Below are 72,089 nucleotides of genomic sequence, written 5' to 3'. Positions count from 1 at the left end.
CAACCCCCTGAGCTGTTTGCTTTGCTAATGCAACCGGAGACCTCGGTCTACCAATGAAATATGCGTCCATTCTAAAGTAAAGAGCGTGTCATTTATCATCAGGCCATGATACTCAGTGCATTTCAGGAGTTATTTATGTAATCAGGATGAACTTTATGTTACCTGCCCTTTGTGTCTACCTCTACAGTACTCCACAAGATGACTTTTAGACTAACTCATGGAAGTCACTGTAATGCATGTAGGTGGTGAGAACAAACAAAAAAAACGGTATTGCATTGTACTCCACTGGGGCTACATCAACTCTACAAACAGAAACGTTAAATGTGTGGTTTCAGGGGCAGTTATCCATATGTCCAGTACTGCTGTGTGGTGTCTCTGGCTGTAGCTACTTTGCCAGATTTGGTCAGTGAGCAGGTATGGGTTTTTAGCCTAGAAATCTAGGCGCACCCTAGCTGCAGCAAATGTAGTTTGCAGCCAGGGTCAGTCTAGCAATTCTCCGTTGGCTTGCGAGCTGGAAAAATCGAACTCTGGCCGGGCCAATCACATCGTATATAGAGTTGGTGGGCGGGCTTATGGCTGCTGCTGCTAGCGAACAGCGGTCTTTGGAATCGGCTTTGGCCGCGACTCTGGAAGACTTGGAGTTACGCTTTTCTTTGAGAAAAGAACAAAGAACGAAATTTCTTCTTAAAAAAGTTCGATGTGTTCAGAGTTTTGCCGACCGGATATGGCAAAAGTTTAATCTATCAACTAGCTCCGCTAACTTCTTCGTTGCTCTGCCTGGTTGTAGCGCTATCCTATTGAGTGTAGAGAGAATTTGAAAGACAATCATTTATCCCGCCCCTCGGATTGAGCCCTGCCAATGGTGAGTTCCCAGACCTGGGTCTGGCTTGTCAGGCTAATGGGTTTTGGCACAATGGTATTGAACCTTTCATCCTTTGCACAGATACTGTAGAAGGATGTAGTTGTGAAAGTCTTAGCATTGTATGTATTATGTGGCACATGACTAGACTCCACCACAGGACAAAAAGTTGCACAAACTTGTCGTTGTAGCACAACCTAGATCACACTTGGATGTATTACTAAAAAAAAGATACAGAGCTGTGTGAAGTTAAGCGTTTGGAAGAACAAGTCTAGCAGTTTCCCACTGTGTCCAGCCTTTGTCTCACCGTCTGGTGCTCAGCGCATACAAATCAAATCGACATGGGTCTTCTCATCTGACATACGAAGATAAACAAACGTGCAGTTCCCAAACTTTGGGACAGTTCCTATTAGAGATAAATCAGATCCACATTCCGTGTCTGCCCTGTTGCTTTCTTTTCCCCACCCATAGCTCTTTACCCTGAACACAGAGGAGGCATGAGGAGCCTAATCCAAGCAGGCAGGCATTCCTTCAGCATATGTTCCTGCAGAGGAGTCATGGCTAAACACACACAAACACACAAAAGTGCCGTGTGAATGCTGTGTACCCTCTGCCCCTGTCAAATGAAACGGTGAACTGAAAGATGAATGCACTCTCACTTTTTGCTCTCCGACACACACACACACACACACACACACACACACACACACACACACACACGCACATTCTTCCGGCCCCTTCCACTCTCTACACACACCTCAGAGTGTTGAGTGTGTCCTGTTATCCGCCTTCACAGCAGATGGAATAACAAGCTTGAGCCTGTCTTGCCGTGAGATCACACTTTCTTTCTTTTTTTCACGGGGGAGTGGGGGGGGGTCGTGCGCTTGCGACTTACAATGACTTTCAAAGATACATAACAGCTACAAGTGTATGCACTATACAGGATTTACCCTATTATACTTTATCGACAGGAATTGATAGGTCAAACAGCAAACAGCCAGCCACAAATAGTCTATAAACAAAGCATCAGACTGTCTTTGAGATTTCACATGAACAACGGTTAAAGTTACTCAGGCTACCGAAGAATACCATAATTCCTCCCTCCGTTCAATTAGACCTTAGTGACGCACCCCAAGCTTCCATCCTTAACAAACAGCCTTGTACACTCACCTAAAGGATTATTAGGAACACCTGTAAGATTTCTCGATAATGCAATTATCTAATCAACCAATCACATGGCAGCTGCTTCAATGCATTTAGGGGTGTCGTCCAGGTAAGGGTTAATGCCCGACGAGGTGTCCATTGTCAGGTATTAATGGACGACGGCGAGGCGTGAACCGTCCGACGCGCAGCCTCCGCCGAAGTCCATTAATACCTGACAATGGACACCTCAAAGGGCATTAACCCGCTTATACCATGGTCACTTGCCAAATAACACATTTTTAAAACATTAGTTCATATTTTAATTAGTTTTACAATCGAAATCTAAAGTTTATCCAAAATAACTCCGTTTCCCGGTTACTGGACGGTTTGACTAATACCTGGAACAATCATTCCCATCCATCAGGTTCTTATGCAATGCAAATGTTGTTCTCTCCACCAGGAATTAGGAAGAACCTTAGATACGACTTGCCTCCCTTAGCAACCGGAGATATTTATATAGTCCGCTCAGCTGATAGAACCCTTCAGTTTAGCTATGAGCCAGAAAGCTGACGCTATGCTAGCAAGATCCTAAGTCAATAACATTGTGTACAGTTGGCAATCAGTAAAAATAATTTGACAGTATGTTGAACAACAAGACAAGATAGCTATCCAGCCATGTCATCGTCCCCAAAACAATATAACGACTTTTACGAAGAATTTGATCCGCGATGTGTAACGTTACCGTCGGCTGGAGCAGCGCAGCCTGAAGCAGCGAGCTGAACAGTGAACGGGATGTGAGATAACGTTATTCGCTGTGAAACTGAGTCAGTCCAGAGGGCCAGTAGAACTTACTTCTTGCAGCCTGTGTGTTTTAGCCCCATCCTGTGGTGTTCAGAGGACGATTTGGAAATAATAAATCCACATTTCCTTTTTGATTTAATGTAGCGCATTCATATAGAACAGTAAACAGTCAGTTTCCCCGAACTCCTTTAGTAGGTGTCCTACATCACTTTTTAATGGACACCCTGCAGCCAATCAGAATCCAGTATTCACCCAGACCATGGTATAAGTCTAGATAATCTCCTGAACTCCAAACTGAATGTCAGAATGGGAAAGAAATCTAAGCAACTTTGAGCGTGGCATGGTTGTTGGTGCCAGACGGGCTGGTCTGTGTATTTCACAATCTGCTCAGTTACTGGGATTTTCACGCACAACCATTTCTAGGGTTTACAAAGAATGGTCTGAAAAAGGAAAAACATCCAGTATGCTGCAGTCCTGGGGGGTGAAAAATGCCTTGTTGATGCTACAGGTCAGAGGAGAATGGGCCGACTGATTCCAGCTGATAGATCAACTTTGACTCAAATAACCACTCGTTACAACCGAGGTATGCAACATTTGTGAAGCCACAAAACGCACAACCTTGAGGTGGATGGGCTACACCAGCAGAAGACCCCACCGGGTACCACTCATCTCCACTAAAAATAGGAAAATGAGGCTACAATTTGCACGAGCTCACGAGTTGAAGAATGTAAAAATGTTGCCTGGTCTGATGAGTCTCGATTTCTGTTGAGACATTCAGATGGTAGAGTCAGACTTTGGCGTAAACAGATTAAGAACATGGATCCGTCATGCCTTGTTACCACTGGGCAGGCTGCTGCTGGTGGTGTAATGTTGTGGGGGATGTTTTCTTGGCACACTTTAGGGCCCTTAGTACCAACTGGGCATCGTTTAAATGCCACAGCCTACCTGAGCGTTGTTTCTGACCACGTCCATCCTTTTCTGACCACCATGTACCCATCCTCTGATGGCTACTTCCAGCAGGATAATGCACCATGTCACAAAGCTCGAATCATTTCAAATTGGTTTCTTGAACATGACAAAGAGTTCACTGTACTAAAATGGCCCCCACAGTCACCAGATCTCAACCCAATAGAACATCTTTGGGATGTGGTGGAACTGGAGCTTCGTGCCCTGGATGTGCATCCCACAAATCTCCATCAACTGCAAGATGCTATCCTCTCAATATGGGCCGACATTTCTAAAGAATGCTTCCAGGGGTCAAACACGGTATTAGTAGGGTGTTCCTAATAATCCTTTAGGTGAGTGTATATCGGCTCTTCCAGTCTTTCCACTGCTGGCTGTTCCAATTTAACGGGGGAGAGGAGCGAGAGGGGTTAGGATCACGACCGGCCTCTGACGAGCTGTTACCACCTCCATCTTCAGTCAGAGAGGACATTATTTCTTCAGCTTCTTCTTGCGTTGCCCCCCCGGCGGGAGGTGTGCTAACAGGGCTTGTCACCGCTACACAATTTCTTAGTTAAACCAAAATTAATTAAACTGCCTTGTTTTCTTTTTGCCATGGCTATATGATGCTTACTGCAGAATGGATTTCAAGGACTTTGCGCGCCGATTAATGGCCTCCAACGTTTATAGTTTTTCCTACGAATCTTTGAGTTAACATGTACTAAACATGAGTTGAATTTGCACCGCAGCATCGCCACGCCTTGAATAGCATGTATGCATGAATGATATTTTTGCAATTTCACACATAACAATCCACGATGATCACATTACACAAAACTGAAATTGCACATCAAAATGACACATTGTCAATATTTTTTAGAGACCCCCCCCCAAAATTTCACAAATCACATTTTCAGAGGAGCCCATGTCTTATTAAGGGGAGCCGACCTCCCACTAGCTCCCCCGTAGTTCGCACCCTGATCACAAAGCGAGTGGGCTCTACTCTCATGTTAGATAGAGCCTGTGCGTATATTTGTGTCTCCTACTTACTGAGACGGTGAGAGAGAGCTGGGCAGAGGGGAGTGGGTTAACCAGACAGGGTTCCGAACCAGCCGAGCGGCTGCTATCGCCGCGGCGCGGTTTATTTACTGAACCTGGAGGTGAGAATGACGCCATGCCACAGGGCCACGTATGCTGTGTGCAGTGGGGAGAAGAGAAAACATGAGGAGAGGACAGCTGGGCTGTTTAATTACAGAGAAAACACAGTGGGACAGATATGCCATGCAGAGACAACACCTCTGTCATTGTTAGGGTTAGGAGAAGATTTACATCAACCATTCGTACATATAGCTACGAAAAAGCATAGCAGTTATTTCATGTATTTCTGCTGTATGCAGTGGAGGAATGTAACTAAGTACATTTACTCAAGTACAAATGTTGAGGTACTTGTTCTTTTCTTTTCATGCCACATACATGTAGCGAAAGTCATTCTCTGCATTTAACCCATGCCTCAAGGGAGCAGTGGGCAGCCATTACACCGGGGACCAACTCCAGCCTTGATCAAGGGCGCTGACTGGAGAACCTAGTGCATGTTTTTTGATGGTGGGGGAAACCAGAGCACCCGGAGGAAACCCATGCAAACATGGGGAGAACATACAAACTCCACACAGAAAGACCCAGAACGACCTGGATTCAAACCCAGAACCTTCTTGCTGTGAGGCCACAGCGCTAACCATTGGGCCACTTCTACTCCGCTACATTTCAGAGAGACATATTGTAGATTTTACTCCACTACATTCATCTGACAGCTTTAGTTACTAGTTACTTTACAAAATAAAATGTTGGCACACAGAACATGCAGTTTATAAAATCTGATGTTTTATTATAAATTAAACTACCCAACAATATAACAGCCTACAAGTCCGGCTGAAATAATTAGACCATTAAACACTTAGTTGAGTGACAGAACTGTTTGGATCGTTTCCAGTTTCTACATTGTGAGTATTTTTACTTTTAATACTTTAAGTACATTTTCCTGATGATACTTTCATACTTTTACTTCAGTAACATTTTCAATGCAGGACTTGTACTTGTAACAGAGTATTTTTAGAGTGTGGTATTAGTACTTTTCCTTAAATAAAGGATCTGAATACTTCTTCCACCACTGAAAAATAAAATAAAGCACAGTGCTCTTTGTGATAAAAAAAAAATGCAAACACAGCAACTATCTATCACGAAGTACCACATCTATAAAGAAAACCTTACAGAAGACACAGTTTCAAAGTGTATTTTCTTGTGTAGCATAAACTGACTACAACCTGCATCTCATTGTGCAGCAACATTTATGAACCTTGAGTTACTTGCAAATGCATTTACAAAATGTCCCACAATTACAGAGAACCTCTCAACGGAAGGTCCTTTTTGTTCTTTCAGGTCATCAAGACCTGCTTACTGCACTAATCCATTGTTGCAAATAAAACAGCATCCCTTGAGAAAATATCAAAGTACCACAAGATGAAATTGGCAATTACTCTGTTCCTAGTTTAACTTTTTTCTCTCTTTGAGGCTCTCTCCATTAATTCCCTCCATTTTAAATAACATTTGATTCCTTTCAACTGAAGCTGAGTGATGTGACAGAGGACATAGAGACGGAGGGGGATGAGAGAGGACATGGATGAGGAATGAATGGAGAGAGGGAAGAGTTGAAGGAGACGATGGAGGGAGGCAGCGTGAAAGGGACGGCAGGAAATCAACAGAGGATGGAGAATTTAAGACTAGCGGTAACGATGGATGATAGAGAGGATGATGGAGGGATGCAGTTTATTAAACTTGGTCATTGAGCCATTTGCTCTTCAGGATAAATGCACTGAATTGTTTTTGTTTTTTTTAACCTGGGTCCCTTTCTCATAATTATGTCCATTCCAGCCTCGTATTGCCAAACCTTCCTCCACAGCGCTGCGGAGGAGGGTCAGGGCAAGTATTCTTCATGCTAGTCCATTCTGGGATGGGAGAAAAATGGGCTCTGGTTTATTGGCATTTCTTTAAACCAATCTCAATCGTCTTGGATGGTGCTAAGCGCCAGATGGAGCCACGGTGCCTCTGCAAAATAGCCTCGGGAAGGAACTTGTTTTGGTGGAACATGTGTACGTTCAAAAGTTGTTTCAGTCATGCAACAGAAAACTCAGATTGGACAGATAGTCTAGCTAGCTGTCTGGATTTACCCTGCAGAGATCTGAGGAGCAGTTAACCATAGTCCTCACAAATCCACCGGAGTTTAAAATTACAACACAAAGAAAGCTGAAGACACCAAACATCCGGCCGAAAATGAGGGACATCTGGCGGAATTTCCGGCAGCACCTGAACAATCCTGGAAGTGAAACGTCGTTGATATAGACTATTTCCGTTCTGACTGTGGCTCATGCTAACTTTGCGATTTAGGAAAAGCGTCGCCAGCGAAACAGATATTGGGGCAAGCAGCGTGACCCTCCTCAAGCTTTCTATAGAAACAGAAATTTCACATACATTTCAAAATGCTGTGTTTGAGTCCAACCAAAGTAAATACAGAAATTAGCCACCCGGATTAGTTATTGTAGCTAATGCAAAGCTAATTCAAACTAGCTTGCTAGAGTGGCCGCGGTTAGCTCATACATGTCTGTAATACGGTGTAAACTTTAACCTATTAGCGGCTAGCCCTCGCTAACATTTACATTTTCACGGGAGCTGTAGTTTTTTTTGTATGCTCACAAAATAAAAATGTAATGTTAAAATCATGATCGTTTTGACTTCCAATTAGCACGTGTTGTAGTGGATGCCAATTTTTCTTAGAATATGGACTATGATCTTATTCATACCTTTTTTGTCTTGTCTGTGTTTGTACTGATATGGACCTGTGTGTCTGAAATAAAGTTGAATTGAAACGTGATTATACAGTATCAGATAGAGCTGGTACACTGGTGCACTTCTGGCATAGTCCACTGAAAAAAAGTTGTTTGGCTAATGTATTTGATCTCAAAACTCACTGCAATATAATAGAGGAAAAGGGGATCATTGTCAAATCAAAGATACAAAGACAAAGTGTAAATACATTCTGCGACATTTGGATAGACAGACATGAATTTAATGAGGCATGAATAACAGCACAGACACTGAGCGATGTATAAAAGACATAATTTATTCACAAATAGATATTTTGCAGAGTGATTCCAAAGTTTCTGTAAAAGATTGTCGTACTAAAAACACAATTCTGTCGTCTCTAACTTGAATTGTACAACAAGTGTGACATGGTAAGCATAAAATACATGCACATATCTGTACACTCTGTCACCAAAATATATCTGATTAAAAAAGATAGTGCTCAATATAAACATCTGTGGAGTTCGGTTTCACCAGCATTTGCTATTCTTTTTTTCACAAGTTCTGAGAATGCACATTTACAGTATTCTTCCTCTGGCTGTTGTGTATTAAAATAACGGAGCTGCTAAAGCTCAGCAAAAATAGACTCTGCAGTCTCTGATGATGCAGCTCCCTGCATATTAATACAGGTTCACTATCTTAAACAGAAAATACTCATGTGTTGTTGTTGTTGGCTGAGAACACTGGGAATATAAAGGGTTTCTTTTTTACAGCAGTAAAGGCAAAACTGTTTCACCCCGATTGTGTCGGAGGTTAAGCCGGTGACAGGAAACTCGAGATCAGACGAGGGGGAAAAGTATTCCGAGTGACGGCCTCTTCGCAAATAATATCTGGGGAGTTTCTGGGCTGCGTGCGGCGTAAAAATGCACATCGAGTTATGCAGAAAATAAAAGGATGAAGTGGGGCAAGTTGACAGCTGACCTGTGCCTCTTTTGCAGAAACAATTACAAGATATTTGGATTAGTGGATTGGGGGATAGCTTGAGCAACACTGAGTAAACAATAAGTAAAAAGGAAGAGAGAGCTCAACCCTGGTGTATGGCTTTTAACAAGAATGGGAACTTCCAATTGCTAATAACATGTAGCTTGACACAGAATAGCTAGCAACATGTGATTCAATCTATAAAGTCGATCAATATTTAGTATGTCAATATTTCTTAGCAGGATTGGCGGAAATGTGTCTTAATTCTGCAGAAAGCGATTTGTTTCGCTTTGGAAAATGCTCGTGTGTGTGTGTGTGTGTGTGTGTGTGTGTGTGTGTGTGTGTGTGTGTGTGTGTGTGTGTGTGTGTGTGTGTGTGTATATATAAGCGAAGATGAGACAGCAGAACAGGAGTGGGTCTTATAATACATCCATGAACGGGAGTTAACGGCTAGCAGAAACAAAGCTCCCTGAGCAGAAATGGGAAACAAAAAGGGTCTTTTGAATGGCAAGTTTCAGTTTCTTCTCTCCACAAGACTAAAGTTATTTTCATGTAATGTTACTGTCGATGTGAACTGAGTGACCAGCGGAGTATTAAGAGACTTAATTACCACTTGAGCATTAAAAACTTGAAAAAAATATCTCTTTTAAAGTGCATTTAGAACCGATACAAATGTGTGATAGATTGTGAGTTAACTAAGCCATTCATGCGATTAATCACTATTTAAATTTTGAATTGTTTGACAACTATATATATATACACACACACACACACATATACATATATATATATATATATATATATATATATATATATATATATATATATATATATATATATATATATATATATATATTTGTCATTGGTCTCTTAATAGGCAGAAGAGGTATTGGGAGATTTCTAGTAATGATTATTTGATTGCTGTAGTTTTAATCTTTTTTTATTTTTTATTAAAGCCACTGTGTGTAGCATTTGGAAATGTCTGAATTTGGCGCCCACTAGTGGTGGCATTAAAATAAACATTGTGGCAAACGTTAATGCACATTGCTACACCCGCAGAAGAACCAGTGAAATACCTGTCCCCTGGACACTGATAGGGAAGGCTCAAAGCAACACATGGACCTCTAATTTCCACACACACACACACACACACACACACACACACACACACACACACACACACACACACACACACACACACACACACACACACACACACACACACACACACACACACACACACACACACACACACACACACACACACACACACACACACACACACACACACACACACAAAGGCTGACCCTTCTTTTACAAAGAATAATACATGGCATCAGTACAATTTAAAAGATGCTATAACAACATGTATAATAACATGTATCTACATGTATTATATGTAGGATTGGGCATCGACCCGTTTCAACTCCACCCCTCAAAGTACCGGAATTGAGAATCGATAAGAACCGGAATCGAAAGGAAGAATCGCAATTGGAATCAGAATTGTTAAAATCCAAACGATGCCCAACCCTAATTATATGTACTACATGCATGGTCAGATCTACACAGTGGCTTTATATATAATTTAGGTTTGAACTAAATATGTTTGAAGCATATCATTTCTGTATAGTCACATTTAATTTGAATCCTAACCTCAAACTTATATTTGGAAAACTAAAACACAGTACCCAGATTTAAGTGACTTATTGACGCTCACTGCAGCCCTGGGAATTGAAATATGTCGAACAACCAACCATGGTTCCGACCATTAAGTCATAAAAAAGCTCGCCAGTGAAACTGCGACTGGACGTCCAGCTCTATCAGAAGATCCATAAATATGTGAATGAAATCTCTGGGCAAGGTGTTAATGGACTTTTGTTGTATAGATTATCTGTAAAGCATGGCTGTGGTAGGAAAAAAAAAATCTATAGTAGAGCAATTAAAAACACAATGTGGGAGGCAGAACAAACTGAAACCTTTTTGTATGGATGGAGCAACGGGGAGTCTCTCACCACAGGGGTCCCTCCGCCCTGCATCAATCTCCTCTATTAGGGCATAATTGTGTAGAAGCTTAAGTAAAAAATAAAGGGAGTGAAATGGTTTTTCCAGTGACGGGTGATGAACAGAACGGAGCGTCCCACCCCCCCCCCTCCCCACCCCCTCAGCAGCTCTTCCTCTCACAGTGCTCTGCTGCCCTCTGCTGCCAGAGTCAGCGAGGCAAGGTACAAACTCGCACCACAACAGTTCCACGTGTCCAATTCACTACCTGTCGTGGTTTTGTAAACTTAAAAAAATAAAAATAAAAAAGGTCCCATATGGTGAAAATGGGTTTTTAAAATGGGATTTTGTGTGTAATGTTGGGGGGGGGGGGGTTGTAAAGTAAAAGGCTGTAACAAAACTGGAACGCCTCCCAGCTAAACGGGCCAGTTAGATTTTGATGTATTTGCTATGAAGAAACTGGGTATGCTGATGAATATTAATTAGTGGTGGACTGAACATTCCGTCTAGTAGCGAATCCGAGCTTATGTGGGATGGGAGCAAAAAGGCTGTGAGAAAAAAGGGTGAGGAAATATCAACTCAACACATTTTTATGTATGTATGTATGTATGTATGTATGTATGTATGTATATGTATGTATATATATATATATATATATATATATAGAAAAGGTCAGAATTCTGACTTTATTTTCATAATTCTGACTTTTAACTAAAAACTCAAAAACAATTCACAATTCTGACTTTTAACTAAGAACTCAAAAACAATTCACAAGCAGCCCTAATCCTCTTCCGTAATTTAAAAGACACATAAATGATACAAATATAAGTGTCACCATATGGGACCTTTAAAGAATTACCTGCCAGGTAGTTTAATACACATATACAGCCATGTTTCATTCAGAGAATCTACTGCTTTACTTGCTCAGTCACATAAAAATGGATCCAAAAACTTTCCCCCGTATAGGATTTATTGCTGAAGACCCAAGCAGCCCACTTTCTCTTCACAGTTTAAGTATAGCTTATAGGAGTTTTATTTGCCATTTTTGAGTTCTCGCACTCTCAGAAGCACCTCAAACGTCACCAGCTGTGAGCTATGAATAACTTCCAACAAGTGGAGCGAGAGCCTAACAGTCCGCTCCGATGAAGAAAAGATCTTCCGTATTTACTATCCGGTTGTTTCACACTGAGAGGACTCTGGCTGGTTGTCACTGTATAAAAAGGCAAAATTAAAATAACATTTTCAAAAAGAAAAGCCAGTGATGCACCTTGATATCCCCTCTAGAGAATAAGAATAGTATACGATTGGGCAGAAGCCTAGGGCACACAACTATAAACAAAAGTTAAACTTTTTTTGTCAGTTTTGGCCATTATTTCTAGCTGGTTAGGATGACATTTAATGACAAAGTGTTGCTGAGGTCTGGTGAAGCAGTTCTCGGTCACTAGGCGACGTTAAAGCCCTGGGGCGTTTCCTTGGAAAAAAAACAAAAGCTATATCTTCATTCCGTGTTTCTCACCACTATATGGTGTGTATCATTGAGGCAGTTATGCACCGAATCCAGGATTCGGACGAATATTGGGCTTTTTGATGGGGTTGGATTTCTGCCGAAATTTTGAATTTATTTCCACCGAACTGAACCCTACGCTTGGTCGACGTACTGACGGCGCAGTTGATTACTGGAAGGCGTTTACGTAGGTGGAGCGTTCAATGCAGTAGGCTGTGAGAAAGTAAAAATGGAACTCACGAGCAGAAAAAGTGTTGTTTGGCAGTACTTTCAGTCAAAAGAAGGCCATTCAAGTCCAGCTACATGTTCAATTTGCAATGCCGATTTGTCTCGTGGTGGCGAGGACCCTAAACAACACACAACATGGCCGCTGTTACGACATTTGCATATGAAACATCCGAAAGAATGCAAGTTGTGCAATGTTGTTTACATGCGTTTACTGTGTTAATGGACTGAGGATGGGTGTATGATTCGGTATTCGGTTTCGACAGACTCTTAACCAGGGGATTCGGTATCCGGCCGAACCCCAAAAATCTGGATTCGGTGCATCCCTACACTGAGGCCTAACAAAGTGTTGAATGCATTTCCTTCCTTATTGAACATTCATTCGCAAAGCCGATTTATGGATTTTTTTTTTTTTTTTTTTTTTAAATCAAGGTTTCTTTACATCCCTGTTTACTAGCTAGCAATCTTCCTCCTCCCTGCCTTCGTTGGGGTTTCTTGGCACCTTACTGCCATCATTTGTCAACCAGTGGAATAGCCTGAAAGCGATGGGAATCGCACCGCCTGCGTTCTCCAGAGCGCTTGCATGTGTGCATCCGTGTGCACGACACAAACAAAAGCAGGACCTACTGATAAAGACATAGCTGCAAGCGCTACCAGTGGTCAGAAACTCCACGGGTTAACTTTAAAGGGTACCTTTTAGGGTTTTTTTTCAACCTGTGTCCTATGTTTTTGCGTGTAAGTGGCTGATGGGAACAAAAATGTTTGACACTGGTCCAGTATTAAGCAATATTGCTGCAGTCGGTGAAACGAGTGAGAGTTCAAAAAAGTGTTTGTTTTGCCATTGACCGACTCAAATAAACCCACCAGACTCGTAAAATACACTTAATTTAAATCGACAGAAACAAATAAAACTATGAAAAAGCAGTTTTGGGTCGTCTTTCCACTTTTCCAACCATCACAACTTTAGTTTTGGTTGAAATAAACACATAGTTTACTGATTTACATGAAAATATGCTGGCTCTATACACGCTAAAGTATTGCTTTTTTAAAATGGAGTTTGGTGGGTTTAGTGCTAGCGACTTCAGAGCTCTCAAAGAGGTTTTAAAAAGGTCTATCTCTGTAGGGATCCTTTCGATAATGTTGTCAGACACTTAGAAGAAGTCAGAATATTAATCTGAGCCTGTCCGTGGCAAAAAAAGCACTTTTAATGGAACAAATTGCGATGCACATTTTCCCCATAGGGTTACATTGCAGCCCGGTCTGTGGCTGCCGGTTATGCGTTCACGCTCAACGCTGGAACAATTTTAAAGATTATTTTCCTATCAGTCACTTACACATAAAAATATAGAAAAATAGGGTCTAGGTTGAAGAGAAAAAAAAAGCGAAACTACCCTTTAAGACAAAATGGGGGAAAGAACAAACGTGTGCTATTGCTTGTGTTGCTGGCCTGTCGGACTCTGAACTCTGCAGACACCGGTGTTAAGACGGAAAATGTTACCAGAACGGATTGGAATGATGGCCAAAGCCTGGGTTATAAATAAATGATTTCCCTCTAAGTGGGACATGTGCTAGTGGCACACTGTGTGTGTGTGTTTTCGTAGTAACTGTGTGTACAGGTGTGGACACAATGACCTTTCAGCAGCAGCATGCAGCGTAGTGGCTGGAGCACTCTTGCCTCTATTAAACGACACCTGAGTGTTGAGCTCCCTTCAACTAAAGGGCAACATATAACTGAAGCAAGAGAGAATGGGAGCAGCAGGCATAATGACCCCTTTTTTACATCTACTGGGTAAAAGACCTAAGAGAGCATAGTACCAAATTTTAATGGTTGACAATTAGCAATTTGCCAATGAAAACGAGGCTAAGAGACCTCAAAGTAAAAGATCCTCGAGAGAGAAAAAGCCAGAGACAACTAATAACATAATCCAGCTTTAAGACCAAAGCATACTCTGTGTAAGGACACAAACGCAGATTTATCAGGCCACGCAAAGTCAAACTGGAGTGAAAGTAGGAGTGCACGACTAGAACAGGACCGAGGATGGGGAAATACAGTACATGCGCACGGTACACGGAAAAGCCGCTAGTTTGATTCGCTAGCACATGCACAGTTGGCGCGCTTGTAGTGCGGACAGTCCACAAGGTTACAAATGTTGGGTTAGGCGCGGGCAGCACAGGGTGTCAGATGATGAAATGTACCCCCTTACCTACACAGCACCTAAGAACTAGCGTTTAGCGCTCAGTGACGCCAGAAAGAGGCACTGGAATTTACCATTTGTGTTCCCTTAGTTGTTTTTCTTCTTTTTTTTTTTACTGTTTTTGTTGTTTTAATTTAATTGGATTAAAGACAACTTTCTCAAGTATGCACTATGTGAGCACAATATAAACTGAAGTCCATGAATAAGAGGATTACATAACAACACAGGACTTGCCTTGGTTTAATATTGTACTCTAAGCCCCTTTCCCACCTGTAATACTTTTGAATGGACTAAATAAACTGCTACGGTGCAACAGTTTTAACTGCTTTTTGACTGTGCGTGTGATTGATAAAAGGAAAAGCCGTCCCTTTTAAGCAGTCTTGATCCAGTTTAGTCTGCACCAGAGTTTGACTGACAGCTTTCACATTAGCCCGTACAAACCTGGGCCACGTTCAGCCCCGACAAAACGTAGCAACGCAATTTTTTTTAAAACTTAAAACGGTTGTTACCACGAGTTTACATACACGTCTCTGCTGATTGGGTATCACCTGAGACACAGCCAATAAACGAGAGACACGCCCACCAAACGAGAGAAAACATAACTCAAAGCAGTTGCACACCGTTCCGAGGAAACGAGTCGTTCAACCGGGAAACCGTACTGTCATGGCAGCCCAGGGCAGGAAATAAGAGCACACCTTACTCTAAGTATGTACAACCAGTTTGTCCTTTGGGTTTGTGCACTTACACAGAGTACGTTTCAGCCAATATGAACAGTGAACCCTCCGCCCCCCCCACCCAAGCTATCCCATCACCCACCGTCACCACCTAAACAAACAACTACCAGCACTGTAACATGCAGAGGTATATAAATAACCATTAATATTATCGTACAAAACACTGACCGCTTCCAGCAGAACGTTTCTCTGCACCAGCAGAGTCCTGGTGTCCGATTTCAAACTGAGAGGACATCCAGCTGAAATGTCGCTGTTAAAAACAAGCTCAGAACAATAAAAAAACAAGTACAGCTGAACCATTCCTGGCGGATACTTCCTATTTCAACATCACAGCATCATCCCTGCGCTCCAGTGCAGCTACAGCAGGGTTATTGACCATTCAACAATCATATGGAGAGAAATCCTAACCAGGAGAGGCTACATGCCAACATCTCTCTGGGCCTCTATAGACCAGAATGCAGTGCAGCGATAAAACATGTTGAGTTTTTTTTTTTTTTTTTGTAAGGGTTGGGACACTCCCTGTCTTCACTGGAATACTGATTCTCCAACAACCCACTACAACCATTTCTATGTGTCACTCAGGAGATGCTCAAAAGCATTAACGGATAATTCCGGTTTATTACAACTTGATACATACGCACCAGACCAGGCCTTTAAGATTCAACTGAACCCAACTAGTACTGCCAAATTTAAAATCCCAACCCTAACGCAACAAAATGAGCCCAACCCGAACCCAAACCCAAAACCGGATACTTTGTCGTGACCTGTTAGGTAGCAAAACTCTACAATTCAGGTCGAATTTTCATAGTTTTGACCGTCCTTTCTTTTGATGAAGAGGGATGTAAAAAATAAATACTATCGGAGGTCAAACTGTCAAAATGTTTTAGAGCCCGCCCTAATGCCATTAGCAATATTTTACCGTCTAAAGACTTTCGATATATTGGCCAATGTTTTACTTTTTTTTTTTAACAGGGACAAACATTTGGAAGCACCATACAGCAGAAGCCAAGGTACGGCAGCCAGGAAGTGCTGATCCGCCGAGCCAATATGATAAAATTGCTTCCTTGAATGCTAATAGGATGGCACAGTATCCTGGCGTCACCCTGAAAGGACATTCTCGACATCTTTGGTGTCTTGGATGAATCACTTAAAAACGCGAAAACAGTCGGCAGTTGCAGCCCTAACGTATGCGTAAAACTACTACAAGTGCAGTAGATCAGATGTTGAACAAGGAAGTGGATTGATGTTTACTACAGACAGCTAAATACGTTTACTGTTCCCCCGGGAATTTGTTCACACCTGTCTGACTGGACTTCTTTGGGATGTCACTTTGATTATTACTGATATAAATGGCTGCCAAAATTACGAAAAATAAGACCTAAGTTGTAATAAACCAGAATGATGCGTTATGACGATAAGGCATGCCGAGTGGGAAATTGGTACACCAAAAAGGTACATTATGACACTTCATCACAAACTGATGAGAGCCATCAGTGTGAGAGGAACTTCAGTGTTCTAACTACACTAAAACCAGCATCAGGGTGGCAGCGTAGGCCGCGGAATACGTCAAGTAAATGCATCGACATATCAAGGGTCCATGGACCATAGGACATGGCTACAGCTTTCCCCCACCCCTCACCGTGGCAACTTAGTCCACATGGCTGTTAAAGCGGTCGGTCCAAACTGGACCGGACCTGAACTCTAACTTGGCAAAAAAAACATCCTCAACTGCTTGAGCAGTGGAAGGTGACATGACAACTGCAGAGAAGTGTGGGGGGATGGGGGAGCAGGGATCAGGAGAGGCAGAGGGAGCTGGGGGACGAGGTGAGGGTGCACACCGGTGTGGGGAGGCCGTAATAGGAGGGGTCAGTGAAGGGGAAGAGGAAGAAGAGGAAGAGGAGGACCCCCATCAGGTAGGAGGAGAGGACGGTGAGGCGGTGGGGGTGCTCCATCGCTGCACTGATCGCTGGGAAACCCATGTAGTTACAGAAGGAGTGGCAGAGAACCGGACCTATCAGGTGACCTGCAACACAGGAAGAGGAAACATTAACACTGGACCCATATGCAAATATGCGTTTCCTAGGATGGTGAAGGAATGTCCCACCGTACTCTGCCTGTGATTGGCTCGTACTCATTGCCTTTGTTGGATCAATTAGTAGGGATAGACCGATTATCGGGCCGTTTGTTGGCAGTTTGCAGATTATCTGTATCTGCGTTTTATTTGCCTGATAACCGATACAGTTAATTAATTAAAAAGTGCGCTACTTAGGCTCCGCTACAGCTCTGGGTCTGTCCCTCTGCTTCGGTTTCACTCACCACTGAGTCTGACTTAAAGTGCTCATATTATGCATTTTGGCTTTTCCGCTTTCCTTTATTGCGCTATATATCTTTTTGTGCACGTTATAGGTTTACAAAGTGAAAAAGCCCAAAGTCCCCCCCAAAGGGACTTACCATCTCCAACAGAAAACACTGTTCACAAACTGCTCCAAACAGCTCTATTGTAGTCCAGCCTTTACTTCAGAGACAAACGTGGTCACTTTATAACACACGTTATAATGCTCGCCTAGCTGCTAGCGTGGCACGCCCTCATACTCTGCTTCTGACTGGCTAGTAGTCCTTACCTAGCTTACTGAGCATGTGCGACTCCCAACAAAGATGGAACAGAAGTGAGATGCCTCACTCTGTAGCTAAAACAGAGAGCTCAACACACAGGGTGAAAAGAGGAGCTGCAGTACAACAAAAATATGGTGTTTTCTGAAAATTAAACCACGTAAACCTATTCTGATATAACCTCTAAATATAATTCTGAACCTGAAAATTTGCATTTTAATGTCCCGGCCACGACACTATCTGACTATATTTTACTGTGCATTATGTTGAAAGTAGGGATACGACGATTATAGCTTTTGTAAAAAAATAATCACGGTGTCACGATTATTATGCATCAATTTCACGGTTAATGTATGAAATTACATGAACACTCTACAGTAGATTTTAATGTGTATTGCTGCCAGTTTTGAAAAAGATAGATAGATAGATAGATAGATAGATAGATAGATAGATAGATAGATAGATAGATAGATAGATAGATAGATAGATAGATAGATAGATAGATACACATTTTCCTATTTCAGGGTTCGTACACCTTTTCCAAGGTCAAATTCAAGCACTTTTCAAGCACTTTCAAGGTCCATTTTAAAGCTTTTTCTAGCACCTTACACCACCCTAAAATATATACCAATACATAGTCAAAATTATTATTTAGTGTTTTTGTCACATTAAAAGACATAATACTATAAACAGCCAAAATTATGTTTCGTAATAGCAGAAGGATCAGATATTTAAAGTGATGGTTCGGAGTAATTCACCCTAGGGTCCTTTGCACCATGACCTCGAGCCAAACACCCCCCCAGAAGCTTTTTTCACCTGGGTCTAACATTGGGAGAGTTGGCTAGAGTAGCGTTATCAGCTGAATAGCTTAGCAGCAGGGGATGCGATTCGTTTATCCCGTAAGTTACCCCACTAATAATGCCGAAATGATACCAAACGTAACAAGTAGTACAAATAGGTTATGCACTCATAAAAAGCGATGGATTGGAAAGTTTGTAAGTACACCAGAAGTTTATGTAAATAACACTTGCCTGCTGGCTTCTGCTCTCTGCTGTTGTTGTTCTGCTGTAAGCGCGAGTGCTTAGGGACATCTACAAATTACAACACCGAAAGAGATGCAACAAAAATATTTTTTAATTTAACTTTTTTTTTTAAAGTAAGTGCTGTAGTATAACTAGCAGGAGACAAGTAATAATTGAGGTAAGTTTGGAGACATTACCTTATTTAATCATTAAATTAATAAGTATTTTTGTTGTATCTCTTTTCGGTGTAGTAATTTGTAGACGGCCCTAAGCACTCGTCTAACTGCAGGTAGCAGCAGCAGCAGCAGCAACAACAACAACAGAGAGCAGAAGAGAGCAGGCAAGTGTTCATAAACTTCTGGTGTACTTACAAACTTTCCAATCCATCGTTTTATGAGTGCATAACCTATTTGTACTACTTGTAGACGTTTGGTATCATTTCGGGCATTATTAGTGGGGTAACTTACAAGATACAAACGTGGGTCCGTTAGCCCCTGCGCTAAGCTATTCAGCTGATAACGCTACTCTAGCTAACTCTCCCAATGTTAGACCCAAGTGAAAAAAGCTTCTGGGGGGGTGTTTGGCTCGAGGTCATGGTGCAAAGGACCCTAGGGTGAATTACTCCGAACCATCACTTTAAGCAAAACACAATTTTTATTTTTCAAAATGTATCACTGTCTAAGTAGACTTTGCTTGCCATCTAACCTGCCTGAGTCAATGTAAAAACAATTACACCAAACAAAATCACTGGAGAGGTTCACTTCACTAACCCTGAATTATCACCTTCTCTTCATGGTTCCTAAACATACAGTAAGACAGCTATGGAGAGGTAGCCTGGATGCCAGCCGAACTTAGCCCCGCCCACAAAATTCGAGGTCGGGAAGTTCATATTCTGACTAGAATCTGAGTATGACCACGTCAGGCTAATGGAGAGGATCACTGAGTGGGAGGATCTGAGCCAAATGACATGCAGCTGGGTCATTCTGGGTCAAAATCCAGGAAAAAAGGTGGTGCACCCTCTTAGATTTTGCTCAAAGTTTATGCTACCCTTAATGTCCTTTCACACTTTTTTGCAAATCTAGGGCATGCTGTACAAACTTGTAATGATTCAGTCATATTGACATGTTTGTCTTCCAACCTACAAAGTTTGGGCTGCCTATGAATTAATGTCCAAATATTGCTTCCCAGATAATGTGATTTGCAGGCTGTAAAACTTTAGTAATTTCAAGGGCTAAAAATATGAAGACATAGGATTTGAACAGAAATATTTTACAGGCCTTGGTTTTGGGACACATTCTTGATATAGACCAGGTTTGAACAAAATATGAGACAGTGCAACAACAACAACCTGTAATTATATTTTAACCCAGAAGACTCTGACAGTGCACAGGCACCTGCCTGATTATATTAGTTGAAAAAAATAAAAATAAAAAGTACTTCATTGCCAACGTTTGCAGGTTTTAATTTGCGGGTAGTTAACGTTACAGTTACTGTGACCTAACTTTGGCTATGTTCACTGCATATTCCACAAATTAACGTGCCATAACGGACATGCACTACTAAAATTACATTATCACACCAAGTACTCTGTCACTTAGCCTGTGAATTCTTAGCTAGAAGTTACTAGTGTTATCAAATCGGCGCTAACGTGTACAGTAGGCTACTTCAGTTGCCTTACTTGAAACTTACTTCATGTGACTCGAGAGGTCAGACTCGCCCATTGTGAACAGCTGCACGTCTTTTTGCAGACTTTACAAGAGACAACTCGTAGGGTTTGTCCGCGTTTAATCCATAATTTGTATTTTTCATCTTCCAGCCAACGTTCATTGAAACGACAACCCTGCCGACAGCGATATTACGAATCCCACTATGGCCACGCCAAGACCCGCCCTTCAATACCATTTATTGGCCAGGTGTCCATGATGCTTACGCAAGGTAGCGTAAGCTTGACCAATCGGCTATCTTAACCTTAACCACTCGAGGTGAAAGGCCTTACCCCAACCAATTGAGCTGCTTCTTAGGGCGGGTCTTGGCGTGGTAGCAGATCGCAGTCACACAGCGAGCAGGTTTAATTTTAGGCTCTCCAACATTTTATCTCTCCATTTAGTAAACAAACTATTCAGTAAGTTAGGCATTTGTTGTGAAATAAATACAGTTACAATTTCAACCATTCTCAAGCATTTTATCCAAAATTCAAGCACTTTTCAAACCTTGAAAACACAACATCAAAATTCAAGCATTTTCAAGGATTTCAAGCACCCGTACGAACCCTGCTATTTACATGTTAGCCAAGCAGCAGTGCTTCGCCTTCGTCACTTATTGGGAGCAGTAGGCTAGAAGGGAGCCGGTTACCTCCAGGATCTGTGCTAAGCTAGGCTAGTGGTGGGTGAGACAGACAGAGTTAGGACACGCATGGAGATGAGAAGGGTATGAATGGACTTATCTAACTCTGGGGGATACGCTGAATAAGCTAAAGTCCCAATAAGTCGGCATGTTCCTTTAACGTTACTGTTTATCTCCGAATCCAAACCACTGTCTGTAACCTGTAACACTGTTACAAAAATTCAGAGGCGCACGACCACACACGGTTGTGGAGCTTGCGGAGCCTTCACACTGTAAACGACAGCTGCTCCTTATACTGTACAGTGAATTAAGGGGGACAGTCCAAGACATTATAAACTAAACTAATTTAAGGATCGGTATTAGCGTCCAAACATAGATAGAAGATACAAAATGCAATTCATAAGTGTAGGATGTAAATGACAAGCATCTCACCTGTTCTGATAAAGATGAAGGCAGTGTAGGCCCCAAACACTGCTGTGTAGGAGAACTGGAACACTGTAGTAGACCAGAGGAAACATGGTTCATCATCAGCTTCTTCCTACGACTGTATCGCCAACTGACAGCGCGATACAGTCACAATGACTGCACTGTAACGGTGACACATCACTGAACACATCAGCGCTCACCTGCAGAGAGGAAGATCCCTGACAGCGTCCCCTGCCTGAACCGCAGCAGCTCAATCACGTGGTGGAAGTGAGCTGGAGGAGAGATGCAGCGACATCAATCAACGGCGCAACAAGCGTTGGCGTGAATCCGCTGCTTTCATGCGCTATGACTGCTACATGGAATCAAAACTAAAATGTACAAACCCCAATTCCAATGAAGTTGGGGCGTTGTTTAAAACATAAATAAAAAAACAGAATACAATGATTTGCAAATCCTTTTTAACCCATATTCAATTGAATTACACTACAAAGACAAGATATTTAATATTCAACCGATACATTTTTATTGTTTGTTGTATTGTTGTGTGCAAACATTCACTCATTTTGAATGTGACGCCTGCAACACGTTCCAAAACGAGTTTTTCCTGCATACCTTTACGACGTGCAACACTAGACGGCCAATCACAAACCTTATAAGATCTTGGTAGAAGCATGCTGCATGCTTATTGGCTCACTGACGCTCCTTAAGTATTGAAATTGGGTATTGAATGACGAGGCATTTTTCCATACTCGATACTAGGTCTGGGACGATATGCTTTTGTCCCAATTCGGTTCTGTCACCGTACATGGGTTCTGATTCGATTTGTGCTGCGATTTTCATTTATTGCGATTCTAGGAGTATTGCAAATCGATAGTATTGAGTATTGCGATTTTCTTTTCCTTCTTTAATGAAAACAAAAAGGTGAATAATACACTTCTAGAGACAGTATATCATGATACATTTCTAAAACTGGATTGTTTTCTAAGAAGAACGCACATCACATGTCAGTCAGACATTTAATAATACACATCTGATTTGGTACCCAGCTGTTGTGAAATTGTTTCAAGCACTTGAATAAGAAATTCATGTTGTTAAGTTTAAAACCGTCTAAAGGAAATGGTAAATTATTGTGTGATTAAAACTCATTTCATTTACATTATTTACAGTACTTGATGTACAGCTGATATGTGAAAAGGTACACAACCTTTTTTGTTTAACAGTAATTTAGTTTTACTGCGAACCGTCACAGGAAGGGCTTTTATTTCGAAGTAGCCTACACGGAAGTTGTCTGTTGTGTAATCTTGCTAGCTTACTGAGATGAACGTGAGACGCTAGATGCAAAACGTGTCCGTCAAGCTTAAGTTTTTCACTTTCTTGTTTGTAAAACTGCAATATTCAACAGTAAATGTTCACAGTACAAAGCAAGCGTTTTTGGTCGTCATTCGAAGCCATTCCACTACACCAGCGGTAGGCAGAACTCACCCACTCCAAAGAAGAGGGGGCAGGTGAAGATGGCGGTGAGAGGGCCAGCACAGGGCACCAGCATGGGCAGCATGCAAGCCCTGAACACCAGCTCCTCTGTTAACGGCGCCACCACCTGATTCCTCAACCAGCGCATGTCGCTGAAACACAGCATCCAGAACCACGGGTCTGCGGGGAGACAGAGACAGGGGAGCACGTTATTTCCACCTAAAGTAGAGAAACCACTTCGTAATAGTTCACCGACAGTCTTTCCCTGCAGCAGAATTTGGGCTGAGAAATGAGTAGGGCTGGGCATCGTTTGGATTTTAACAATTCTGATCCAATCGCAATTCTTCCTTTCGATTCCGGTTCTTATCGATTCCGATTGTTTGAGAGGTGGAGTTGAAACGGGTCACATGCTTATTTCACAAATAAGAGGAAAGGTTTGTAGTTTTACCGGGCTTTTTCATCGTAAAATAAAGCCACACTAGAGCGCTGCTTACTGTGCTCCATGGCTGCAACACAACAAGCGCCTGGCTGCTTCAGAAACCAAAACTTGCGTATATGAAATTGGGAAGCGATGATCAGATTTGAAACCAAATCCTCCAAACGATTCCAATAAAGAAAGGATTCTACTGGAATCTGAATTTTTTTTTTTAAACGATTCCAAGTAGGAATCGATTCTCGATGCCCAATCCTAATAAAAGATACAGATGAAGTGTAGCCATGATGTGCTTCGTCAATTAAATCTGGTTGGTTTGTCAAATGTTATGGTCTAGCAGATAAAATACCTGATTACCCGGAGCCGAAATACGTTATTATATGCAACTTAACCTTAATACTATGATCCATACAGTTACAAGTTTTAAAAATGTCAACACTGCCTCTTCCTAATTCCTGTTAAATCACATAAGACTAAGGCTATCTAAAGTTAGATCACTGTTCGTTTTTTTTTTTCTTTAAGTGTTTTAATCCGTGTTTTGGGGATCGTAAACACACTGTTTTGTAGGCTACTATACGTGTTCATTAAGATCTCATCTGAAGATTTCTATCATTCAAACAACTCTTTACAGCCAACATAATAAAATCTTGGGTTTTATTTGGGCTCAGTTAATGGATTCAGGCACGGAGAAGGAGAACTGAAGGCTCAGTTAGCAACGATTAGCTCCGTTAGCGGTTAGCTCCATTATAAAAGATATGGAGTGGAGCAGACTGGGCAGGGGTACCAACAACCAGACTGATAAATGACGTTCAGGGAGCTTTCACAGCGGTGTGGCCGCGGCATTTCTACGGTTTGTTAATAGAGTTAATCCCACGGCAAGACCAGCAGCAGCATGCTACTACTAACGATAGCCTCTGAGCCTGAAGTGACGCGTTGACGCTGTCATGCACACGGAGCACGACTTCACGAGGGGGAGGGGCTGGAGGCCGCTGGTATGTGTGCGCTGTAAAAAATACATTGTTGATTGGGAATTTTTTTTTAATTTGGATGTTATCTACCTGGTATAACCTATGTATGGGAAACAGGGATTACCATCCACAGCCATACCCCTTAGGACCTTAGCTAATGTTAGCAATCAAACGAAGCTGTGATTATGTCAAAAAATTGTGATTAGACAATTATGTTAAAAAAAAAAAAGAAAAAAAATATATATATATATATATTTTTTTTTTTTGATTAAGTTTATTTAAATGATTAAATTGGTAATTTTATATTATTGTTGTTACCACTGCTGACTAGGGCTGGGACGATTCATCGATGTAATCGATTACGTAAATGCGTCGACACGAATAATTTGCGTCGACGCGTCACGCATAGAAGTCTAAAAACAACGTGGCTGCCTCCAGCAACAGCGCAAGTATGGATTCCTCGCAAGTTCAACAACACGTTGAGGAAAAGGCTCGCACGAGGTCGCCTACATCTGGCTTCAGGTTGCAGTAAACATTCATTTTACTTCAACAGTGCAGTGTTAAACAATTTTAATAAATAGAGATTTGAACCTTATTGAAATTTTGTTTTGGGTAAATTGTTAATAATTGAGCAATGGGAAAATAATCAGCAATTGAAAAATTAATCGTTAGATTAATCGAAAAATTAATCATTATTCAACTAATCGAAAAAATAATCGCTAGATTAATCGTTTAAAAAATTATCGTTTGGGCTAGATTTATCGCTTAAAAAATAATCGTTTGGGACAGCCCTACTGCTGACCTGCTGCTAACCTGTTTGATGTCTTGCCCAGTGTCAAATATAGCCCGCTCTGCATTCCTTTGGTATGTATGAAAGATTAACTTGTATTTTACCTATTTCACCATTACCCATTATTAACCTGTGCTGCATTAACACCTCCCTCATGAGTGATGTCGCCCATTTCATCTTTTTATTACGGCTCGTTACTGCTTTGCATGGTTGAATGGTGCAAGAAGATGGCTCGGGTCTGTGTTGCTTAGCTGTGTTTTGATGCTTGCATGGCTCCTTATACTGAATGGGGATACTGTTGATGTGTAACTGTGCTAATGTCTTGCTGCTTCCTGTAGCTCTGCATGGCTTACTGAGAAAGCTTAGTTGTTGCTCTAGCTGTCTGTATGGTGTCTTGTTGACTTCTGTCTGTATAGTTTAACCTGTACTAATGTCTTGCTGTTCCTGTGGTCTAAAATCATCTGGCCAAAGGACTACAGTTGAAAATTAGCTGGCTGGCCAACACCGGCACATTTACAGAAATGTTAATTAATATGTGTTGTCCTTTATAAAATAAAGGATAACAATAAGAATTTTGAACATGTTAAAAATAAAAGATAATAATTGTTACAGGCCTACCCAAACTGTAATTAAAATCTGTCAAAAGTATTAAGTTGTATGGAGATGTGGTCCAATTTGGAAATGGCCCTAAAATCTGTGATGTTAAAATTTTTTGTCTGTCTTACCTAAGGCCACCCGGATCCCATCCATAAAGCTCCAGGGACAGTCCATGGCCAACTGCATGAGGGGGCCCAGAAACAGGACCTGCAGCACAGGAGCACAAGCGCGCGCACACACACGCGCACACACGCGCACACACGCGCACACACACACACACACACACACACACACACACACACACACACACACACTTCTGATCACGCTTCAACCTCCAGCGCTGAAACATGAAGCAAACGGTATGAAACTGTACACACTTCCTGTCTCCTAAAGGGGCGTGGCCTCGTTTGAAAGTGTAGTGAACGTCGTGCGGATGGATGAAAAGTTACATTTGTATAATTTATTAATATGTTCTTATGATAACGTTAGATATTTACACAGCTCAAAGACATATTTAGCATCACGGAGATTAGTTTTGTTAGGGCGCTCACCAATGTTAGCTAGGGCTGGGGGTAAACGATTATTTATTAAACAATTAATCGGGCGATTATTTTATAGATTAGTCGACTAATCTAATGACTAATTGGACAATTAATCTAACGTTTATTTTTCTGTTGCTGGATTAATAAAAACCATAATGTATCAAATAAGTACCAAAAATTAATATACTTTATTAAAAAGTTTTGCACAGCAAAAAATCTTCTGCTTTACACAAAATTAAATAAATACAATTATTTTACTGTTATACAAAATGAAAGGCCAGCCTGTTTACTCTTTTACAGTACAAACATAACTCTCTCATAACTCTAAAAAATTAATAAGTTGTAGTGCAAAAAAATACCGTGAAGTGCAGTATAGACATTCCTGAGAGTGTTTAACACAATATAAAATTCTTGTTTTCAGTTTTACAGTCCCAACATAAATCTCTCCTGTACAAAGCTACTGCAATCTGTTTGCTACCGTTAGCTAGATCTAGCAGCTGTGCACTTTGGTGGTGCAAGGCTAACCAACGCATCTTAGCTCTCTGTGCAGTTTGTTCGTGCTAGGTTAGTAGCTAACGTTAGCTACTATAGATAGCTGTGTTCTGCAGCCGTACGCTAGCTACGATTCAAGCCAACATTAGATGATAACTAACGTTAGCTAAACACAGCTGTCTAGACGCCAGTAGCTAGCTAACGTTAACGTTAGCTACTAACCTAGCACAAGACTAGCACAAACAAACTGCACGGAGAGCTAAGATAGTTAGCACTATTTTATTGGGGCTTTTTGCAGGGCTTTGTTGGGAATTATGTGAGGAGGTTGCTGTTTCGTTCTCCATTCTGCAATGTTTTGGTCTCCCACGTTATATACCGTCTATGGTGGCGAGCTGTGCCGAAGCGTCAACGCAAAAATTTGACGTCGACGAAATTTTTACGTCATCGACGCATCGCTACAGGCCTAATGTTAGCTGACATTAGCTTCTCCGTGTTGCCAGATCTCGCAAGAGTTTAGTCCCGAGACAGAAACGGGTCTCAAACTAAGTTAATTCTTTCCTGATGAAAAAAATGCTGTTTTAGTGTCAGAATGTTCTGGAGATTTGTGGGTCCAATATTTACTTTGGTGAATATGGGGCAAAAGAATCGCTCATAAGCTGTGTTCACGTTCACTTCTCCCATTGGAATCAACACACTCGAGACCTGCCGCTAGTCTCCTAAAGAGGCGTGGCGGTGGCGGAGACAAAGAGACAGGAAACTACTCTGAGTTGGGGCGTCTCGGTTCTAAACAGTCTCTGATGAAGCCAATGTGGAAGTGCCAAAACCTGCAGTTCATCGAATGGCCACATGAGGCCATCTCCAAAAGAGAGACAATCCCCATAGACCCCCATGTTAAAATGTCCAACTTTACAGCAGAATTAAACATGTTTACAGTCTGGTATAAAAAAAAAACGGTTTTGGTGTCTTAAGCTAAGTTCACCCTTCATGACAACTGTACTTCATGTGTTTTCTTTTATATTTTGTTTAAATTATATTCAGGCATAAAGTTCTGAGAAATTAAGGACATACAGCTTTGAGTAACAGTGGGCTGCCGTCACAAGAGGAGATAAGAGACTGGAGGCCCACCTCAGCTCCAGCTTGTTCAATTCTGCTTATAACAAACATAACAGCAACCGGCGACTTCATCATCGAAGACTTGTTTCTTACCATAGTGAGCATCAGAGGAAGTATGATGGCAGGAATAAGGCCTTCTAAGTGGATCCCCATGAGAGCCAGTAACGATGGGCCAGTCTGACACACACACACACACACACACACACACACACACACACACACACACACACACACACACACACACACACACACACACACACACACACACACACACACACACACACACGTCAAAAGCCTGACTCAAGTCTGATAATACAACAGGTAATGTGTCAGACAGCAGCACGACACAACAGCACATATACGGTCAAATGAATAACTTGTATAATCCTCAGGTGTTCTGGTCAGTGGTTTCTGAGACATGGACTCACCCTGACACCTGTGAATTCTCTCCATGTCCACACAAAGAGAGGCGACAGGCCCGACACGATGAGCACACTGGTGAAGCGTCTCTTTATCACAGTGGGGTGATCCCTAAGGAAGGAGAAAAATAAATAAATAAAATAAATCACATCACAGTCTCACATTGCCAGATCTTCCTCCACAGCACTGCAAAGGAAGGTCTGGCTAGTCCACACAGTATTCCGGGATAGGAGAAAAGAATGCTCTGGTTTCTTGGCATTTCTTTAAACCAATCACAAATCAGCTTGGCTGGCGCTAAGCGTCGGAGGGAGCAACGGTGCCTCTGCAAAATAGCCTCGGGAAGGAACTTGTTTTGGTGGAACATGTGGACGTAGGGAGGTGAGCTCTGGAATTATAATGGCTGTCGAGTGTGTGATGAGAATTTTACTCAAAAAAAAAAAGATGGATATAATTTGATTGTCGGTTCTAGCTCAGAGGATGTTTCCTGCATCGACCGGAGTTTAGAATGGCAACACACGAAAGCGGAAGGTGAGGGACATCCGGCCGAAAATGAGGGACATCTGGCGGGACCTCCGGCAACACCTGTCGATATAGACTACAGTGCATCCCCCTTTGCCCCGCTCTCTCTCAGACCACAAATAAGCACAAACTATATGAGCCATGTATATTATGTTTGTTTATGGTTTATAGTTTTCACCTATTACGTAACGTAGGACGTCATGGGGGTTGGTCTCACAATAATCAGTCTATTTATACACCTGGACACCTGCATGGCGGAGTCTAGAGGGGCATTTTTTGTTGACCGCAAGTTTTTCCACATTTACGTTTACCTTTTTGCAGTATTTTTCAGGTAACTGGATTTTGTTTATTAATGTTTTTTCTGACTTTCAAATGAACAATAAATCCTTGAAAGCATATCTCAGAGTGGATCTGAATTATTCAAACAGCGCGTAATACAGGCGATTGTTCCCTGACTCCCTCACTCTCGGCGGCTTATGGCGGTTGCAAAGAAGTCGCTACACAAACAAACGAGGTTTCGGGATGGCTGAATTTGAGTTGCAACTAAGTTGCATGCGTCTCATAGGGCATAAGTAAGTGACTTAGAGTTAATTTTGCCTTAGGGCCCCCAAATAGCTAGTCTGTCCATGGTTGTGCCAAGGTGAGTAGCCTAATTATCAGATCCATTTTTAAGTACTTCATTACAGGCCACATAGCGGCGCTTTTATGCAACGATCCGATACCACGTAATAAAGCCCTAAAGAAAATCTACGTTAAAGTAGTTTATTTATGTTCTTTTTCCGTTATAACGGACTGTCAAACTGGAGAATAAAAGAAAGTTCTGTGGCATTCATTGTTTGTGTATGTTCATGTTTCCCAAAAAGTTTAACCTGAGACAACAACAAAGATAGAAATAATACAACAAAGACAATACAATAAGAAAACAAAGACAAAAATAATACCACATCCATACAGAGATAGTAGTATACAGTTGTTAAAACATAATAAAATATATGACACACTGGTATCGGATCGGTACTCGGTATCGGAATCGGTATCGGGAAGCAACAAATGGTATCGGGCCATCTCTAATGTCCATTGAGCCTAATTAATAGATAGCTACGCTATGCCGGTGTCGTAGTGTTTCCCTTCTATTAAAACACGTAGCGCCCCCATCTGTAGTTAGGGTTAGAGATAAGGTTTGGTTCAGGTTTAGCTAACGTTAGGGGGAAAACACATATCGACGGGAGTGTTTGACACAAACCCATATTGTGCTCATGGAGAGTGTGTCTCTCCACCGCTGTGTGGCTCACCTCGGCAGGTCACTCCTCCACACGTATAAACTCCCAACATACGAACACGCCAGCAGCAGACAGGACAGCACTGACAGCCAGCATAAGCCGTCTGGAGGTACGAAGCCGCCATTGCTGTGTTCCATGTCCTCTGTCATAAGGTTTGGTGATAAATCCTCCTCCTCTGCCATAACGACTGCCGGTTGAGACTCAAGCAAACAACTACTCGGCACCGGGGCGGTTGGTGGACCATCTAACACGATAAAACATCCGCCAACATGAAGCGTAAAGATGCCATACACCTCCTTTCAAAACGTGAGCTAACGTTGCTAGCTGGAATACTAGCTAGCTCTCGCGGCGCTCTATAATGACGTCATCTTATGTTGCTTTTTTTTTTTTTTTCTTCTTCTTCTTCTTCTTCTTCGAGGTTTTACGGCAGCAGCTGGCATTCTATTTGTTTCCATTACTGCCATCCTGTGTAATAAATTATGTTCTTCAATGGTCATAGTATGCTGTCATAAAATCTCCTAAAACGAAGGGCAAATTAGTTTTGTTCCTGACTTCCAAGGGGTCTTTCTTTTCAGGGTAGAGTTCTCAACAAGCTACATATAGAGTCTATTTTCTAATGGTTAAGAAAATGTATCTAAACTACGGAAGAGGATTAGGGCCACGTCTGAAAAAATGTATTGGAGTTTGGAGTTTAAAGTCAGAATTCTGAGAAGGAAGTCTGAATTCTGACTTTAAAGCTATAGTGCGTAGTTTCTGTCTCCCACATTAGGATATTATTTTTTTATATATATTATTTTAAGTAATGACAACAACAACCTATTTTTCATTAGAAAAATTTAGATTTAAAAAAAACAACTGCTTTCTTATTTCTCTCTTTCATTGCAGTTTGTCTTGTAGAATATTTCTGTATTAGTGAAATGTCCATGTTTTTACGGATAAATACATTTAACCTTGCCCTATTATGGGAAATCATCACATTTTATATCAATGATACAAAACATTTGATTTATTGGAGTAACAGCGGCATGAACCTTATCATAGATCTTGGACAAACATTGGAACAAAAAGTACAAGTTGTCTTGAATAGTTAAACCTTTTTAGACAGAAGACATTTGGATATGGCAGGGTAAGAAAAGCACAAAAATGTAGCTGCTTCAGTTTCAGGGTCCTGCCTAGTATAGTTCATGCTGGCTCACTTTCCCTGTCATGGCTAACTAGAACAGTGCCATCCTTAATGGTATTAGTTACATCCATGCTTTTCTAATTTACATTTTTCAGAGGACTTTAAGGACTTTTTTGTCCATGTTGGCTTAGAATTTGAGATGTAAAAAATTATTCTTGATCTTGGAAACAGAACAAAACTTTCATGAGAAAGAATAACATTTCGATCTCAATATTACACTTTGTTTTGAACTGCTCCTACTCCATTAAAGCAACACTATGTAACTTTTAGCTGCAGCTGTTCCAGTGAGACAACCTGTAGGGGGACCGTCCCCCTACAGGTTGGAACTACATCTCACGTCGTGTAGCGCGAGTTGTAGTTCCAGTGAGACAACCTGTAGGGCTTTAACTTTTAAGTTACATAGCGTTGCTTTAAGCTAGGTTTATGGTTGCTGCGGTTTTCAATGCGCGAGGGCCGCGTGCCATAAAATGACGTCCCCACGGCTGTCGTTTCCAGCGCGAAGGCTCCGCAAGCAAGCAACATGTCGGTAAAGGATATTTGCCGTTTGTGTAGCGAGAATTTACGGATAAAAGGCACCATTTCACATTCCCGGTCCATATTCCAAAAGAAGGATCCAAGAGAAAAAAGCAGTAGCGAGCGGCTAACAGAATTAGAGCTACCGCTGTCTTAAAATACTGGTTAGCTGATTGGATAAACCATCTGTCTATCACCACCTATGTTGGTGATAGACGCTTCTCGTTGCGTCACACCTAAACCCTCCTCAAAACCAACGCTGATTGGTCGGTCGTTTGGCGAACAGCTCCAAATGTTCTCTATCTCAAGATGCCACACTGATCTGCGAGTAGAAAACTGAAGCTCGCGAGATCAGGACGGTCTCACGAGGCTAGCTTTCATTTACTTCTGGTTTCTTCTTCCCTACTACTTCTTGCTCATTCACAGATTAGTTTGTCTGTACGCCCTCTGGTGTTTCCGAGAGTACTGCAATGAACAATGCGTTGAGCCAGAGACGGTTAGCAGACCAACTCGAGCTAGTTTCCGGTCTCTGTGTCCCGTGGGCTCCGCCACCACCACGCCTCTTTAGGAGTCTAGCGGCAGCTCCGAGTGTATTGATTCCAACGGGAGAAGTGACAAGAGAAATATGGACCCAGTTTTCACAAGCCACAAATCTCCAGAACATTCTGACATTAAAATGGCATTTTTCAGACAGACACATCAGGAGAGAATTAACTTTGTTTGAGACCTGTTTCTGTCTCAGGACCAAACTCTCGCGAGATCTGGCGACACAGAGAAGCTAACGTCAGCTAACGTTGGTGAACGCCCTAACAAAACTAATCTCCGTGATGCTAAATATGTCTTTTAACTCTGTACATATCTAACGTTAGTAAAAGAACATATTAATAAATTACTGAAATATAACTTTTCATTCATCTACACGACGTTCACTACATGTTCAAACGAGGCCACGCCCCTTTAGGAGACAGGAAGTGTGTACTGTCTTAAGTATAAAGGATCTTTGATTGAGCACAAACGTCTCTGTGCGTGCTCGAAGCGCGCGCACCATCGATGGCGGACCGCGCACGGTGTCCCGCGCCTTTATGGTTTGGATAGATGTTACTTTGTTACTTTTTGGTTGCTTCAGTAAACTATATCATGTTTCTGAATATATGGTACAGCTTTTATCTAAATACCTATTACAAAATAGTTGATGACTGCCTAAAACTTATTTGCGATGTCATATTCATGATTAAAGAACAGCTCTCCCAACCTTACACTTGTCTCACTTTTATGCATCCCTGAACAATCTCTGTAACAGACCAAAGCATGACAAACTGACTCTTCAGAAGATATGAAGCACATTTGATGTTTTGTGATTGTTTTTTCAACAGATACTCATGAAATACTCATATTCATGTAACAAAAACACTACACAGTCAAGTTGTTGATCTATTGTTTCAAATATTCTCTCATAAGAGTCCAAGGGGTGGCTCATTATTATATATATATATAATTAATAATTTATACTAATCCCCAGTGGGGAAATTACAATTTACACTCATGTTGTTATTACACACTACACACATGCTCAGCTCCTATACATGCACAAATGGAGAGATGTCAGAGTGAGTGGGCTTTGCCTTGGCAGTGCCCAACTGGCATCTCTCCAGCTACCAGTCCACACTCTGTACAGGGACTTGAACCAGCGACCTTCCTCTTGAACTAGCCACCCTCCGGTTCCCAACCCAACTCCCAACGGACTGAGCTACTGCCACCCCTACCCCCACTGCCTAGACCATGATCATAGTCTGCAAGGGGTGAAGCTGAATTCTCCATAGAAAGCAAATCCAGAAACTCCCTCAACCAGTTATATTGGTTATAGCAGTCTAATTTGCGTGTTTTCCAATTCATGAGTATAGTCCTCTTTACGGAGAGAAAAGCTACTGCAACTATACGTGTTTTTTCCAATCTGTTTCCCACTACACACATAAACAGGGTTTTTAGGAATATGAACATTCAGAATCATTTTTAAAACATCCATTACCTCAGTTCAAAATCTCTTTACCAATGGACAGGCCCGCAATAAATGCACAAAGGTACCACGTCTACCACAGCCATGCCAGCACAGTTCCGATGCATTTGGGTCCACTTTTTCTTTTTAACCCTCGTATTGTCTTCCCGTCAACCATGCACTTGTTGGCCTCCAGTTCGGTTTGCCTGTTTATAAAGCATAAAGTAGCCTCTTAATGATTACCCGATTGTATGTTATATCTTTTTAGCCAACTTCGTACGTTGTTACCACTAGTTTTACACTTGTTTATGGAATTGATGGTGAATAAACATAATTTACAAGAATTTTTGAGTAAAATTAGCAGAAATTAGGAATTATCTTGACTAATAGTTAAGGTCATAGAAACATATGTTTATGGATGATCACAGATTTTCACCCGGGTAGACCATACAAGTAGTGATCATCAATTAGCGGATGGAATCATCCATGTTATTTTTGGGAAATTTGGTTAAAAAGAAAGCCATATTTCTGATGTAGAAACTTTGAAAACGGGTCAAATTTGACATGTCGAGGACAACATGAGGGTTAACTTATGTGGTGTAGCATAAGCCCTATGTTTGATCTTCATTTGTATAACTTTATACCTTACACAATTGGACATGGATGTTGAATGTTTCAATATGGAATCCCACTGATCTGTAGAGAGGGGCGAGCTAATGTCACGTCCCCACTGTTGTTTGATGGCGATTGTGCTGTCAGGAAGGGATAGACTTACAACCTGTCCAATCTGAGTGATATTTGTATGTACACTTACTGTAATTAAACATCCAAAAGCAAATATCCCATCAGATGGGGGCCCCTGGGACAAAATCATATTAAATTGGGGTCCGTGGTCTAATCTGGTGGAACCACTGGTGTAGGCTACACTGTAGGTTATTTAGTTTGTGGGAAACTAAAAACTATTGCCACTAGATGGAGTCAAAGTAATGACTGTTCAAACCCTATACATGTGGTGGCATTCATTATGACTTGGGTTCATATCTATTTTATACAGTCTGTGGTGCATATGAGTAGCTTATTACTGAAAGGTGACAATCTGGATTTTCTATTTAACTTTGTGTGTGATATGCAAAACCTGGGGGCAGGATCAAGGCTTTGTTAGTATTAAGTTACAAAGAGATTTCAGATTTTACACTGAGATGTCACGAGGAGTACGACTCAGCCCGTGAAAACAGTCGCATTTGTATTCTGTGGCTTTGAAGGAGTTTTGTCAATTATGAGAAATGAAACCCCCAGTGAACATACAGCCTGCCAAACTCAAATTAACCAGCCATGAACATGAATACGCAGTAAGACATTAACTTTTTACCGGGTGATTTTTCTTCTCGCCTTCCTCAGCTGCACAAAGTCATCCATCACTTTATTAAAATCCAAGGCTGATTCATTTTCCATATGACAGACTTGGGACATTTCTTACAGTAGTTATCATGGATTTTAGGTCCTTCTTCATAACTTGAAAAATAACAAGGACTTTTTAAACTTAGCTACTGCATTACAAAAATGACAAGGTGTGCACCAATCTTAATTTATAGGGGCCGATGTTAATACACAGATATTTCTTAGAGTGTAAGCTTCAAGGCTATACTGCTACATGTTTGTTTAACATTAAAACATGATGTATAAATATATATAACTATATGTCAGTAATTATTATTTTTATTTTATGTGTAAAGGCAACTCAATTTTGATACAATATGTAGTTGGGGGCGGGGGGCTCCCTGCTCCCCATCTCTTCATCCAAGGAGGCCCTTAGGGGGCCTAAAAAACGTTGACCCCTGTCTTAAAGTGATGCATTTGTGCATTTAGACAGAACTGGATCTGGATCAGTCCTTGAAAGCACCCGATTTGGAACCCCGAATTTACAAGGATCCCTTAAAGGCAACACAATAGTCGTGTGACAAGATTTTTTTTCTAGAGAGAGAGAGAGAGAGAGAGAGAGAGAGAGAGAGAGAGAGACGTAGGCGTGACATCGGGCTGTCTGCTGTTATATCCGGCAGGAATGAACGTGTCTCAGTCTCCGGTGTAACATGAACGGAGGAGAGGCGATGCTACCGCCGCCGATGCCCTGCGCTTCTTCTCTTTCTTCTTCTTTTTCGTCTTCACTCCCGTTCTCCGTCTCTACGCTTCCCAGGCCGTACGGGGACTGACACAAACCGCACACAACACACACACACACGCACACACACACACATACACACAAACACATACACACCCAGAGGAGGAATTACGCACAGATCCGAGCCGGTCCCGGTCCTCCATTGGCAAACATCAGCGGGTACGGGCCTGTTTATCTGATTTCTCCCATCACCTGTCTTTATTACAGCAGCCCCATCCATCCATCCATCCATCCATCCACACAGGCGCAGATGACAGGAGACGCCAGCTGGCCTGTTGTCCGCTTTACTGCTCTTCTAGGGAAATGATGGAGGTTAAAGTCCCCGTTTTAATTGTGGATTGTTGACTTTCTCGCCTTTGTTCAAGCTGACGCGAATCTTTATGAGGTAAATTTGATTGGTAAGTGATGTCAAACTGTTGGAAGTGATGCAAAATAGGGCTTTCGTGGGAGCATATAGTGGATTTTGTTCTCATTGATGTCTGCGCGTCTTTTTTTAATATTTACCTCTATCACTGCTGTGTGTAGGCTATGACAGGGAAATGTGTGTTTGTGCGTAAAAGAGGGTATGTGTGTGTGTGTGTGTGTGTGTGTGTGTGTGTGTGTGTGTGTGTGTGTGTGTGTGTGTGTGTGTGTGTGTGTGCGTGCGTGCTGATGTCTTCCCTATAGGCTACTGTATGTAGTGTGTGTTGTCTGTGCGGTGGAATCCCCTGTGCACAAACCCAGCCTGCATGCGCTTTAAAAATGGCACAATAAAAGCCTGTTTACGTCGCCAAAAACTGAAGTTTAATATGAAGAAAAGAGGAAGAAATAATCGATTTTGCTTGGATGCTGATTTTTCCTTTTTCCGCATGTCACACCTGTTAATGGCCCAATCAGATCAGGTTACTACATCATCATGTAAAAAAAATAAGAGAGCATAGGAGAAGTACGCGTCGATCCACACAGCATGGCCCTGGGAAAACGCAATCCGCTGCAATCCGCACAGACACAGAGCAGGAATAACAAGAGCAGATAGAGGCCATGTTTGAATCATCTTGGACTGAAATGAGGCATTTCTGGCGCACTAACAGTTTCGTGCAATATTTCCCTGCTTCTAGATGCTCCTAGGATGATTTAAGAAAGAAAGGATTTGGTCAGAGGGAAATGAGCTCTAAATGGCACACACAACACAAAACGTAGCAGCAGTGCTTTGTTGTTATCGTGATCCAATAGTATTACAGTTTGCTGAGTAATGAGTAATATTTGTAGCTTGCTGGGAAATGACAGTTTTAGGCATATGGGCCTAAACATAGATCCCTGGCGATGTTGTGATTACAGTCAGGCTGAGGCCGGTTGCAGATATGCGAGGCCAAAATATGTAAAACCAGATACTTCACTGTCATCCACCTCTGCATTAATGGATATGATGCAGGTTATGCGTTCATATGTATTGGCGAGATGATCTATGTGGATGCCTGTCTTTAAGACAGCTGTTTTATTCGGACAATTGCAGTTATTTAAAACTCTTAGAAATTTAGCATTGAAGGTGTCACATTTGTACATGTATGAACCGTAAATAACAGTCTCACTTTAAAGGGACATGTTGGATTAAAGAGCCTATGTAACTTTTGAAAGTAGAAATAACACAATTGTCTTACAAGTGAAAAGTTGTATGAATAACACACCTTTGTTCAGTTCAGTACACATTTAGGGGGTTGTTGCTACAGTCTTACCTGGTCTGGTATGACCAGTAGCTTATGGCGGCTAATGTTAGCTGTTAGCGAACTTTAGATAGCTATTGCTGTATAGGTAAACAGTCAGTTGACGGAGTCAGTTCGCTGACTTGAAGCTTCTGTTCTTGTGCCACTGTGATTATGTTTTTAGCATAAAAATGACGGGCTTTATTTAAAGGTGCCCTGTCGTCAACAAAAACAGTTATATTGACAGTGAGTGTTTCTTACCAAATGATAATGTGTGTATTCTTGAAGTCTAGAAAACATGTCGAATGCATTTCCTTTCTAATACACATGTTGAATGCATTGTTTTATGGGCTTATTGGCCTTTATTTGATAGGACAGATGAAGACAGGAAAGGGGGTAAAGAGAGGGGGAATGACAAAAGGGACGCAAGTTGGACTCGAACCCAGGCCACTGCGCTAAACCTAGTAGGTCGAGACCACACTCTATAATTTACAAAGCCCCAACAATTGCAGTAATTCCCTCAAGAGCAAGCAGTGCGACAGTGGCAAGGAAAAACTCCCTCTTGGGAAGAAACCTCAGACAGACCCAGGCTCTTGGTAGGCGGTGTCTGACGGTGCCGGTTGGGGATGCGATGAACAGTGGCGATAATAGTCACATTAATAATGGAACAGTGACTTCAAATGGTAGTCGTAGTAGTTCGTGTCATATCAGGGCGCTGCAGGGCGTTACAGGATGTAGCGTGGCCCAGCAGAGCATGGATGGACGTAGCAGGAAGCAGCAGGGTTTAGCAGGACGCAGGATGACATTGCAGGGCACTGCTGAGCTCAGCAGGGAGTGCAGCAGGACCACGGCGACAGCTGGAACCAGGATCTTGGTGCCAACGTCCTCCAAGGAAATACGCTGGGGGAAAAAACATAAGGACTCCGGGGAGTAAACTCCCCAGAAGCTAGGATTAATAACAAGCATTTCTGGGACGGGATACACACAAATGGTAATAGAAAGGGAGAGGAGAGAGCAGCTCAGTGTGTCAAAGGAAGGAAGTCCCCCGGCAGTCTAGAACTATAACAGCGTAACTAAGAGAGACAGGTCATAAGGAGAGGTAGCTTTTTCGGGCTTGGAACTCTCCCCTGCCGGATCGGGCTGTGCTGGCCTGCCTCCCTCTACTTTTGTTATATATTATTAATCTAACAATTATGAAGAGAAGCAGGTGGGCCAGTTAGGTGGACACTGCAACTCCTCACTCCCTAACTATAAGCTTTATCAAATAGGAGAGTTTTAAGTTCATTCTTGAATGTGGTGATAGTTTCTGCCCCCTGAACCCAGATTGGGATCTGGTTCCATGGGAGAGGAGCCTGATAACTAAAGGCTCTGGCTCCCATTCTACTTTTAGAGACTCTAGGTACCACCAGTAACTCTTCATTCTGGGAGCGCAGTGCTCTAGTGGGACAATAAGGTATTAGGAGCTCTTCTAGATATGATGGTGCTTGACCATTTAGAGCTTTGTAGGTCAGGAGGAGGATTTTAAATTCAATCCTAGATCAAAAAAATCTTTAGTTTCCTAGCTAGCAGTCTTCTTTTTTGCCCTGGCCGGTGAATTGCAGTGTTTGTTGGAATATTTCCGCCACCAACTGTCGGTCAGTTTCAACCCTTAAATAGTTTTAGAAGCCTGATAGTATGAATACCAGTTTCAGCAGCGCTATTATGGTAGTAGAAACAAACAGGGATACTAGAACCAGCTGAATTACTATCTGTAGTTACGTTAACAGTAGGTCACTTAAACTTTTTGTAGTTGTAGCAGAAGCTATTGTGGTAGCAGAAGTTGTAGTATAAAGCCTATAGCATTAGCACCATTAAGAGTATAGTATAGGAGGTAGTATGTAGTAATATCATCAGTAATAGTAGTTTTAGCAGTAATAGTGTCAGCAATAGTAACAGTATTACCAGGGTTAGCTGTAGAAGTTGATAGCTAATAGCAGTAGGCTATTATTAGTAGTATTACTAATACTTTAGTATCATGAACCTCAGTGATAGTAACAGCAGCGGTAGCACTTGTAGCAGTACTAGTAGCATTAGCGGCAATTTATCAAATTAACAATAGTAGTAGTAGTATTAGCATCAATAATAGCACTGTAACAGTATTAAACGGATTAGCTCTTTTGACCATCATTGTGATACAGTTGTTTGAACAGAGGAAACTCAAGAATTAAGAGGCATGATGCAGTTTGATTAAAAGAGAAGTGTGAGCTTTTATTAAGTAAACCCACCACCATAAAGAACTGGTTAAAGACACGTAGAGACATATACAAAACTGCCCAGCATGGAAAGAATTTGATTACCAAGCTACAATAAGTACACTATGATCATGTAAAAATGTATTAATACACATCAAGGAGAACCAAGACAGTACATTTTACATTTACAGCTCATTAAAAGTCATTATTGTATTAATTTGTGGTGTAGGGTTATATGGGGCGTTGCGAGTAGGTCATTCCAACCGATACCCCAGAAAATCTCCCTCTTTTTCACAGCACAATGTTGGCAGGTATGTAAGGTTTGTTAGACAAGTACATGATAATCACAAACCAAAACCAGAGCTTCAAACAAGAGATTTTGTGTGTATGTGCGTGACAGAGAGATGAGGTAACACAGTAGCAGCCCACCTGTGAGGCTCTTACGAAGCCTGAGGGGTCAAACTGAGAGGAGGTGAGCCTGCAATCACAAAAAGCGGAGATTTAAAATAACACAAAAATAGTTTGAGCTGCTGTTAAACTGTTTTGAAGTGGTTCTTTGAGCTCTAGTTTTAACCCATTTCAATCTGAGTAGTCATTTACCTGCGACTAGCGAACCGCCCCATGAACTACTCTTTTGGTTCTGTATTCTGTTTGCCAAAGTGACGCTAGTGTATGGGTTCTACTTAATTTTCCTTTGCACCGGAAGGGCCCGCTGTGGTCGTGTCTACATGGTAAACCATTATTTGCGAATGTTTCACGAGATGGTTAAGGTTAGTTATTGACCTCAAATGGTTATGGTTAGATGATTGAGGTTAGAGATTTACCCTAAATGGTTATGGTTAGATGATTGAGGTTAGAGATTTACCATAAATGGTTATGGTTAGATGATTGAGGTTAGAGATTTACCCTAAATGGTTATGGTTCAATGGTAATGGTTCGGCATTGAACCCAAATCGTTTACGTTAGATAGTTGATGTTAGGCATTGATTCCAAGTGGTTAAGGTTCGACGGTTATGGTTAGGCATTGACCTCAAATGGTTATGGTTGGATCGTTGAGGTTAGGCATTGACCTCAAATGGTTATGGTTGGATGGTTGAGGTTAGAGATTGACCCCAAATGGTTCAGATTAGATGATAGAGGTTAGGCATTGACCATGAATGGTTAAGGTCCGATGGTTATGGTTAGGCATTGACCTCGGATGGTTATGGTTCGATGGTTAAAGTTAGGCATTGACCTCAATGGGTTAGGTTAGGATAGGTTGTCGGGCAGCGAGTCTGGCAAGAGTTTTTAAAAATCTAGTGTTACCATCTAGACAGGAACCTCATATGTAGGTTTTTGATGGACAGCTTTAGACATCAGGAAGAGGCTGAGTTAAATGACCCTTCAACTTGGTGGGTGGAATTTTCTAAAGATTGTAGCCAAACTCGAGCACGGTGACATCGCTACAAAAAAGTCCAACAAACTGTCCATTGTGAACATCGATTTGCAGACCACAGTTTACAGTCCCACTTCTTGCTTCAATGTCGACCTACTGTGTTAGTGTGCACACAGTTTATAAGTCCAATGAGGAATTATTAGAAACATTTCAGGTGTGTGCACTTTCAGTTTTACCTCGAAATTAAAGTGGATTTGATAGTCTGCTGATTGTTTCTGTAACCCATCTGACTTTTTGCCCAATAAGACTGACAATCAGACAATCAACTGAGCCAATGGGAGGTGCAAAAGTCCAGCTTTTTCTCAGACCACTTGAATTACGATATGCTGAAAGGTTGTAATGGGATTTTTGCCCAGTGACACAAAAAAACCTGCCTACCTCAGCTTTAACTTGGTAGGTGCGGTGTATCATAACGGACAGCAGTGATGGACAAAGCTACAAAAATAAGGCCCAAGTTTAAAAAAAAAAATATTATTAAGTTATATAAGATTTGCTCCAACTGCACTGCCAAATCACAAACAATTTTTCCAGCTCACTTTCACTTAACTTTCTCACAGGGAATTTGGGTATTTGGGGTGGAGGCACTATTGCTTGCATAACATTACCCACATGCCTTATGTTCTGAAATAGCACAGTTCAAATGCGCTGACTCATTTTCAGTTATCAGAATTGCAAACTGTGATGCTCTATGAGACAGGTCACAAGCTGTTCATACTTGATGTTGCATAGCAACAGCCATGATATATGTATATGTTGTAACATACCTCATGCCACTTATGTTTGTAGCAAATCTTTGAGTTGTAAGATCTCAGCACCCAAATAAGTATTGAGCCATTGGTATGACTCAGAAACCCTTTCCCTGTCCCCATGAAACTCAAACTGATTGTCCCTGCATAGGTATGAAATATCAGCACAAACCCCTGACAGTGACCTTCAGAGAGAGCCATGTTGTGGCTGGTACAAAGGCTTTTCTGTCAGCTGTTTGTGTCTCTAGTTGACTGCCTTTTGAATTGCAGTGAGTAGTGCTTAATGATGAGAGGAGAGAACAAAGGTGAGCCTTAAACATTCCCTTTTACTTTCATCTCTACTCCCAGGGTCAGGTCTGTCTGCAAACAGGGTCATGTGGACTGGCCTTCTTTGATATTCAAATCGACCCGATGAGTGCTACAGGTGCATTCTCTCCGTTTCTGTCTCTCTCCGTCTGAGCGTTTCCCATTCTCGAGCTTTCTTGCTCTTTTCCTCATTTTCATTCGCCTTACTGCATCCGAGACAGCAGGGCTATTTAGGAGCAGACAGAGCTGCAGGACACACACACACACACACACACACACACACACGCACACACAAGTATACACACATCTCCGTTGCTAGATGCATAATGCTATATGGGTTTAAATGGAGAAAAGAATTTCTGGATTATGTAAGTTTGTGTTGAGCATACTGATTAAAGATGCATGGTAACACTGTAAGGCTGCTAAAGCGGCATGACAAGGTTGATATGATGCAGTTTGATTCCTTACATGGTGGCATGTCCCTGATAACAACAATTCCTCCAAACCAGACGACAAATTGGTTTGTTTGTTCCTAACCTACGACCCACAGGAGCGTTTTCTGTCCTCATATCTTAAGCCCTATTCGCACGGGATAAGTATTACCTGGTGACCTCCAGTCATTTGTAATAATTGCGGAGGTTGTCTGTGATCTTAATCCCGTGCGAATCGGTCATGTCTGTAATTTGTAAAGTAATAATTCCCCCGCTAATGACCTACCATATTTCGCCGAAAACGGAGGTCCTGTGATAATATTAGTCCCGTGCGAATCGGCATCTCTGATTTGTCCAGGATTTGGCTGGGCTTTTTTGTTTTTTCAAGGTACCTATTTCCTTCTTTTGCGCCTTTTTATCCATCTTTCGCGAAGAATGGAGGGTGCGTTGGAGTGTTTTGACAGTGTTTTGGGTGCTGGGTCATGTCACTATACATCATATACAATTTGCAGAAAGAGAAAGATGAAAACCACCACAAGTGCGAAGACAAAAAGAATGATTAGATGGCGATGGATGACATGTATAGCAGCATGCGGTAAATATATTTTTTGTTTGTATCATACATCTAGAGATAACGACAAGACATCTCCAAGCCATAGCTTATCAAAAATAATGCACAATCAAGCGAGGGGGCTCACTTCATAATTAGAGGTTAATGTTACAAATAAATCAAGCTAATAGATTTTAACCTGGTGAAATGTTTAGTTTTATCCATCTAACCGGACCCTGTTTGACACCACTCGGAGAAAAAAGTGAGAGAAAGAAAAAGGAGAGGTGGCAGTTCGGACGATGACTGACTAGCCGGTTGAGATTGTGTGCGTGTGTGTCCTCGAGATCTGACCACACACAAACACACGTAGCAGAGCTACCCACACCCATGTTTCTACTGTTGCTTAATGTCAGTAAATTCGAGTAAAATCACAGGCTTCGCTTATCCCGTTCGAATGCGCCAGATGAAACTCAGACGTGGGGGGTAATTTATAATTCACACGAGGTCCCTAGATAATACTTATCCCGTGCGAATAGGGCTTTAGTCTATATCCTTGACGTTCCACTTCCGGGATTGCCCCGGTGCCGCAGAAAATTCCTCCGGATGCATGTCTTTTTCCGTTTCCTTCCTCTTTCTTTGTGTTGGAATTTTAAATTCGGTGGATTAATGAGGACTATGGTTAACTGCTCCTCAGATCACTGCAGGGTAAATCCAGACAGCTAGCTAGACTATCTGTCCAATCTGAGTTTTCTCTCGCATTACTATTTTGCAGCGGCTCTGTGCGGAGCTTCTGATTGGTTTAAGAAATGCCATTAAACCAGAGCATGTTTTCCTTCCATTCCCGAATGCTATGTGGAGTAGACAGACCCTTCTTCAGCGCGCTTTGGAGGGGGGTCTGGCAAAGCGAGACTACTCATGTCTAAACCAGAGAATGTCAGTTGCGGTTTTGAACATAAACGGTCCCAGTTTGGTTATGTTAAGCCACAAAAACCACTTACTGTAGTTAGGTTGAGAAAAAGATCGTGGTTTGGGTTAAAAAACAGATGTTACTTCACTTCCGGTTCTGCATGTGACGCTGAACAAAAGTTAAAACAAAAACTCGCTATTTACTTTTATTCTAACACAGGACTCAAACCATGCTCTCCTGGGTGAAAGTCGTTTGTTTGTTTGACCCATCCACCACCCCAACCCGCCTGCCTGAACAGACAACTTATATCGTTTTTTGGGGGGGGAGGACAGTATCCCCTTATAGTAACACTGTGGCATTTTGGGACATACTGTACTTCTGTTTAACATTTTGTTCCCAACACACAAGAGCGACTGGGTTGAGCATTGCACAATCCTACAAAGTAGCTAGCTAGGATGCTATGGACTACATCAAAATGTATCACAGTATGAGTTATAATATTTCCATTTTGTATTAATACTTTATCACCAAATACCTAATAACATCAGCTTTACTTTATGTTTAGTGCTAATTAGCAAATGTTAGCATTCTGGTAATCTAAAGGAACATTGTAATTGTGAGGATGTTAGCATGCTTACATTAGCAAAGCACCACTGTGCCTAAGTGCAGCGTTGCAGAGCCGTTAGCACGGCTGTAGACTCTTAGTCTTCTTAAACATGAGAGCTTATGAGATCATCTATTTTGCCAATTTCATTTCCATTCGACATGCTAGCAGCAGTTCACTCAGTCTTTTTCATGATATTTGAAGCAATATGCCGATTTGAAGGCATATTTATGGATACTACACATGAAGTTCAGTTTACTAGAGGACTTGATCCTGTGAAAACAGTTGTTTAAGGTATTATGTGTGTCTGGAGGAAGCTTTCTAAAGTCTGAGTAATGTTAAAAAATAAAATTAAAATATTAATGATGTCATCGGGGGTATCTCTGTTTTGACTTGAGACTATACATTTATGGCAGAAAGAATCAGCCTCTGTTACAACAATTTTATACATGTCTCTGACAAGTTCCCCAATGGCACAGCTACAACAATCTCATTCACACATTGCAAATCTTCCGTCACAATTTCTCATAGATGTAGCAACGTAGAAAGCTAGCTATGAGATGTGGGTGATTCAGTGGTCTGGGTTAGATGCATCCCATACATATCAATAAATAAACATAAGGTTAACCCTTTAAAGTGGCATTGGTGAATTTAAGAAAAAAGCAACCACAGAATGGAATGGAATCAAATGTTAGCAGAAAGAGAAAAGTGAAAGAAATGGAAGGAGTGCTGGATTTGGTGGTGGGGGAGGGTAACAGAAACGTTCGTCACACTGGCTTGTAGGATTTGTACAGTATAAAGTGTTACATAATGTGGAGCAGACATGCTCTCTGGCTCTGTCATGCTTTCAGTTACGAAAACATACACAACCAATCTGTGTATGATTCGCTGTTTTGCACTGTTATATGTTTGATTCAAAAATACATCTGCTGTTATTGCTACATTGTAATTAGATTTAATCAGACCATAACCATCTCTTTATGACTTACTGAGACAGAAAAGTAGTCTCAGTTCCAGTGACTAAGAATACATGTGAAGAGGAAAATCTTTATTTAAACAGGTTGAAGAGGAGAAATTGTGTGATGAGTTTTGTCATGAGGCCATAATTCACTTCAGAGTTCATTTGTCAGTCGGAGTATATTTAGCTCTCTGTTCATTTGTTTCTGGAAGAGACAAATTTGACTCTTCCTTTCTTTCTCTCTTTCGTCTTTCTTTCTCTCCCACACACTCCACACACACTCGCCCTTCCCCTGCAGTGGGTGGTTAAGAGAGAGTGAATGCTGGGAGTGAAGGAGAGGGAAGCCAGCAAAAGAAAAGAGGACAACAAATGTTCAAGAAAAACAGGATGGAGGGGGGAATGTTGAGCTACAATATCAAGTATAGTATACTGTACACATTTTGCATGTACTATATTCCTCCTAAAATGACCCTGCCACCAAGAACATGTGAATTTGGGATCAACAAACGGAATACAAAAGTAGTCAACCAGTGTGGTATTTGGCACTGAAAAAAAGTATCCATTGCCTTGTCCTGCTCACTACTCATTTTGGTTTCTATAGAGTGCTGCAGGAATGAGTCCTAAAACCTGCAAATGAGTGAGCATTTTTGCACTACCGGTTCCTTGTCTCGAAAATAAGGTCTGTGGTTAACACAAGCTTAAGAGATTTTCACGTTTTGTTCTATGACATAAAATATGTCTGTCACTACCCCACTTGTGAGTGTTTTAAGCGTGTACGTCACTTAAAAAAGGCTTTGCTAACAAGTGGCTAAATAAGACTACAAACATCATCACGCCCTCACATATTTGTTGTATGTCGTCACATATGACAAATAAAAATTGATTGATTGATTGATTGATTGATTGATTGATTGATCTTAAACACGCAAAAGCAGGTGGAAGCTAGCGGTGAAGCGACCGTGGTGTAGTTTGTTTATAGCCTAACTTAAACGTTTTACTTCCCTCGGGCGATTGCATTTACGCTTCAAAATCATAAAAGTGGCGTTCGTAATGTGAAGATTATCTTGCTAAACAAAACGTGTAAGTATCATATGCTTTGGTTTGCCACAGAGCTTATTTCTTGCAACAATCCAAATTCCAATGGAAAAATTCAGTTGACTTTTTGTTGATGCTATCTTTCGGTTTGGCCTACAGAAATACGTCATCACTGCAACACTCTATTTTTAAATTCTGCATTAATTGAATTTTGTCTTGTTTTTTGGCCACCCTTGGTTATCTGAACAAGCTAAACCCCAAATTAATTGCCACCTTACATTATGAAGCTGATAATAATAATAATAATAATAATAATAATAATACATTTTATTTATATAGCACTTTTCACAAACTCAAAGTCGCTTAAAGAGCAACATTAGCATTTATTTGGAGTCATGTTTGTGTCCACCTGATGAATGTAAGTCCAATATTCAATCTCCTTTTAGCTCTGTTTTGGTCTCTACCAACTCCTGACAAAAATATGTGTCTCATTAGCTGCTAAATGCTCAACAATGTTTACCAGCAAACATGTTTAGGCATGTTTACCATGGTAGCCATCTTAGCCTAGACCATACCAAATTTTAGACAATGAAAACATATATCATAAAAATCCATCCAAAAGTTGTTGAGATATTTCAGTCACCAAAACGGTGGACCGACCAACTGACAGACTAATGTCTGCTGCTAGCAATAGTACACCATTAATGATGAAATTTAAAGGCTCCATATTGTAAAAAGTGAGATTTCCATGTCTTTTTTTATTATAAAGCATGTAGAGGTGCTATATAAATACTGTCAAAGTATCAAAACGCTAAATCCACAGAGAAATGCACACAGACCGTATTCAGAAACTGTGCCTTTAAACGAGCCGTCAGGACTTCTGTATGGTTGTGATATCACAGCTATACTATATATAGGTAGAAAGTGGCCCTACATTCCCCGGCTGCAATGACTGTGCAGAGATGCCGAGAGGGCAGATGCTGAAGACCTGGAAACATTGACCAATCAGAGCAGACTGGGCTTTTTCGGGAGGGAGGCTTAAAGAGACAGGCGCGGGGAGTATATTTATACAGACAGTATGAGAAATAGAATGTGTTTTGAACATTTACATATGTAAACATGTCCTAGTAGAAACTCAAAATACAAGTATATATTGAATATTTGAACTCTCAAATAACCATATTGGTTTTGGACTTGAAAATCACTGTATTAGACTAATGTGTAGAGTTGTGTTGTGACGTATTGTGTTTATTGTTACACGGTGTTGTGCGTGCAGGGTTTTGTTACATTCCCCTGTATTAAATTGTATGCACAACACCGTGATGTGTAGTGTGGCAGTGTGTAATGCTGTGATACGGTGTATTACTGTATGTTGTGTGGTTCTTGTTCGTTGGCTCTGCGTGGTTTACAGGGCTGTGTTATTTGCAGTGTGTTGTGTTGTGTAATACTGTGTGTGAGTGTGTTTAGCCTGAGCACCATCAGCAGCAGCAGAAGCAGCCGTTCCTACCACAGACCCTCAAGCCACTTCACTCGGCTCCTACCGACTGCATTCCCTTTATCTATTTCTCTCTATTATTCTCTCCTTCCTTTGTCTTCCTTTGTTAGACAGTTTTTCTTTTTTCTCTTCTCTCTCTCTCTCTCTCTTCTCTCTCTCCCTCTATCTCCACCCCCAGGATGTGGCTGTGGGTTGATTAGAAAATGCGTGGCACAGGACAGGCAATCCATCACCCTGCCAAAGCCTGCCACATCCACGCATGCGCTTGCTAACACATACACAGACACACACACACACACACCCTCCACCTCGCTCTCCTCTTCCTCATTTCCTTCCTCACTTCATCATCCACACAGATCATTGAAGCTTTGGTGTGTGTGTGTGTGTGTGTGTGTGTGTGTGTGTGTGTGTGTGTGTGTGTGTGTGTGTGTGTGTGTGTGTGTGTGTGTGTGTGTGTGTTTTTTTCTTTTCTTCCAGGAGACCAGCAGCAGCATCTCACATCTGCCCTTCCGTTCATATCTTTCCTTCACCTCTCCTTGCCCTTCAAACCCACTCCTCCTCTTCTTCTTCCTCCTCCTCTGACTCCCACCTCACAATCCTCCTCCTCCTTGTCTACATCCACTCATCCACCCATGGCAGTCATGCCTCTTATGCTCTTATAGATGATCCTCATGCTAATTCTGCTCAGTTAGATCATTTACAGTGCAGAGACTGAGTGAAAGTCCAAAAGAAGAGGGGGGCACGTTTGCAGTGCAGTAGCCTATTTATTAACCTCTCACAAATTCACACAGGAGGTTTATCATTTCTGTGATTTTGCTATGGCGATATCTACTTTTTTTTAAAGCTGGCAAATCATCTTAATATTGAAAACCAGTGACGGACCGTGACCATTGGACTAAGACCTTTATCCTCTCTCTATCTTCTATGAAGTAGGTCAGAGACATTCACAGGGCTGTTTCTTTTATACCTGTACAAATTCGTGTTTGTTTGTTTTCCATTCCATATGGATCCCCCCTCCTGATAGGCGTTGGATCGACCAATAAGCTTGATATGCATGTCTGTACAATGCTTCTATCTTTGGAGAACCATGATTACAGCTTTAAAAGAAATACAAATCACTTGAAGTAATATGTACACGCCACAATTTAAGATCTGGCTATAGAGTTGCTGGCCGCTGCTTCCTGAAGTCATTTTCACCACAGTAAAGAAGGCGACGGCCTGGGATGACTTCTGTTATGATTTGACACTATGAAAACAATTTAATTGAAATTGAATTAAATTAGGGATGCACCAATCTGCCGGATTGGGATCGTATGGATCAGGAGTTAGTATTAGGAGAGAAAAAGTCATGACAGCGACTCCCTAATCCCTAATTTGGCTTTTATATTTTTAGATGAATTATTTTGAGACTATAAATAAATGTCTTGTGTCAAGATCTAGAGGGACCTGGAAGTACCCCACAATCAATAAGGCATTCTGCCACCCACAGGAAGCCCCCATTTCTTCTATATTTCTTCCTCCTGCTTGTATTCTCTCCCCTCATTTGCTTCTGTCCACCCAGCCTCCCCTGAGTCCACTATGCCTCCACCTCTGCATCACTTCCACCGCTCAATATCCAGCCAGGGCAACAGAGAGCCTGGGTAATGAAATGGCCACTGGCTGCCTGAATCTGCCCTTTGCCATCCGTCATCTGATTATGAGGAGGTACCTCCTCATCAGTTCCCATCAGATGGCCAAAATTCAATCACGTCTAATAACGACCATGTAGTTCACTCACTGGTAGTGTAGTCCATATGGGTTAGTTTTGTGTGAATGATGATCTAAAAAGGGCCGTTCCTTAATGCTGACACATAGAAATCAAACAGGAAGGGAAGGAAAGGAAGTGTCCAAACATGGGATAGTATTTACAGTATTATTATTTCTTTCAAATTGCCAGGATGATTATCTAATCTGCTCAAAGGAAGAACAAAGCTTGTAGGGCTTTGTCATGCTTTTTCACCGCTCGCTTTCCACCGTGTAGGTGGTCTCGCCCACTCTGATTAATAAAAGGCTTGAGCATTAAGAACTGGTTTGGAACCTGTGCACAGAGACAGGGATTGAGCTTTGTTTGACTTGTATGAAACGAATGTCAAAATATCCACATAGTGACTCATACTGTATGTGGTAGGAATGGCCCCACTTCTTTTAGCATAATATTCATTTTTCCTCTACTCTCTCGCCAGTTAATTAAATGCTTGTCATTGTCATTTTGCTGGTGTATTATGGATTTCTGTTATCAGAAAATGGTATGTTGGGTCCAAAGTGTTTTAATGCCAAGCCTTTAGTCTGATTTGACAGGACTGCAATCAAAAGCAATGAAATGCCATTGTAATAAAAAAAACTCTAGTTAGAAATGAAAGGCAGTGATCATGGAGCTGCTCCACCTCTCTGTTCGCTGGCTGCTGCTCAGGGCCATTGGCTTCCTTAAGAATCTTGGGTATCAAATGTTTGATTGTTGCCTGATTGTTAACTGTAAGAGTCTGTGAAGGGGACATGCTTTCTTGTTTCCAGCACTCCTCTCTGGGCTCCGTATCACTCGCCAGAAGTCACGTGTCAAGTGTAAATCATCGCCACGGTTAAAATGGCACAAATACATGTCTCATAAATTATGAACAGGGTTCATAGATGCAGGTTTATCTGCATTTGTGGAAAAAGCTGAATCGCCTGTGCTCATCCAATCATATTGGATGGGCCGGTTGCTTTGTTAGGGCCCTGTGTCAGCAAACAGAAAGCACTTCAGTCGCATAAAGAGGATGACAATTACCAGAAGAGCCAACGTCACAAAGACTGGAGCTGGATAGCCATCCTGTGCTGCAATAATAATACACATTCTGCTCATTATTCCTGAATTACATTTGCTGCCTTTTCAGTTGTTTTGCCATTGAACATGGATGCAAATGTAAATGACTGGAAATGAGTGGCTTTGCATTGACCGATATCTCAGCATGGCTAATATCAGCATTTGATGCAGAGTGCACCTTTGGGACAGTGACCCCCATCGTTGCGCCCAATTGGCAAATAAAATCAAGTGCTGCTGAATCAATGCTGTTAGCACGCTTCTCTCAAAGGTATTGCTCTCAAATCACAAAGATGCCAGTTAAACACAACTCAAGGCTTCAGAAGTACCTGTTGAAACATGTGGGTGATTTCGTTATGACCTCATGTTTCCACAGTCTATGGTTGTAAATAATAATATATATATAATATAAATGTGTGTTTACAAGCTGGGTGATTCCGTTTTATATACAAAATATGTCTGAGCTGCACTTATGAATATATCTACAGTATATATATATATATATATATATATATATATATATATATATATATATATAGATAGATATATATAGATATAGATATATATAAATATTATCCAAATCTTAACTCCAAATTAAATCTGTATGTTTACCATGCTGTAATATGACTATAATTAATGCAAATGTAACTTTTCCTATCTTTGATGATTTTCAATTCACAATCTATTGTTTAAATAGTCGGTTGTTTATTTCTATATAGAAAGTAGCTACCTTCTTTCAGGTATCATACAGTGTTTTATTGCATGTTATTCTGACACATTAAATTGTCTTTCTTCATCAGTAACACAAGATCTTCTGACTCTCTCTCTTTGAACCCCCATTCCTTCCCTCCCCAGCAGTGAGCCCCAGTTGTGGCCGGTGGGCATGGTTTTGGAGGGTAGCTCAGAGGCGCTGTGTCCCCCCCCATCTCTGGAGCTGCGTCCATCCTGCAACAAGAGCCAGCCCTCGCCTCCTCTGGGCTCAAGCTCGCAACCCCACGACGGAGTCTTCCCTGAGGACAAGGAGCCCGTCAAGTACGGCGAGCTCATCGTCTTAGGGTGAGATACTGAAGCGCCATGTCCGCTGATGTACATGTCTTTATATGTCTGCCTGTGGCTGAGTATGAGCTTGTGATAGGCATGTGTGAGTTATAGGACCATGAGCCAGGTTCAGACTCAAGTCAGGTCTTAATTATATTCAGTTTGATCAGGTACAAAGGGTCTTCCTGGGGTCTGTGTGTGTCCTTTGGTTCCTTTTGGAGTGAGTCTCTTCTTTTGAAAATATAGTTTTCCACAGGTCCAAAGACCTCAAGTGTGAGTGTGGCTTTGAAATTCAGTGAAGAACTAGATACATAAGAGCTTGCAATCTCAAGCGCTGCGCTGTCAGCGGAGCTGAGTTTTGGTACTCAATAACTTTAAGCTATCGACCAAAATAACACAGTAGCAACTATAAGTAATAAAACTTCTCCAGTCAAACGGTACCTACATTTGATCCTGTTTTTACTAAGATCTAAAAAAATACTTTTTTGGTTGCAGCTAGTCTATATCGATGGCAATTATTTTACGGGATTGCTCTGATCCTGGCGGAAGACCCGCCGGATGTCCCTCATTTTCAGCCAGATTTCCCTCACCTTCCGCTTTCTTTGTGTTGCCATTCTAACCTCTTGTGGATTTGTGAGGACTGTGGTTAACTGCTCCTCAGATCTCTGCAGGGTAAATCCAGACAGCTAACTAGACTATCTGTTGAATCTGAGTTTTCTGTTGCACGACTAAAATAACTTTGAACGAGCACGTTCCACCAAAACAAGTTCCTTCCCGAGGCTATTTTGCAGAGGCAGTTATTGTGTCCGGCACTGCCCTATACGATTATGATTGGTTTAAAGAAATGCCAATAAACCAGAACAAACTATCCCGGAATGCTGTGCGCATTTGTGTAAAAATAATTTGGATGGGGAGGATAGGTGGAGGCATTTTACACAACTGAATGCATCCATTAACAAGATAGGTATTGAATGAAGTAGGAAAAAAAGATTAAGTATCACTTTAAGGGAACTGGTACTGGTATTGGTTCTGGTATCGTAATTCTATAAACAATACCCAACCCTAGCTGTCACAGAGATCTCAAGAAGACTGGGTTGAGTTCTCAGAACTAAGACTGAATATAAGGTAGCAAGATCACACTAGGAACCAAGTGGACGCGAGTGAACCAAGATCAGATTGATTGGGTCTAAATTTTATTCAATCTGATGCGGTGGGTCCCTATACTGTATAATGATGTGGGTCTGTGTGTCCCTGGGTCTTTTTCAGATCTCCTTTTGAAAGTGAACCTCAGCGTTTGAGATGGTAATCTCATAGCGTCCCTATTAAGGCCGATCAAAGTAACCAATCTGACCGAACTCAGAGTAATTGTTCAAACACAAGCAGAGTGAAGTATTAGCAGCCAAGGTTTGAACAAAATCAGACCATTGGCATCTTGATATGTCACCTGAGATACAGTTGATAAATGGACAGATGTACATTGCAATATTTTCTACATGCTGTACCTATCCTCCATGGATTGACTACTGATGGCCCAACGGGTTAGAGAGCCCCTATAGGTCTTAGTGTGTGTTTTGCATCTCTCCATCCACTCATATTTCATGCAAATGCCTATTTGCCTATAGCTTGCCAGTGAACAAAGCAAATGGTTTGCATGCAGATCTGTGTGAGAGTTCATTTAAATTTCCTCTTAAATGTTCTCTCAGTGCAGGCTGCAGCAGAGATGGCAGAAATGGATAAAGTAATGGTCTCTTGAATGGCAATTTGAGTTTTAAAGCCCTTTCAAACGGTTCTCTCCACAAGACTAAAGTTATTTGCATGTACTGTCGATGTGAACTGAGTTACCTCCGGTGGTATGTCAAGAATCATATACCACTTGAGCATTAAAAACTTGAAAAAAGATATGCCTTTAAAGTGCATTTAGAACAGATAAAAAAAGGGTGATTAATTTGCGATTAATCTCGGGTTAACTAGGACAATCATGCGATTAATTGCGATAAAAAAATGTAATCGATTGACAGCCCTACTTTAAAGGTGTCATGGACATCATTTATATGAATGTGAATCTTATTCTTGCCCAAAAAATACAAAATACGTTTCTGTTTATGTGGAGATTAATCAAAGGCGATACATGTTAATGAGCCTTAAGGTGTTGGTAAGTGTATTTTTTTATTTCTGCTGCTAGTATTTATGCTAAACTAGGCTAACCACGTCTTAACTTTAGCGTCTGAACTGGGCGATTACTTTAAGTAATCTAGAAACCTAAGTAGTTGAGAAATGCTAGTGACTAACCAAGTCAGATTTGATCCAATGGGTTACCAGGCCCAGGAAATCAATAGCTTAGTATGCAGAGTTAATTGCCTACCTTAAACAATAAGAAAAAGGTTGTTTTTTTTTACAACTGCAGGCTCATAAATCAACTATTGGCTTCGATGAGGCTCCCCCAGCCAGCCACCAACCAACCATATCTTAAAAGCCTCTTAATATTCTGCACCACACTATATAAGGCTATGCTACATGGAACAAATCAGCTTGGGTTTGTTTTGGATTAGTATGACATTAAACAGACACTAAGGCACTAAAACGGACGGAGGGACTAAAATGGACAGCGGGTGAATAAAGGTATATTCAGAGAGACAGAATGAGGAAATGTTTTTTGAACATTAAAGCATGTGAACATTTAAGTAGAAACAAAAAATACAAGTATAACCTGAAAATGAGCATGCTATTAAGATATATATTTAAGACCATTAATAAGAGGAAAAAGAGCTCATTTTAGTCCACACAAAAGTGCCCTTCACACACTGAGCCACAGTGGCATATTTAAACCTCCATGAGGAACAGCAATCAGATAGACATGTTATACATTGCATTTGAGTGTCAGAGAAGGATGTTTCTCCCATAGGCATAGAGACACAGACATATGCTTCCATTCCTCAACCTATTGATCCATGCACAGGATGACGAACACTTGATGGATGATGAGTATGGCTTGGTTCACTGTGAATGGGATTACAGAGCGAGGCGGGATTACCTGCCACCGACATTTTACAACATCCATCCAATCATGGCTTCTCTGTGGCCAGCAGAACATGACTGGAGAGAGTGTGTTGGTCATTATACCTGCAGCATAATATGCAATAATCATGGCTGGTAATACTGGATAATTCACCCAATCTGAAATAAATCCAAGGATATTATATTTGGACTTCCTGTGGCATCAAACATTTGAGAGAGAATGACCAGCTTGGTGCCTATTTCATGTATATATTCTATTTCATATATATATACTGTGTGTATATATATACTGTGTGTGTATATATATATATATATATATATAGGTTCAATATGGACAATGGGTACTATACATATTTGTGCAATAAATGTGAGGCTATTAGGTGTGATAGCCTAGCAGCTAGTTGGTTTAAATCTTATCTAAGTAATCTTTATAATGAGTAGTCATGTGTGCCGTACATTTGTACCTGATGCTGCGTTCCATTCCACTTGGTCACACACGAGTTGATAGTGTTCCAGTACAACAGGTTAGAATGTTTGCACTAGCCAGGTTAGCCGTTAGCAAAATGTCTACAGATAGAAGTTGGACAGTACTGTGTATACGGCTGGTTTAATGAGACACAAATAAGACAGAAGTGCCAATTAGAAGTGAAATCTGACTTCAGGGGCCATTTTATTTGAAATTTCCAACTTGGAACTAAGATATTCCGACTTCAAAGTACAAATGGAACTCACCAGGATTACCAGATGATGTCTGATCCTCAGAATCTATTACATAAGGGCTTCAGGCTTGTCCTGATCACCCTGTCGGGGTTGTATTCAGCATAACAACCGCCTCGCTCTACGTTATCCCGCTTATTACACGGCTACCAACCAAATTAATTAATTATTTGACACAAAATGTTGATTTAAAAAGGATTTTATTGATTTACAAACGATAATATTGCTTCCGTTAACGTAAACTCTGTAGCTGTTTAATGCAACCCTCAGTCTGTCACCCAACACCACAGTATCACCCCCTCCTTGCTTGGCATCAGACCAAGCTACAAGCTACCAGATAGCCAGCTTTTTGAAGCAAATACATTTCTGGCAAAAGCCACCGGTCCGGCACGCAATTTATCCCCCCATTACGGGCTGTGCTAGTAGCCGTATATTTTACCGTCAAAATGAGTCGGGCTGTGATGGGGTGCTGCCCTGATATCGATAGCTAGGTGGACAAATATATTCACTCAGCTGCTCTGCTGCAGGTTGACACAACATTAGCTAAGGCATTGTTAAGTGAGCTATATATATAGAAAGGAACCACATTCTATATTCTCGGATTATAATTGTTAAGTGAGCTAGCAGGCTATTGGCTGCTGTAATTCACATTAAACAGAACATTTCCGTTGATGGTAAAGTAAGACAAGGTGAATGGGACTTCTTTGGGAATATTAATGTTGACGTTTCTTTATGTTGTAATTTTAAACTCCGGTGGATTTGTGAGGACTATGGTTAACTGCTCCTCAGATCTCTGCAGGGTAAATCCAGACAGCTAGCTAGACCATCTGTCCAATCTGAGTTTTCTGTTGCACGACTAAAACAACCTTTGAACGAACACCTGTTCCACCAAAACAAGTTCCTTCTTGAGGCTATTTTGAAGTGGCATCATGGCTCCGCTTGGATGATTGTGATTGGTTTAAAGAAATGCCAATAAACCACAGCACGCTTTTCTCCCATCCCGGAATGCTGTGTGGACTAGCCAGACCCTCCTCCGCAACGCTTAGACACTTTAACAAAATATATGGGGAGAAGTAAAAACTAAACACACAGTGCATTTCTTATCAATTTAACACAGTTATTAACATCATCATAATCAAGTAAATGTTCTTCTTATGCTTCACAGGCACAATGGGTCACTGGCCAATGGGGACAAGGGTCGCAGAAGAAGTCGCCTGGCCCTCTATAAGAGACCTAAAGCCAACGGGGTCAAACCTGATGTTATTCACAATGTCTCAACCCCTCTGGTGTCAAAGGTGAGGATCATTACAGTTTTGGCTGTCATTGAAACTGGGTGTGTTTTCCCTGACCCAGGTAGAAAGGAACCACATATTCTATATTCTTGGACACAAGACAAATCTACTGTAGTGAACATGTCTATTTCTTCTGCGACTCCGACACATTCCTTTGAAATCTCTAAGGAAAAGTATGAGCAAATAAATCATAGTGAGGGTGGTACATTAAAAAGGCGCTAGCTGTAGTTTTAACAAATTCAGGGTCTTCTTTCTACTGCAGTGTTCATTTCAGGTGTTGACAAATGGGAGTGTTAAAAGAACAAATACATATTGATTTTTATTTGACATGTTCTCTCATGCGGTTTAATTAGCGTGACGGAACAAACCTTAAGAAATGTTCTCTCTAATGAATTATAAACGTGTGATTTGGGGTTTGCAAATGGGTGAATTCAAAGACATTAGTTATTGGCAGTTTGAATACCAAAATGTCAAAAAACAAACCATGAAAACTCATTTTTGCAGAATGTTATTGGTGATTATATTTTAATTTCTTTACATATGATTGTAAATATATCATGTCATGTAATAATATCGTGTTGAAAATGGTTTTAGTTAACAATTGAATTGTCACTCTACATCAGTGCTTAGCTAATGAGCGATGGTGAAAAAGGTCAACATCACCTGCAGTATGTTAGCATTGTCATTAGCCGTGTATCAATAGACATATTTTTAAGCGCACTTTGAAGTAGGCCTATGGCATTAGAAAAGCTGTATGGAAACGGCAAAAATCATAAAACTTGGTTAATTGCCCAAATGTGCTAGATGGGATATGGAAACGACTTTGATTAAAAGTCGTTTCCATATCCCATCTAGCTCCTCAAGTCAAGTTCTGAAGTAGCGAACATTTAACTCACAGGACTGATCAGCTGTTTATGCTGTCGGCGTCTTCCTGGATATTCCCATAATGTGTGTGTCTTCCTCTCCGGGACAGCATGAAACTTGGCCAGTAACATGAAAGAACAATTAAGGAGTCACGTGGCCGGCTGGACAAGATGGCAGCTTAGGATATTCGCTCTTGTCTGACTCTCCCTTCTTGTCTAATATATCCCATTAAGTTTGACTTTCTCAGTTGCCTCAACAGTGTTCAGCTTTTAAGAGTAGGAATGTCCGACGCTATGAGGAGAAACAGTGCAAGTGGAGCCTCTGCGAAGACAAATAAAGGGCAACGCGGCGCCATTACAGACACACTTTTATTTTATTTCTCGCTTCACGCAGCTGAATGAGTTGGCCAAGGACACAGACAGTAAGATGGATGTCATCTCACTCTCGGGGAGTATTTGCTTAATCCAAGCTGAAATGTTGACCATAAAAGTCGCTGTTGAAGACAACTCAAAGGCCGTAGTGGACCACGCGGCAGCCTGAAGTAGCCTTGAACTTAAAATGGAGGACATGGAAGACAGGAGCCAGCGTAGCAACTTACGCATTATCGGTTTGAAAGAGGGGGCCGAGGGCTCGAACACTGTGCAGTTTCTAACACGATCTCTGCCTGAGTGGTTCCCATCCCTACAGACCCTGTACTCTCATTTCCTTCATTATTCGTCCCATCAGGCTGGTCTTCAAGCCGCAAAGAATAATGACCAGGTCCGGTCATTATTGACAGCAAAACTGTGAGGTTTTCTGCAGACTACAGTAACCATACAATCAAACGCCGACAAGCTTTTGGCCAAGCGATGGACAAAGCACGGAAGAGAGGCATGGAATTTTTCCTACTGTACAAGGCGAGTCTAAAAATTAAAAACGGATGGTTTTACCGTGTGTTTAACCATCCCTGCGAAGCTGAGGACTTCCTTAACTCCCGGCCGATGTCTACACGGGAGAGCAACCAACGAGCTCCAGAGACAGGTGCAGCCGGGGCCCGCAGCCGCAGCTGCTCGGAAGCGGAGGGTTGACCTCCACCAATCGCTGGTTTAATATGGAGCTCTGCCTACGATCTGTCTGAACTTAAAGGCTTTTTGCATTCTCCGGGTGGTCCGTCATCAGTGTAATAAAACAGATTTCAGACTTTTTTTTGACTGTACGGCTATCTCAGTTTTACCGCGGATTATACACCTATCTTCGCCTTTCATTTTGGCCACAGTCCCCGCAGTCTCAGTTCTTTTTCACGGTTGGTCATGCTGGATGGTTTCTTTCTCTGCCACCTGACATTTTATTATTTGCATGTTCCTGACTGTGATGTGGAAATTTGATCGTCTCTGGTACAAGGTAACATGCATGCCTTCCATTCATCTTATTTGGGTCTGCCTTATTCGCTCAAGGCCGACTGTGACTACAGTTGCCAGCCCACAGGGCCTGGGGAGGGAGGGGTGATATTGTTTTTGGCATATTTATATATACAGTCCTTATTTCATTTTAATTCATTAATTACATTTTCATTTTTATTTTTATTTTTTTTGGGGGGGGGTTACATGTATGTTCTGTTACATGCTGCTTATTGTGTTTATGTTGTTTGTTGAATAAAAAAATACATTTGATCACAAAAAATGAAAGAACAATTCAAACTTGGCCAATTTAACCCAACTCCTAAGGAGCCAAGGCAGCTTGTTTGTTTCCGGTTAGCAACCTCTGTTTACTGGCGGATTAGAGCCATACGTAGCATACAGCGCCAGCTTCTGATCAAACTACGCTGCAGCCAAGTTTATTGACTCAAAACCAGCAGATGGAAACGCGCCTAATTCACATTTCTTTTTTGTGAAAAGTTTGCCTAAACTTCACTTGACGATAGAATGGAAACAGGACCAGTGTGAGCATGTTAGGGTGCTGACGCTAGCATTTTAGCTAATAGCACTGCTGTGCCAAACTTGTATTGTATGTGTACATTGTAAATATAATGTATTGTATATATGTTCTGAATGATCACTTCCTTATTGTAATGAACTGTCACACAGTATATTAACAATAGATGATCTCTCTCCATCATAACAACAAATCAGCTAATAAAATGATACCAGTCAGTTTAATTAGAGCCGGGGTTGTCCCTCTTGAACAGGAAATGTCCTCTGGGAAGATTTTCCTGGAAGCCAGACCTTCAGCTCTCCTTGTTATGTGACCTGGATAATGTCATTTCCATTGGCAGGCACTCAGCAACAAAAGCCAGCACAGCATCTCCTACACACTGTCACGGAGCCACTCTGTCATTGTGGAGTACACGCATGACACCAACACAGACATGTTTCAGGTCAGTGTCTGCACACACACACACACACACACACACACACACACACGTCCACATCTGCCATGCCAACTCAACATTTCAGCTGTGTGACCTACTGTAGAAATAGGACGTTGGAAGTCAAAAAAGAGACATGTTGACTGAAAAAAACGTCATTAAAAAGAGCTGTAAATAGGTGAGAGAAACACGCTCTGAACCAAGCCAACAAACACCAAAGATTGTTTGGAACATACTTAATGTACGGGTCAACAGCGGAGAAGTGGATCATATATGCTACAGGAGTGGTTTGAAAAGCTTCTGTGGACTATTTTGACACTATAAAAAGCTAATTGTGGCATATTAACACATTTACATTAGCACTAGAAACAGCACAGCTGTTATACTGCTAATGTAGTGGTTTGGTATGAAAAAGAACATCTTTTCCGACGTTTACACCTCGCTTTCACACTACTGCGGTGTTTCCGAGTCCCTAAAACGTAGACATTTGCAAACAATGCTGCCCCCGTTTCGGTCGGAAAATTTCGGGGTTGCTTTGTAGTCTGGACGGGTACAAACGGAGACTTTTGGAGACGACGACGCGCGTCAGTCAGTCTTATCGGTTAGGTAGGCTTGGTCCGAGCTGATATATCCCTGCTCTTACTTTTTGCCATTATTTCTCCAAAGTATTTTCTGTTTTCAACTTATACATCCATGATTTTAAACCGCAGAGTATCTGAGAGAATCTGCTTCCTGTTTGCACCGGCACGCCCAGTGTATGAGAATGGTCAATGTGTCAAACGTGTTAATATGGATGGAGATTAGTTCTGCTAAAACTCTTGTGTGGATGGAAATTGTGTTAAAACTGCTTTAAAATGAAAATGTAGTAGTGTAGATGTAGCCTAAAGATACTAATACTGCTGATATCAATAGTTTTGTCGTAGATAGTAGTATTGTTTTATTATTTAGCTCTGGTCGCATCTCTTCCACCAACATTTCAACCCTTTAAAAACCACTGCAGACAACCTCATTTCATTAAGAAATCAATGTCTTAGCTTAATGTAGTAATATCCATAACTGTTCATCCTGCCATTAAATGCATCAATGCTCTGCTGTGCTTCCACTGTCAGTATGAAGAAGTTTTAAGGATGACAGTTGCTTCCGATGCTCATCCCGAGACCTTTGCTTATTCATTTCATTATATAATTACGTTACAGGTTAGCTTTCAGTCTAATATCCATATCTCAGAGAGAAAGAAAAAGAAAGAAAAAAGAAAAAAAAAAGACTATTCATATAAGGTGTCTTTTACATTTGAATATTTAGTCAAACAGTCATTGTAAGCTGACAGCCTTGTTAAGTCAAAGAACAGCAGAGCAAGTGAGGGCATCAGGAACAAAGATGAAGCGTGAGAAGGAAGGAAGACAAAGGCTGAGGAGATATAAAAAATACAGGAGGAGGAGATGAGTCAGACCTGTCCGCTCTCAGTAGCTCACAGTTGTTTTTCCATCCACCTTCTCTCATCATCAAGGAGATCCATACAGAGCTGTGACTCCTGCAGACAGAATCAACAGGGCTCCACTCCAATCTATCCATGTCTGTCTGCCGCTGTCTGCTCTGTTAAAAAGGGAAGGTTCACCCACAGTGTTTGCTTTGCCAACCTTTTATAGATATATGTTAGATATCTGTGATATTCTGCCTCCACCGAGATGCAATGGAGGCGGATGGAATTCATATTGTGTTGCTCATAGTATTGGAAAAAGAGATTTAATACAGATTTCAACCATAGACTGTAAAATTGGTAGACATAGCATCAGTGATGTCACCCATTGGCCTGCTGACTGCCGTTTTAAGGTCTCGAGTTTGGCAATTTGAACGTCTCCATCTTGGGGGTTTTGAAACCATACGTGACGAGAGGGTGGAGCTGGGAAGGATGACGCGGCCAAGGCAGTGTTGTTAATGATTGCAATGGCGCTGCACTAAGCTAAACGCTAAAGAGGGAAAGGTGCCGGTTTTTAACCCTTGTGAAGGGAGTCATCCAGTGGAGATTTACCAGCATGTAAACGCAGTCCTTCGGGACACTCAAGAGATTTTTTGAGTTAGCGTACACTGTTTATTTATCGCAAGTAATATCGTTATCGCTATGTTCAACAACGCATATCGCATATTTTGATCATATCGTGCAGCCATAGTTGCAGAGGTGGGTAGTAACGAGTTACATTTACTCCGTTACATTTACTTGAGTAAGTTTTTGAAAAAATTATACTTCCAGGAGTAGTTTTAAATCACTATACTTTTTACTTTTACTTGAGTAGATTTGTGAAGAAGAAACTGTACTCTTACTCCGCTACATTAGGCTACAACGAGCTCGTTACTTTTCTTTTTACCTCTTTGGTATTCTACGTGTCATTGTTTTTACCTGGATTATTTGAATTTAAGCTATTTTGTAATTAATTAATTAATTAAAATGTATTTTATTGATTGGATGAACTAGGCTATAATTTGCCTAAAGATGATTATTTTGTATTTTTGTCTGTCTGAATGTTTGTGTTAAAAATAAACCAGACGTTACTCAACAGTTACTCAGTACTTGAGTACTTTTTTACTCTTACTCAAGTAATTATTTGGATGACTACTTTTTACTTTTACTTGAGTCATATTATTCTGAAGTAACAGTACTTTTACTTGAGTACAATTTTTGGCTACTCTACCCACCTCTGCATAGTTGGTACTCGACGCAGTGAAGTCAATCTCAATCATACTTATCCTAATTGGAGGAGGTGAGGGGCCAATTCATTGGATTGTAGTAACCCAAAACCATCCTGACCCAATCAAATAGTAGTGGAAAACCACCCAATTTGGCAGCACTGTGACACAATGGCACTTTTAGTTACCTATGTAAAGATGAACTGATTTGGTCACTGGCATTGATGATTTAGTATTCCAAGGTGAAAAATCTCAGGGGCAGCCAACTGAAAATCCAGACATGGCTCTTACCACTACATGCAAGTGAGAAAATATTCTGAAGTTTTTGTGAACTAGCCCTTTAGTACAAACATGATCACACTTGTGTACTGTTTGTCTTCTTATCATTGTCTTATGATATGGATTCTTCTCTCTCGGGGATCTCAGATTGGCCGGTCCACAGAGAGCATGATCGACTTTGTGGTGACTGACACGGCGGGCAGCAGCAGCGGCCAGGGCGGGGGTGCGGCAGGGGAGGGTGGCGGCGGAGGCCAGTCGGCCCAGAGCACCATCTCCCGCTACGCCTGCCGCATCATGTGTGAACGCAGCGCTCCCTACACGGCCCGCATCTACGCCGCCGGCTTCGACTCCTCCAAGAACATCTTCCTGGGGGTGAGTGTTCTCCCTTGTGGGGGTCAGGCCTCTCCTGGTAAACTACACATGGACTGGTAACCATGGCAACCATGGACATCAGGGACATGGCTGTGCCACCCACGGGTGACATCATAGCTGCGAGGAATGGGTGTCAGTGTATGTGACCTAGCTCGAGGTAGCATAGGAGCCGTGTGTGTGTGTGTGTGTGTGTGTGTGTGTGTGTGTGTGTGTGTGTGTGTGTGTGTGTGTGTGTGTGTGTGTGTGTGTGTGTGTGTGTGTGTGTGTGTGTGTGTGTGTGTGTGTGTGTGTGTTATGTAATGTACTGCTTCTGGTCGTATGTTACTGTCTCAAGCTATTGGTGAGATGTGTATGTGTCAGGTTACATAACCAGTCCGTGAACAAACAACATATTATAGCATGCAGTATATTAGCATACTGTATCACTGTATGTATGTACTGTAGGTCCTATGTGATACACCAAATAGTTCGGGTTTTGGTGCTTCTAACCTACTTTCTTAGTTTTGGCAATAATTTCTATCAGTTATGATAATATTGTGCTGACCAAAGTAGATGTTGACATCTGGGAATTAGGTTTGCTTGCACATTTCTCACCCTGTTGGACCTATTTTTAGCGATGTAGTCACGCTCCGAGATTACAGCTCTTATTTTAAAGTGGACATATCATGCTCATTTCCAGGTTCATACTTGTATTTTGGGTTTCTACATCAAAAAACATTATTTCGGCCTTTGTGATAGTATCAAAGAAGACAGCGGGGCACACTGCCTGGAGCTGTTTCTGTGTCCGAAATAAAACAGAAGAAAAGCAGCCACACAAATCATAACTGAGAGCATTAGTGTCACGTCATGTTGTTTTTAAAGATCTTATATTACCGTATGTTCATTTTCAGGTTCATACTTGTATTTTTTGTTTCTTCTAGAAAATGTTTACGTGCTTTTATGTTCACAAAACATTTTTTTTTTCTCATACTGTCTTTCTGAGTATACCTGTATTCCCCCTCTGTCTGAAACGCTCCATTTTATCGCCTGTCTCTTTAAGCCCTCCTTCTGAAAAAGCCCAGTCTGCTCTGATTGGTCGGTGTTTCTGGGTCTTCTGCATCTATGCTCTTGGTGTCTCTGCACTCATTGCAGCCGGGAATGACTGTAACGTCACTGTAGCTGCACTTTCTACCTATATATATATATATATATATATATATATATATATATATATATATATAGTATAGTTGTGACATCAGAAGTCCTGACGGCTCATTTAAAGGCACAGTTTCTGAATACAGGCTGTGTGCATTTCTCTGTGGATTGAGTGTTTTGATACTTTCACAGTATTTATATACCACTTGACCTGCTTCATAATAAAAAAAAAGACATGGAAATCTCACTTTTTACAATATGGGAGTACAATATTATCATAGTGGTTAAAGCTGCGGAATTCAAACCCAAATTGTAATAAACCATAGTTTTCTTTTAACTTGGTTATTACAATTGTATCATCACTGGTAGGAAAGACCAGAACTATAATGGGAAGACCCAAATTGGAATGAACCAGAATGATCCTTAAATAGAAAAGAGCACACTGCTTATGTTCATTAAGGCAGCACAGTCATGCACCATCAGGCCAACTCAGCACTCCTCCACTGGGCTCTGTCCTGCTGTATCTTCAGTTCAGTGAGTATAGCTGTCTGAAGCTACCACAGCTAGCGGCTAATTATTTTAAAAAAGTAACCCAAACCCTGACCCATTTCAATATAGGAATGTCATCAAATGAACTAACCACATAGTAGTTATTTCGCCCTGCACTGTTCCAAGTTAGTAGACTCTTCTTTGATATATTTCACGATGTGCAAGCTCCCAAAACCACTGCAGGAGCTGCTGGGGTGGGGCGGTCTAAAACGTGACATGTAGGTGCACGAAGCAAACCAATAATAGCCCTTTCTCATGACAGCATGACTTCATCCCATGCAAGATTCATCAAGACCCCCCCCGACAAGTAGGCCAGCAGTCAGAGATAACGTCAGCAACCAGCGCTCAACACACACACACAAACACACACACACACACACGTGACTGATGCTTGTATAACTCCCCCAGCCTTTAGGACAAAGTCGAACAAATATTGTCCTTTTATTAAAAGTCAGGCTTTGTGGTTCACCTCTGAACTGTGTGCTGGATGTGATACAGATAAGACTGGTTTTGTGTGATTGATAAATAATGCATGATTATCTATAGGACGACCTTAAAGTAACAATCGTTAAGATTTCATTATATAACACCCTCGTTTTTTGATACCATTTATGGCCGCCATGTTTTCAGCACAAGCCGTATAATATATATATTAACACAATGTCATTACCTCTCTATATATTAGTTTTCATTGTTGCTGATGGTCTGCCTCTCTCAGATTGGATTCAAATTGGTAACCTGACACACAACTGGGTTCACAGGAAATGATGCATGCACATACTGAACAACAGAAGACACAAGCTGGGAATTTGAGCTTTCAGTGTCACCATGTTGGACGACATTGTTGACTGTCTTCCTAAAGGCCTTAGTGTGCTTAAAACAAAGTGCTGTCAAATAGTCCTATAAAAAACAACTTTCCAACAGTTAAAGGAGGGAGTTGGGGGTATGCATCGGATTTTTCAGCTTTCTGAAACAGTCCGACAATCACACCCACTTTACGCAGAGACCGAGCAGATTTGAAACATGCTGAGACCTTTAGTCTTATTTATTTATTTTTTATTATAAAGCAGGTTGAGGTGCTATATAAATACTGTATAAGTATAAAAATGCTCAGTCCACAGAGAAATGCACACAGACCATATTCAGAAACTGAGCCTTTAATCGAGCCATCAGGACTGTGATGTCACAACTATACTATAGGTAGAAAGTGTCGCTACAGTTCCGTTACAGTCATTCCCCAGCTGCAATGATGGTGCAGAGACGTGAGAGGGCAGATGCTGAAGACCTGGAAACATTAACCAATCTGAGCTTTTTCGGGAGGGGGTCTTAAAGAGACAGAGGGGGGAATACAGGTTTATTCATGTGTTTTTTCAACATTAAAGCATGTAAACATGTTGTAGAAGAAACGCTTAATACAAGTATGAAACTAAAAAATTAGCATGTTATAGGACATGACGTAACACTATTCCTCTCAGTTTTGATTTGTGTGGCTGCTTTCTAAACAGATACACCAGTTGCTCTTCTTCTGTTTTATTTCTGTGAGTTACAGCTCCAGGCAGTGTGGCCTGCTGACATTTTCAAATCCTACATGGCTACAGTGGCTTTAAAGTCCAAGTAAAATGAATATGCAGGCAGGAGATTTTCAAGAAGGAATTGTTCAGTGATGTAGCGAGCATAGGTTTCTGGAGAACCACAGTGATTTGAGGCAGTAGAGGCCTCCAACCCCATCTACCTCTCCCTCATTTATAGATCAGGAGGCTTAGGATGAATACCCCTTACAAGATAGAGAATATACTGGGGACCCTCTTATGTCTGTCACTTGGAATAATTATATTATATTAACTATTATATTTTTTACACTATACTCTTAGGTATGATAGAACAACAAGAGAAATGTAATGTAAGTATTAGTATTAGAGTTATAGATTTGTTAGATTAGAAAGCAATCTATAAACTATTAGATATAGATTTAAAAATTTAAATATGTGTTGAACTATGAAGCCTTTTGTAAAAAGTGCCACGGACCTCACTTTGAGAATCACTGATTTAGACAACCACCACGCACTTTTGGAAATGTAAACAACGCTTTTGCAAAATGATATCCAAACACACACATCTGACCCACAATAATCATGTTTATTTTATTTAGCACCTTTTACAGACAAAGTTACAAAGTGCTTTCCAAGAGAAAAATGTATAAGAAAAAAATAGTAAAAAAACATAAAAAATATTGCTCTGCTAGCCACTACAACCCACAAGCTAAAAAACATATATATATATATATATATATATATATATATATATATATATATGCTTAAAACGTTGTGAAAGCAAGTTTGCTTTCACACAAAATCACATTTGATTGAATAAGTTCATGTACACACGCACTGCAACGTTTTAAGTTTGATACCAAATACACATATCAAGAGATAGCCAAACAATTATTGCAGGGACACGTTAAAAACATGACACATTTTTAGCAGTTTCTTTTAAGCTTTAAGCATAAGAGCCAAAAACATAACGTTAACAATATTAACTGTATAAGGTGATAACCTTATACAGTTAATATGGCTAATGTGGTGTTTGTGTCCACCTGATAAAGTCCAATATTGACTCTCCTTTTAGCTCTGCTTTGGTCTCCACCAACTCTTGAGAAAAATATCTGTGTCTTTAGCTGCTAAATGCTCCTCTATGTCCGCTAGTCTCTAACTGTGTCTGTCTGCTGCTGAACAGGTAGTGTACAGTGGCTTTATCAGAGACTTTTTTTCCACTAAACTAAGCTTATAAGAGTGCATGGTGATATATTAATAAGTCAAGCTTTAAGTTTGCTAACTTGTGATCTAAACAACTGATTATTTGGCCTTAAACATCAATGTTGAACTCATCCAGTGAAATTCTTCTAATCTCCAGAGCAGCAACAGCCATAAATAAATGTTTGAGAAGTAGATCTCCAGACTGTTTCTTTTCCTTTTCTACACACGCCAGAAATCTGCTGTTTCATCAGAGCTAATTTGTGTCCATAATACATCTTTTCTGTCTCTTTCTCAGGGATGGGTTCATTCTTAAGCGTAGGCGTATCTCTGTGTGCATCAGTCAGTACAGTAGTCGTTCCATACTGAGCTAAATATAGCAGCACAGAAAAGCAATGTTAGCTGTTTTTCTAGCCCGCCACCTCTTATATCCTCTTCCACTATCATCCCTCTGTGCCTCCCCAATATTCCTCTAACCTTTATGTCTACCTGTGTGTGTTGCTGTCTGTGTGTGGCGGGGTCTCTCAGGAGCGGGCCGCCAAATGGAGGACGTCAGATGGCTTAATGGACGGCCTGACCACCAACGGGGTGCTGGTGATGCACCCGGCGGGGGAGTTTGTGTCTGAGCCGGCTCCGGGCGTCTGGAGGGAAATCTCAGTTTGTGGAAACGTCTTTGCCCTGAGGGAGACTCGCTCAGCCCAACAGAGGGGAAAACTGGTAAGATGAAAGGGTTGATGGGATAACGAGTCCTTTGTTTGCTTCGATACGGTCACAAAGTTTGAAGTTACTGATCTTGATTTAGCCCGTGAACTGCAGGGAATTCTGTAGAAATGGGTTTGTTAATGCAGTGTAAGGACGTGAACACCAAAGCTGCAAAGATCAATTAATGGATTAGTTGCCAACTAATAAATTAATTGGCAGCTATTTTGATTATCGGTTTGAGTCATTTACTTATGAAAATAAAGTTAAATTTCTCTGTTTCCAGCTTCTTAAATGTAAATATTATTTGTAATATATATTTATATTATATACTTGTGGATGGCAGTAGTTCAGTCTGTCCCCATATTGACCAAAGTACGTTGGTAGACTGGTAGCTGGAGAGGTGCCAGTTCACATCCTGGACAAGGCATTGAACCACCAACTGCTGGGGATGCCTGTCCATCGATAGTTGCAGCCCCCCCACTCTGACATCTCGCCATTGTTGCATGTATAGGTACTGAGCATGTGTGTGTATTTCAGGCCTGTGTGTAATGTGTGTTCTAACAACAGTGAAAACATTGTAACTTCCCTTGCAGGATTAATAAATTATTATTATATTAGTGTATAGTTTCACTCCTCTGTGACAGTAAACGGAATATATTTGAGTTGTGGACAAAACAAGATATTTGAGGACGTCATCTTGAGCTTTGGGAAAATTATTTAGACCAAGCAACTAATCGATTAATCGACAATGGAAATAGTCGTTAGTTGCAGCCCTAGTGAACACCCTGGTGCTGTTGCAGAACCTGGCTGTCCTATATACTTTAAAGTATTTTTAAAGGGGAAGGGAAGAAATGAAGTCATGTAGAACCTTGTCCCTATTGGTGTAAACCTCAGCAGTGGACAGTAGCTCCTGGCATGTGATTTTGGAATCAGTTCTCACCACTTTGTTCATTCCTGTCTGGACCTGAGGTGTTGTCACTCACACAGTAACCAAGAACATGCGAATGCCAGCGTGATCAAATTTTAGCTGTCTTAAAAATAAAGGTCTTCGCTGAGCTTTCCTCAGCACTGTTGTGGTATTGACCTCCCATTATTGGAGATACACCCTAAGAATCTGTTGACTATCCTGTCCATTTATGATCAGGGGTCAATGGCCACTGGGACTCATACAGCCCACCACTACTATCTTTGCTTTGGCTTTCAAGTTAACTGCCCTATTATTCTTAGAAATCAACCTACCAATGCGGTGTCATCTGCAAACTTAATAGACAGCGAGTGGGAAATACACTCTTAAAGTGGCAGCAGTTGGGCAAAATACCCCATTGGGGCTGTAAATGAAGTAGAGAGCCTTGTTTTCAACTTCAAACACCTGCATCGTCCCCTACAAGAACTCAAACTGTCACAGGATACTATCCTTAATTGATCGATTTGTAGACTCCATCTGTAAATGTGATGCGTACGTGATGATGATATTTTGAGGGAAGCCAATTGGAATAGATGGGAGTCAACTGTCTGAACCATAACTAGTTGAGCACAGTGCCATCATGTGGTGGTACAAAGTGGAATGTACCAGCCCAGTGCAGAGTTGTTCTCAGTTTAACAAACCCCACCAGTATGGCCCTTAACAAATCAATTCCTGTGTCCTAGCTAATGACGGCCCAGTGATGAGAACTGACAAACCCTCTCTTCTTCTCTTTCCCCTGCCACATTTCCTTCTCCTCTTGAGGTTGAAAATGAGTCAAACACCCTCCAGGACGGTTCTCTGATTGATCTTTGTGGGGCTACTCTGCTGTGGAGGACCCCTGCCGGACTGCGCCACACCCCCACCCTCAAACAGCTGGAGTCCCTTCGCCAGGAGCTGAACGCCGCCCGGCCCCAGTGTCCTGTGGGCTTCAACACACTGGCCTTCCCTAGTCTGGCCCAGCGCGAGATCGTTGACAAGAAGCAGCCCTGGGTCTACGTAAACTGCGGCCACGTACACGGCTACCACAATTGGGGCTACCGCAAGGAGAAGGGTCCAGCCGGCCCCGGGGGCACGGCACCAGCCAGCACCGGGGAGAGGGAGTGCCCCATGTGCCGGCGAGTGGGCCCCTACGTGCCGCTGTGGCTGGGCTGTGAGGGGGGATTGTACCTGGATGCCGGGCCGCCCACTCACGCTTTCTGCCCCTGCGGCCATGTATGCTCAGAAAAGACTGTGGTGGGGTGGAGCCAGATCCCGTTACCCCACGGCACCCATGCCTTCCATGCTGCCTGCCCCTTCTGTGGAACCTGGTTGACAGGGGAGCAGGGCCACATCAAACTCATCTTCCAGGGCCCCGTCGATTGAAGCCCAGACCTTGGAGCCCCATGTGATGGTGGATTGGGCAGAGGTGGACGTGCTGAAAAAAAAAAAAAAAAAAAAAAAAGACTGTGTGCTGGAACAAAAATCTGAACACTCAAGTGTGGGATGACAGAGAAAGCACTGATGAGTACAGGAAAAGGACCGTTGACATGATGAACTGAAAGTGCCATGCCTTCACATGGAATATGAGGTGTAAGGAGAATATGTAAATAAATTGTGTTGAAATGAACATGCGTTTAGTGATCTTTTGTACCTGCTTAGTGTCAGCCCATAACATTGTGCAACACTAAAAAGGAAGGTGCCAAAAACAAGACAACCGAGGTTAGTCAACGTTAGTTAAAGATTTATCACAGTTGCCATGTTTTAGCGCCACTTGTTGATTAGTGGAAGAGTGTGAAACCACTGCTTGGACTCGTGTGTGTGTGTGTGTGTGTGCGTGTGTGTCAGGGACCCACAAAAATGGCTCCATTGCGGGCCTAGTGGTCTAGAACTCCACAGGGAGTCTTTAAGCATGAATTATAACATCTTAATCAAGAAAGGTTTAACCCTCGCGTCAAACAAGCTGATTGGTCGATCCAACTTCCAGCTGGGATGTGGATTCAAAAGTCTAAAAGAAAACAGTTATGTTGTTTTTTGCATGCAAGCAGACGGAGAAACATGATAGGCCTACAGC

At 41.5% G+C, this 72,089-nt stretch overlaps 2 protein-coding genes across 12 annotated transcripts; one reads left to right on the top strand and one right to left on the bottom strand.

The window, feature by feature from the left end:
• Positions 1-16,951: 16,951 nt before the first annotated feature.
• Positions 16,952-30,441, bottom strand: rce1a (Ras converting CAAX endopeptidase 1a). The gene is made up of 8 exons (XM_039822745.1): positions 30,272-30,441; positions 28,469-28,571; positions 28,134-28,217; positions 26,022-26,100; positions 23,118-23,285; positions 21,836-21,907; positions 21,642-21,704; positions 16,952-17,257 (listed from the first exon to the last, which is right to left on the bottom strand). The coding sequence occupies exons 1-8, from the start codon at positions 30,439-30,441 to the stop codon at positions 17,028-17,030; spliced, it is 969 nt and encodes a 322-aa protein (XP_039678679.1). The 3' UTR covers positions 16,952-17,027.
• Positions 30,442-35,960: 5,519 nt separating this feature from the next.
• peli3 (pellino E3 ubiquitin protein ligase family member 3) lies at positions 35,961-71,645 on the top strand. 11 transcript variants are annotated; one of them, XM_039821482.1, is made up of 8 exons: positions 35,961-36,283; positions 46,270-46,390; positions 52,193-52,393; positions 57,273-57,402; positions 60,515-60,616; positions 63,716-63,940; positions 68,902-69,090; positions 70,802-71,645. In XM_039821482.1, exons 2-8 carry the CDS (start codon positions 46,341-46,343, stop codon positions 71,399-71,401), a joined length of 1,497 nt encoding a protein of 498 aa, XP_039677416.1. In that variant the 5' UTR covers positions 35,961-36,283; positions 46,270-46,340; the 3' UTR covers positions 71,402-71,645. The 11 variants fall into 11 exon arrangements, with proteins under 11 accessions (XP_039677416.1, XP_039677415.1, XP_039677417.1 ...); XM_039821481.1 differs by having other exon boundaries at positions 35,961-36,509; XM_039821483.1 differs by having other exon boundaries at positions 35,961-36,522; positions 52,196-52,393.
• The last annotated feature ends 444 nt before the right edge of the window (positions 71,646-72,089 follow it).

This window comes from Perca fluviatilis, chromosome 14, assembly GCF_010015445.1.
Source record: "Perca fluviatilis chromosome 14, GENO_Pfluv_1.0, whole genome shotgun sequence".
NCBI classification, from domain to species: Eukaryota; Metazoa; Chordata; class Actinopteri; order Perciformes; family Percidae; genus Perca; species Perca fluviatilis.
The sequence above is the reverse complement of the archived record's forward strand: the minus strand, read 5'-3'. Positions and strand labels throughout refer to the sequence as shown.

Excerpts from the sequence above, each read along its gene's own strand:
- rce1a (XM_039822745.1), bottom strand. The coding sequence starts at position 30,441 with ATGGCAGAGGAGGAGGATTTATCACCAAACCTTATGACAGAGGACATG. Across the intron at positions 28,572-30,271 it reads TGGAGGAGTGACCTGCCGAG|GGATCACCCCACTGTGATAA; the intron begins GTGAGCCACACA and ends CTCCTTCCTTAG. Across the intron at positions 17,258-21,641 it reads CTTCATCTTTATCAGAACAG|GTCACCTGATAGGTCCGGTT; the intron begins GTGAGATGCTTG and ends CCTGTGTTGCAG.
- peli3 (XM_039821490.1), top strand. The coding sequence starts at position 50,080 with ATGCCTCCACCTCTGCATCACTTCCACCGCTCAATATCCAGCCAGGGC. Across the intron at positions 57,403-60,514 it reads CAACCCCTCTGGTGTCAAAG|GCACTCAGCAACAAAAGCCA; the intron begins GTGAGGATCATT and ends TTCCATTGGCAG. Across the intron at positions 69,091-70,801 it reads CCCAACAGAGGGGAAAACTG|GTTGAAAATGAGTCAAACAC; the intron begins GTAAGATGAAAG and ends TCTCCTCTTGAG.